Source organism: Lampris incognitus, chromosome 11, assembly GCF_029633865.1.
Source record: "Lampris incognitus isolate fLamInc1 chromosome 11, fLamInc1.hap2, whole genome shotgun sequence".
Classification (NCBI taxonomy): domain Eukaryota; kingdom Metazoa; phylum Chordata; class Actinopteri; order Lampriformes; family Lampridae; genus Lampris; species Lampris incognitus.
The window spans coordinates 29208174-29280052 of record NC_079221.1 but is presented as its reverse complement, the minus strand read 5'-3'; the positions used below and the strand labels follow the sequence as shown (position 1 = coordinate 29280052).

The 71879-nt window shown below is 42.0% G+C and overlaps 4 protein-coding genes across 5 annotated transcripts in view; 2 read left to right on the top strand and 2 right to left on the bottom strand.

Annotated features, from left to right (window-relative positions):
* Positions 1–3452, bottom strand: part of LOC130120501 (TBC1 domain family member 8) — a 50475-nt gene extending 47023 nt beyond the window's left edge. The window contains exon 1 of the mRNA XM_056289064.1: positions 3052–3452. Within this exon, the coding sequence (XP_056145039.1) occupies positions 3052–3178 (127 nt within the window). The 5' untranslated portion in view covers positions 3179–3452. The remainder of the gene's footprint in view (positions 1–3051) is intronic.
* Positions 3453–5147: 1695 nt separating this feature from the next.
* On the top strand, positions 5148–11426 carry pdcl3 (phosducin-like 3). The gene is made up of 6 exons (XM_056289260.1): positions 5148–5218; positions 6364–6481; positions 7169–7259; positions 8097–8240; positions 9309–9517; positions 10599–11426. Exons 1-6 carry the CDS (start codon positions 5213–5215, stop codon positions 10745–10747), a joined length of 717 nt encoding a protein of 238 aa, XP_056145235.1. The 5' UTR covers positions 5148–5212; the 3' UTR covers positions 10748–11426.
* A 229-nt stretch (positions 11427–11655) lies between these two features.
* nms (neuromedin S) lies at positions 11656–16777 on the bottom strand. The gene is made up of 7 exons (XM_056288894.1): positions 16600–16777; positions 16234–16286; positions 13399–13458; positions 12736–12762; positions 12583–12636; positions 12089–12160; positions 11656–11787 (listed from the first exon to the last, which is right to left on the bottom strand). Exons 1-7 carry the CDS (start codon positions 16775–16777, stop codon positions 11755–11757), a joined length of 477 nt encoding a protein of 158 aa, XP_056144869.1. The 3' UTR covers positions 11656–11754.
* A 31070-nt stretch (positions 16778–47847) lies between these two features.
* Positions 47848–70575, top strand: lonrf2 (LON peptidase N-terminal domain and ring finger 2). 2 transcript variants are annotated; one of them, XM_056289323.1, is made up of 12 exons: positions 47848–49651; positions 59765–59883; positions 60120–60242; positions 62568–62723; positions 63188–63410; positions 63681–63780; positions 64182–64296; positions 64567–64688; positions 64965–65151; positions 66373–66507; positions 67209–67358; positions 68840–70575. In XM_056289323.1, exons 1-12 carry the CDS (start codon positions 48910–48912, stop codon positions 68996–68998), a joined length of 2331 nt encoding a protein of 776 aa, XP_056145298.1. In that variant the 5' UTR covers positions 47848–48909; the 3' UTR covers positions 68999–70575. The 2 variants fall into 2 exon arrangements, with proteins under 2 accessions (XP_056145298.1, XP_056145299.1); XM_056289324.1 differs by lacking the exon at positions 66373–66507.
* The last annotated feature ends 1304 nt before the right edge of the window (positions 70576–71879 follow it).

Sequence of the window (71879 nt, the reverse complement as noted above, 5' to 3'; positions counted from 1 at the left end):
AGCGCGTGGGAGGATCACGCTATTCCCCTCAGTTCCCCCTCCCCCCTGAACAGGCACCCGACTGACCAGAGGAGGCGCTAGTGCAGTGACCAGGACACATACCCACATCCAGTTTCCCACCCGCAGACACGGCCAATTGTGTCTGTAGAGATGCCCGACCAAGCCGGAGATAACACGGGGATTTGAATCAGCGATCCCTGTGTTGGTAGGCAATGGAATAGACCACCACGCTACCCAGATGCCCCCCCCCCCCCAAAAAAAAAGTCGAGTGAGTTTTAAAAAATACATATTTGGAGTAATGCTGTCTACTATGTATGCTGCCTACATGTCAACAATGTTGGCGGTGAAAAAGTTTCCGCACGTGGAATTGCAACTTGAATATCTGTTCCATTAGGGTTTTCCTAGTGGAAGACAGAAATTTCCTATTTTCCGACGCTTCTGCAAGGCAGCAACAATGAAACAATGAAACAATGCAGAGGAGGGTAAAAAAAGGAGATGGAATACTGGACCCTAAAATAACTTAAAAGCTGCTTTACAAGTCTGGTGAACAATAACCTGGGAGATGAAATTGCTATACGCGAGACGTAAATACAGGTCTAAAACAATCAACCACAATAAAGTAGAGGTTGCCCTTTAAAAACAGCCAGCTGTAAAAGATGAGGATAGACAGATCACTATCTCCCTGTTTACATCCTTTCTGTGGCCTTCCGCAGACATGCACGCCAACAGACACACATACGCGCACGCTCACACAAAGTCACGTGCACAGACACTGATGCGAACGCGCATGCACACGCGCACACACCCACACTTAAAAGAAAATCTCTTCCCCTCTGACATAAACACCAAGTGAGAGGAAAAGAAAACGAGAAGGTGGTTATTTCTCATGACAGAGAACGAGACGGCTCCTGGTTTCAGCCTCATTAGAAACCACATCTAAAGCTTGCCAGCCTGACGCTTCAAACTCCGGCACCCCGGCAACACAAACCTACCAAACTCTCACTGCAACCCCTACGGTGGGGTTTACACTGCCTGTCCAACATGCAACTCTCCCCAGAAAGTGAGTCAATATAAGTGGTCATCTTCCCGACCTACTGGTGCCCCTGTTTGGGGCTGTTGCCATGGAGACAGAGATGCAAATGTTAAAATCTGCCCAAGGAAGCCAACTTGGTGCAGCTCAACAGGTCTGCGAGAGGCGCATCATGCCGCTCCTCTAACTGGGAGGATAAAAGCTAACTTTGTTTTTATGTATATGTGACGTGTTTTTCTGACTGCAGCGTAATGCGACCCACACAGCTGCAGCTGGCTGGTCAAACGCATACAACAGGTGGTTTCACTGCAGAGCGAGTAGTCAAGTGAAAAGTGGCTTTTATCCTCACTTGGCATTTTCAAAAGAATTCACTCCAATCCTGTAATGAAAGGTCAGGTTTAGAGAGGAGTACTGCGTATGTGAGATCACCCAACCCCGCTCAGACATTCTCCTGAAGAATGTTATCACTGGTGTGAGGGGAGTGGAAAAGGTCCCACGCGAACTTTGAGGACATCTTCTCCACAATATCTTTGGGCTTTGTTTTCATACGGCAAAAAGAAACATCATGAACTTGAAAACAAATAAAAAAGTATATATTTAAATCCAAATAAACAACGCTGATCCATTTTGCTCCCTTTGATTATACTAAAATTAATGATTGCACTTAAGTGAGTCATTTTCTTCCAAGCCAAACTACACAACAACAAAATTTTGACTTTTCAACCCTGTAACTATGGACTACCACAATAACAAACACACATATAATGTAAGCCCTGTCTAGGAAATTGCTACTCCTCTGTTTTATGAAAGACTGGAAGGTTTTCTTTCTCAGGAAAGTTCCCATGAAGACAGAACAAAATCAAGACCACATGAATAAACCGTTATGTAGCAGCACAGTATAATGTCGTCGGATGTCACTAAACATGCAAATCAAAGTTAAGATGCTAAACTGATAAGGCTTATATATATATGTATATATATATACACATATATATATAAATGCCCGAGCTGATGATTGCTTATGGCATGAAACAGGCTTGTACTGTCTCATAAAGAATTTACTTGAATCACTGGATTATTTTGCTCCTTATTTGTTGAGCACTTTTCCTATTGTCGAGTGTTTCTTTTAACAAAGTGTTTTATATGATATATATATATACTATATATCCATCCATCCATTATCTGAACCGCTTAACCTGCTCACAGGGTCGCGGGGATGCTGGAGCCTATTCCAGCAGTCATTGGGCATCAGGCAGGGAGACCCCCTGGATAGGCCACCAGGCCATCACAGGGCCCACACACACACACACACACACACACACACACACACACACACACACACACACACACACACACACACACACACACACACACGTTGACACACAGAGAGAACTGTGTGACCGAGAGGGAGTAAGAGACAGAGAAAGCCAGACAGCTTGGCACATTAGAAGCAACTTATCCTGTGTAAACCATTCAGTGCAATGAAAACTACATAGACAGCATAAGTAGCAGAGTGTTTGGCCCATATCGTCACATATCAAACCTGAGTAACAGCACCCAATCTCAAAAGACCAAAATCGTGACCTATTATGAAGATTGTTTTTAACTATATTCAAATAAAGAATAGAAAAGCCAAGAGCAGGGTGGAGTGCAAAAGGATCAATACACTGTACGGGCAAAACAAACGCAGTAGAGAAGACTGCAACCGAATAGAATCGACTAGTTTGTTATCATTTCGTAAATTCATCGTGTGTCATATAGCAAGTGTCAGGATGAATAACAGACAACCATGTCATCATCAATATAGCAAAAAAAAGGCAAACATAAACTCGACAAACAGTAGAATAATAGGGTTCAACACACACACACACGCACACACACACACACACACACACACATTGAATCGCAGCAAGTTTCCGAGAGGAATTGCAGAAAAGGAGGCTTTCCACAGAACTCCATATGGTCGGGTCTGATGCGTTGGTACTACGGAGCGGTGGCCGGAGAGGAGGTGGGCGTTTTACCTGAGATTTTCCCCGCCGACTCCCCATGACCTCTTCTGCGCTGCAAAAGGAAGAAATTGTTCGACTTCTCTGTCACCCAAAGCTTCAGCGCATTTTTCAGCAAAACTTCCTCGGGAGTCAACCACATTGTTTTCTGTTTTTGTTTGGGTTTTTTTCCTTTTTCTTCTCTCAACCAAGATACGGCGAGGAGAAAGTACCGTCTTCCCCCTAACCGCCGTGACTTGACGGTACGGCTGTCCGCTGCTCTGAATGCGAGGAATTTAAAACGCCATTTTCGAGGCTGTACATGATAACATGCACTTCCCACGGCAGCAGGCTTTTTCGGTTCATGATTTTTTATATGTATTTCTCTACTCCTCCTCCACCTCCTCCTCTCACGCCCGGTTCGCAACTGTACACAACACAGCCCACTAACGCAGTATCTTCCGCATTTCATCCAGCCTTTCCTTCCCCCAGTTCCGGAAAAGAGCCACAAGCCCCTTTGTGATTGGTTATTCTCTCGGTACTGTAATCCAAATGGTAATTAACACAAAACACGTTTCATGCATGGATTCTGTCTATTCTATTTGTCACCACTGAGGTTCGTCCGATACAAAAATGGGCAGCAAATGCCGCTGAGGTCTGATATATTAACTTTTTATCTCCGATTGATCCATTACATTTCATTTATTAGTAGTGTCATGAGGTAAAATCAAAGAAGAATACGTTTTGGAGAATTTGCAATAAATGCAACTGTAGAAAGAGTTTAAAAAATAGCAAGATCAAGTAATGAAATATTTCTTTGACTCAGGAGTGATCTTTTATTAATAAGCCTGTGGTCATCCCGATTACACTCAATAATAATGATGATGATGATGATGATTATTATTACTATTATTGCCTATTTATGAAATATATGAAAATGATTGATGCTGTTGCTGCTGTTGTCTATGATGATACGTTTTCATGAAGTAATAAGCCTTCATTCTAAATTCATCCTTTACCTGCATGGGGATAGGTTATAACAGTCAGCATCAGCAAATAAAAATGATAATACTGTAACGTGCATGGATAAGAAGACACGCTGGCCGCTAGCTGGAGGGTCTGACCCTTTAGTCTAGCGGTTAGCGATGTCTCTTGCGGTGCGGGCGATACGGGTTCGCTTCACGGCCGCGGCAGTTCCTGTGGTTGCGTTGTCCCCCGAATTCGCTACATTGGTGTCAGAAGTGGGATGGAGCGACCGTAAGGCCATCGGAAGCGTATGCGCCCTGAGGCGTGAAGGAGCTGATATGCTTAAGCGCGGGGACGCGCTTCCCGAAGGAGGGGGGTAGTGTAACGGGCATGGATAAGTAGACACGCTGGCCACTTTCTCGCGAATCTCACCCTTTAGTCGAGCGGTTAGCGATGTCTCCTGCGGTGCGGGCGATACGGGTTCGCTTCCCGGCCGCGGCAGTTCCTGTGGTTGCGTTGTCCCCCGAATTTGCTACCATACGAAAAAAAATCGTGACGTCTAATGAGTTCTTAGGGATGGTTACGTGAAAATAGGCCATAGATAAATATAGGTTCCTCATGACAGGAAAACAGATCAACATCCTGTGCTTATCTGAGTTTGAGATTTTAGAAATTTCTTACTTTCTCTTTCCAAATATAATTTTATTCTCTTATTTTTTTATTTATTTTTTAGATTTGGTAAAAAAAATTGGATGGATAACTTTCGTCTTACAAAACAATTTCCTTCTTTTGCTTCAATGTCAATATGTGTGGGGGGGGGGGAGAGGGTAGCATGGATTCTAGCTACAGCTGTCGTCTCACTCAGACGCCACAAATGGAATGTTGCGCTCCCACTCCTAATAAGGACATGTCGAAACGCAAAACGGATGTGGATGCGACATTTATTATTGTCCCCTCATGGTTGGTTCCCCAACTCCTTTTATAAAGATTGCTTATATTGCGCCTTTAAGTCGATACGAAATACAAAGATATGAAAATAACCCTGTATATATTATGTATGATATATAAAAACTGTTTGTATTTATATTCAAATATTTAGTGGGCAGTGCGCTTATTTGAAATGTGGATCAACACTATTTTGTGACGGAACCAATAAAGGTGCGGTCCTTCCATTTCCGGGTTTGAGGCGAGAGCAGCGGTGTGATTTTAGGGCTCGTTCGTATCTGTCAAAATGCAGGTTTGTAACCTTTATAGTTAGTTCCAAGCGCTTTAACTTATTAAAGGGTTATGCTTTGAATGATGTAGGTGTTGAGTCTTATGTATATCGACATTTTTCTTGTCCCCGGGCCATCAAAGCCAAGCTAAGTCACTGTTAGCCCTGAACATGTCTGGCCCTAAAGTATAAAAGATGTGAGCCAGATCGAGCGTTTGTAAATGCTGTTCGTGCCGAGACAACTTCATTTATAGAAACTAACGCTAGTCTTCGCAGAAAGTTGAATCAGTTCATCAGAATCATGTTTAGAATCAGAGTCATGTTTGTGGCCATGTGGGTTCGCACAAACATGGAATTTGACTCCGGTTTCGTGGCTCTCTCAGTGTACTTAACATAGAATAACAGCAGTACAACATAACAATATTCAGATAGATACACAAGGTTTGGCTATATATGGCGAAGAGTTGATAAGTGCAATGGTGCAGAGAATATGTCAGAGATGCTGAAATAGATGTTAGCATGGTACTTACATTCAAGCCTGAGGTAGATGGACATGACAGAGCATACGAGAGTACCAGTATATTTACAATGTACAGTACAGTACATACAAAATGGTTGGACATAACGTACACTGTAGACTATAGATGTCACAACTTACATGTACACTGAAGAAGTCACTTAGATGAGTGATGAAACGTTCCCCTCAATAAATGTGTCAAGATGAATTGATTCAACTTTCTGTGATTTCATTACCTAAACTATTGAGCATGCATAAAGACAATGCTAGTCTTCTTGTTACTGACGTCTGAGATAGCTGTACGCTATATTGTTAGCAAGTTCTTTATATTATGGAAAAATTAGGTGTTCAGCCATGATGTGTCTTGTCTTGTCCTTGTTTGAACAAAAACATCAGTCTCCCAATTTAGGTTTTACAATTTGGTCAAAAGTTGCTGTGATTTTCTGTTCTTAGGAACATCTTTTGGCTTGTAGACAGTGTAAGCAATAAACTGCCCATTTGGTCTTGCAGTTTGATTTGTGTTCTCTCTTACAAAGACAGGAGAAGACAACTGCACATATCAGAGGCAAAACAAAACCCAGTGTACATCCTTCATCCTTTTATTTGTCAGGTGTTTTAGCAAATTTTCTGTGTCTGTTTAATTTCCTCCCAGGATCCAAATGAAGACACAGAGTGGAATGATATCCTGAGGAAGAAGGGGATTCTTCCTCCCAAAGAGGTCCCGAAAGAGGATGAAGAGGAGGAGCTGGCCTTCCAGCAACAGTCTGTTGGTAAGGGAAACCTGCTTTTATCTTTATGGAATGATTGAGGTATTGGTGATTTATAAGAGGTTTGGTCCAGTTTTAAAAGATGATGTGAGGTCTATTAGCCCCAATGTCACTACAAGCTGCATAACAAAATGTGTCAGTTACTGTCCTTGGCAGCGAATATTTATACCTTGCAGACCATGAATCTGTCTGAATTGTTAGGGTCTACTAATAAGTATGACACAAAACTAGTCCACCATAAGCCCATTTTTTTACAACAACTGGTTTAAATTTTTTAAAACCAGTTCACAGTACTCACTTGCACCCTTCCCAGAGAGTCTTGATTAAAGAAAACGAAGAAAATCGAAATATTAGGTGCTTATGTTTTATGTAAATAGAAATGTCATTTATATATGCCAACTCTAATACAGAATATTTGTAATAATAATACTAAGAGGAGTAGTCGTAATAATAGAAATTAATAACATTGATTATTGAAATGCACTCATTGGGTGAGTCGGATAAAGTCTTATTGGTGGATGACATTATCACAGCAGTCGATGTCATAGGCTCTTTTTATGAGAGCATAAAAATTTGTTGTTAAAGGTTGATATTAAAATAAACTGGACAGCTGATTGTTACTGTGTAGTGTCATAGCAATAGGCCCAGACAGACTAGGGTGGCTCTGACCTTTCTTGTCTCATTGAGTAGTAAAAACATACGAGAGTATGACACTGGATGAGTTGGATGAGAATGAAGATGAGTTCAATGAAGAGGATGAGGCTGCCGTTGAAATGTACAGGTTAGTGGAATTGCTAGATGACCAGCAGTCACAGACTGTGGTTGGTCTGGCCAGATCCCAGGTGTGAATGTGAAGCAGGGTGATGCTGAAAAGAACATGTGTACTCAGCAAAATATAAATACAAACTTTTATCATCAATAAAACAAACAAAAAATGGCTGGCGCATCCCAAAGTTTGTGTCATTTGAACCAACTCCACAAACAAAGTAGATACTCTGAATCGTTATAAATCATTATAAATTTGGATGCCCATTCTTACAAAGTGATTGCTGTCAAAAAGACATTTTATTTCATCTGCACAGTTACATTTTTTGTGAGGTGCTAGCAAAACACAGGAAAACCAGAGAAAGAAGTATGCTTGCCGCAAACTAAAAGATGAGACCAATTTGTTTTATTATGCTTTCCACGTGGCTGATGATTTCTTGTAGTAAACAATGTGTTTCATATCCAGACTTGATCAGGTTTACTCATCAAACGAATAATAAGAAAAAATAATTTCAGACATGTTGATCAAGTATCTTAGTGTCAGACAAACATACTTCCTTATGGACTCTATTTTCTGAATCACTAAGATCTTTTTTTACAAGTAATAATGCTTTGCAAAGGTAGAACAACTATTTCAGAGGATTAGAATCAAATATCACAGGATTTTTTTACCCAAAAAATGTATAGTATTATGTTATGTTAGGGGATCTCTCAGTACTGGCTTTAGTCAGTATTGGGAAGATACTGTTCTTCTTATTTCCGCAATATTCATTGCCGAAATTAACTTGCCCTTTTGACAAATATAGGTTGATAATGTACCTATTTTATTCCTAATTTTTCTCTCCCTGACCAGGCAGAAACGGCTGGCAGAGTGGAAAGCAGCTCAGATCAAGAATGTGTTTGGAGAAGTGGCAGAAATATCGGGGCAGGACTATGTCAATGAAGTCACCAAGGCCGGAGATGGCATTTGGGTGGTGCTGCACCTCTACAAACAGGGGTAGGTTATCTAGCAGTCACTCAAATTGAGGGGGAAATTTTTTTTTTCGAGTGAGAGTAACAATGAGATGGGGGGGCTAGGCTATGCAAGTTTAACAAAACAACTTCCAGGTGCTTAAAAAACACCCCCCAAATAAAGCATCATGCCAAATAAGTCCTCATCAGGGATCACAAACAGAAATTAGTTATAGTAAGCTAGAAAGCATTGTAGACTTTACATTGTGCATATTCTGTAGGAAGATAGGAATTCTTTTTGAAATACTTTGTAGTAAATAATGCACTCATTGTAGTCAAGCAATAAATTCCCATAATTCCCCAGCCACATTCATCATTTTGTCCACCAGCGATGTTTTTAAGTGCAAGAGGTTCTCTAAACTATGACTGATCATCTGCCAAAGTTGCCAGTAGGTTAGGCTAAATAATCAACCAGTGATATAATTTTCCAGCATTTGGGTAATTGCAACAAAATAAATGTAATTTTTATCTCAGAAATCGGCATTGTATATGCCCCAAAAAGGGTAAATCAGGGTGGGACCAATTGAACTGTCAACATCTGTGTCTTTGAAATAGATCAAATCTACCTGGTGTTACTGTAACCATGGGATTTTTGTGAACAGGGTTTTATAGGATAGATGCATATAAATGCCACAATAGATTTTTATTTTTTTTTTGAGCATATTTGACAGATAGCCTCCTGATGAAAGTTTTGAAAAATGTGCAGGAGTGATGTGGCCTTTAGAAGTGAATTGGTTTTACAGATGGCTTTGAGTAATATTATTGATTTTAAGCTTTATGCAAATCCTACAAGTACAGAATGACCCTTAGAAAAACAAGCACTGTTTCCTGGAAAGACGAGGTATGCAGGTAGATTTTAAGAAATAGAAAATAAGGAACACAAGACTCCCAATTTTGCAAAATTCTTTGCTTACATTGTAAAATAGCTACCTGAGGGCATTGATAATTGGCTAAAGGATGAAGAAGAAATGTTTCATTTTTACATGTGTTCCACCCTGCACACAGCAATGACAAGTCTATACTGTTTCCTCGTTTTCCCGCCTTCATTTCCCAGCATTCCACTGTGCACCCTAATCAACCAGCATCTGAGTAAGCTGGCCAGGAAGTTCCCTCAGGCCAAGTTCCTAAAGTCAATCTCCACCACCTGCATCGCCAACTACCCTGACCGCAACCTACCCACCATCTTCGTCTACTTCGAGGGCGAGATGAAGGCTCAGTTCATTGGCCCTCTGGTCTTTGGGGGCATGAACCTCAAAGTTGAAGGTAGGCCAAGACCTGTCAGATGTGCGTTGTGTAGCCTTAATATTTCTGCTTTTCTGAAGTGTAATGACATGTCAGTATCCCACTGCCTATATTTCTTCCAAAAATGCAGGAGCTGTCTGGCTAAAAAAAAAATTGTTTTGTTTTACTTAAAGGCCCTTTTTTTTGTTGTTCTGAAACCATTATTAACATCACTGAATGTTAGAGGTCAGCATTCAGGCATAAGTTACACTTTGCATCTATAATCTCAGTGGTCATTGGAAGACACAGATGACCACAAGCAACACCAGCTCTTTATTCCACAAAGAAAACCATAGGGCACCAATGCTGTTACAGACATGTAGTAAGGCCAGTGCAGGTGACGAACATCCCTGCGCACACCTCTGCACAAGGGATTTTACATTAGGTCCTATGTATTATTTAATGTAACTATAGTGTCATTTTAGCTGTGGTTTGGAACGTTGATTTTGCATACCGAGTGAAATGTGTATTCAACTCTTTGTTTACCATGTCTTGGTTCTCCGGTTTGTCCTGTATGTGAGCTGTTCTTATCCATTGTACTATGTGGTGCCAGAGTGTAGCGTGATACTTCACAAGCTCACATTTCCCTTTAGCAATATTTAAGAGAACCAGCCATGTGGCTTAAACAAGTTACCAACAGTTATCCAAGAGATGCCAATACTGGATGTGGGACAACAAACGGGAGATTTGTTAGTGCCTTCTCCGCCAACACACATCAAAGAAAATACTTCACTTTTTGTAGCATTGGGATGTTGGTTTTTTTTTTTTTCCTTAATGAAACCGTAATTAGTGAATAAGGATTATCCAGTTGAACTCTCATGTACCGCAACTCACAGAAAATGGGAATTTTCTTTGTCTTGTCAGCAAAGAAGAACTGATAACGTTACCATCTTTAGTTTTGCTGCCATTCCGCTAATATGGCTGTGTGTGTTGAAACCATTGGCAACTACACTGCAAACATTGTGTATCAAACCTCAGACTTGCTTGTTTATTGAAATGATCCTGATTTGTATCATCTGCCACCATTCCATCCCACCCATGCTGCCCAATCTACCCTGCCCAGAACTGGAGTGGAGGTTAGCAGAGTCCGGCGCTGTAAAGACAGACCTTGAGGAAAACCCCAGGAAGCAGGTCGAGGACAAGCTGATGACATCGATCAGATCATCAATTCCCACATGGAAAGACATTGACTCAGAGGAGGAGGACTATTAAAAAAAGTACACAAGCCTGTAGTTAAAAGGCAAAAAAACCCCAAATTAAACAACAACAACAGACTCTGGCCTCTGTTGTCACGAAGTGGATTATACAGGGAGAGGATGACATCCCCACCATCACCACCAGTCAATTTACATTGTAGTCATATAGCTGATACTTGTTTCCAGGGCAGCTTACATCATTTGTACAGGAAAGGGGTACACTGTCTAGCTTGATGACACGTCAACAAAATACTAAACTGACTGGAATCAAACATGACTCTTCTGTAACCAGATGGTCTCTCTAACAGGCGCCCCTTGCCGCCACAGTAGATTTTAGTAACTACAGGAGGAAAGGGGCAACTCTTATTGGTTTAGTCACATTTTTTGAGAAAATTAATCCTTATCTGTTCCTATGTGGTGCTCATGTGACTCTTCAGCCAGCAGAGGCTGATTGGAGGTGATCGCCTTTCAGGATGAGCAAGACAGTCATACCCCTCCAATGTCAACATGATTTAATATGGGTAATGAGACAGTGGAAGCCATTATTTCTAGTAGTACTTGCGTCACAAGATTTGCGTTTATATTTCTATTTGTACAATTTAACACAAGTTCACATCTGTCAACGATGCCAGTTTTTGTTAAAATTTTCTTGGTGCCTGTGTAATTGTTAATCATATAAAGGACGTATTCCATAAGTCATTCTGAGTAATCTGTGTTTTCAAAAGATGTATTGCTTTTTTTTACATTTACTTGTCTTGTGTAACAATTCAAGATGTCAGATTTTGCCTGGAATCATTTCACCCGGAAAATTTCCTTTTTACTGATTTACTCCAACATTAATAAGCAGGACACATGGAAGTCAGGCAATGCATGTCTATTCTTATCCACGATAATTTATTTTCTGGAAAAAATGCCACTTTTCTCCGGAGAAACATTAGAAGCGGCTACACTTATTCATCCACCGGTTCGTGCCTGATCTCCTTTGAGCCTCCCGGTTGCTCCTCTTCTGTGGTGCCCAGATTTTTACAACATCGCCACTGGAAGGGCCCGGATCTTCTGTTTCATCAGCAAGAGAGAAAGGGAGAAAAATCTGTCAGTGTTGAGATCCCTTACTGTGGATGTCACATTACAAGGGATGTTTTTTCCTCAGTTTTTACCAAGGAATCATTTCCCATTCGCCAGAGTTTCTACTGGTAACTCCCGTTTTCCTGTTGTTTTTTTGTCTACTGTTTACTTGACTTTCATATCCTTCAGGTCACAACCCTCCCACCACGTTTTAATATTGACACTTCTGTACTTAGCCTTGTAATGGTATCCTTTTTATAAAGATGAAGAACTTGATAACTTGTGTTTTTACCAAGAGTACCAGCTTCTTCCTCCTCTGGGAAAGTTTGGGGAACAGCCGCATCAGGGGGTGCACCGAGTGAGACTGGAGGAGGGAAAAGAGTAAATTCACACAGAAATTAGTTCTTACAAAGTTCAGTATCGTCTTATAAAAAAATGCCATGCTGGTTTATTGTCCATACAACCTCGTGAACAGAGGAATCAAAAGTACACCAATCAAGTACTCAAATGAAGACTGTTTTTAAACCACAACAGGTACTGAAACCGATTCGGTGGAAATGAGCAGAGCTCCACCCACCCCATTGCTACATATACAATACAAAGGAAATGCAGTTAAATGCACACACACACACACCTACCTTTTCTTGCACACTGGCCATTTGTGTGTGTTGATATAGATATATGTGTGTGTGAGAAGGTTTTTTACTGTTAAGAGGGGCTCAAATAATGTTAGCCTTGTTCATGAGCAATTAGATATTAGTTGTGCTGGGTGAAAGCCCTGCTTACCTCATGCTGTACAGTGCCTATGGAGTTGTGTCCTTTAGAATAATGAAACAGGAACTGAAAAACAAAATTACCCACTGTTAGTTAGCTGGTGTCAAAAGTAAAATGGCTGAGGTTTCTCATCTCCCCTCAGTGACTGCAAATAAAAAAACTTACTCTTTTGAATATGTTCTGAACTTGCCCCTGTTGGAAAAGACAATCACAAATTAGGAACAATAATGCTCTATGCCTGCTTTATAGTTGCTTCATGTCGGGGGCGAAGTTGCATTATTTTCTGTTACACATTTACTCAAACACACTGAACCACAAGCTTCCCCTCACGACCGTTGTTTCCCTACTTCACACCCATCCTAATTCACTTTCTTTCCCTTACACAGTTTTTGTTTTGTATTTTTGAGATATTTGTACCATTCCACATAGAAGATCTTGACTCTGGAAGATTTTTATTTACACAAAGTCTGTATTTCTCAGCTGTTTTGAATGTAGGCCTTCAACTTTTTTCAATAATGCGAGAACAACCTATGCTACTTTTATCCTTCTCTTCCTAATCAGATTCCTCCTCTCTCACAAACATTTGCACTTTTGAATTACTTCGAAATATAACTTGAACCTGTAATGCATAAGAAAGCTTTCAGATTGCCTATCATTCATCTACAAAAAGTAAATGACTCCATCATAATAGTGAGTAGACTATTGAGTAGTGCAGCGAGTGAAATAAGAGATGTTGCATAATTTGTTCTTGCAAATGAAACGAGGTTTCCTTAAGACTTGAGAAATCTCCTTCAGATCCAGTGGTTGGTTCTTGTATCATCAGCCTACCTCATTCTGGTCTGCCCACACCATATTTCCCATGTCATCACTCCTCTGGACCCCTGGAAGCTAGAGACAAACATACGTCACTATGAATTCTTCTGTGTGGAGGATGCAGTGTGCAGGGCACAAGCCACTTTTAAAGGCAAAGTTGAGTTGGTAGCAATCGGGCTAGCCTGGAGAGATCTGTTGGAAGATCTAGACAGCGGAGGAAGATGAAGAAGTTCTCACGGTAGCCCAGCGTTTGGCCGACTCAAATGTTCTGACTTGAATTGGACTTTTAGAGTCTTTTGCTTTTTAGTTCTCTTGTTTAGACTACTGCCATGCACTTCTCGCTGGTCTTCCAGCCCATTAAGTTCAACCGCTGCTAGGAATCCAGAATGATGCTGCATGCGTGGTATGTTACTGTCTTTGCTACAAGGTCCAGACTTTCCTCTCACCTGGCCCCAAAATTGAAGAACCAAACTCTCGGCCCCCATCAGAGCTATGGACTCACTCTAAAATAGGCCTAATAATGTTCCTCTCTCAGGCCTACCTCAACCCGTAAATGGTCTCTAAGTGATATTTGTAAACTATGACTCATCTAATACTACTAGTGGTGTCGGCTACCATTATTGTGCCCTTAATTGCTTACACGCCATTGTTGTTTTCTACCATTGTGCCCTCTTTCTACCTGCGCTTGACATTTTATGCTCTTATGCCGATGACGTACTTATTATACTGATAAGTGGCAATGCAATTAATTCTCCTGTTCAATCTCTCATGATGATCTAAATTGAACTTAATGCACTTGACATGTATGTGCTCTTGGCTATATGTTTACTATGCAGTGCTCCCTGATGCCAGTTGGTAACACTCGAATCTATCTGCTAATTGCTGTTTCTCTTGTAAGGCGCTTCAGATAAAAAAAAACGTCTGCCAAATGAGTAAATATAAATGTACCGAACAGTGAAGAAACATCAAGCCAATTCCCAAAGTTAAGTGATGAGTAGCATCACATCTCTGCTGAAATCTGTCACCATTGTCAGATGACAGCCTCCTTGTCATGTCTGATATAGTACATTTCCTTGAACAGCTGACGGACCCGGTAATACTGTCTCTAAGCATATTCTGATTCTGATTCTGAAATGGCATTAGACCATTGGAGAAGCCCCTGAGTGGCCAACACATGTGGCCAGATGTGTTGAAAAGGCAAAGTCATACAATTATCCCGTCGTGTCGCTTTCGTGTCCCAGGAGGTGCTGACATGAAGCTTGGTGTGGCTCACACTGGGTGTATATGTAGTTCTAACTTGAGTGTGTGACTCAAACCAACCCAACACACACACACACACACACACACACACACACACACACACACACACATACACATACATATATAAGTAGAGTTGAAGGCCACCAAGAAACAGAATTTAATAAAGCTGTTGAAAGAAAACCTTACAGGATGTTTCCTAAATGTCTCATAAATGTTTGGAAGATAATCATTGGGTGTGTGTGTGTGTGTGTTTTCTTAAATAGATGTAGCTGCCACATATTGAAAAGCAATCCATTTGTAAATGAACAACTCTTTAGCAAAGAACTCAAAAACCACAAGGCCACGCCCATGCTTGGTGATTTTACCACAAGGTAAATAGTGTACTTTGTTTGCTTCACTTCTTAGTTTACGTGGGGTCTTTTTCTGGATAAGTAGCCTACTCTGATTTTGACTGGAGCAGCATTAGCTACCTGTCGTAGCAGCAGCTTTATTTTGGACGACAGCAGTAGTGGAGGTAATATAGACCCGGTCTGGACTTCTGGGCAGGAAGAGTGAATGTTAACCATCCTCTCTCTGCATCTTCTGCTCACATCCCCTTGACCAAGATGCTTAAGCCTCGGTGGCTCCAGTAATACTGCTGCACAGCAGCCACCGCAGGCACCTCGGTATCAACGCTTCCAGCTGCTGAATGTGAAGGAAGCCCTTACCGAGTATGAGTACATCAACATCAACACAAGTTAAAAAGAAAAAAGAAAAAAAACTGCAGCATCTACGAAGCCCCTAAAGGGACATGAGCAGTTTTATTTTTGCCAAGTTTCACCTGCACACATGAAACTTTGTCTCTCTCTACTTGAATGAAAAATCCTGTTGTGTGTCCACCTCTAAGTGCATAGAACAAAAATGTAAATTTTCTTTAAGGGTGTTTTTCTCTTCCGTCTCGCCCCCAGGAGTGATCTGATCACCCCCAGGTCAAAATAAACAGCCTAGCAGGTTCCATCCTGAGAGTTGATATAGAGACACGCTAACACATATAGCAACAATCAAAGATATACAATTATATGAAGACACAAGTGTGACCACAAGTGCTCTTGACTAAGATTGGGGGCAAAGGGTTGACGTCTGCACGGACAGGCGTACATGCACATGTGGCAGTAAGGAGACCGCCTGACGCAGGACATAGTGAAACATACTGGGGATTATCTTCTTCCTCTGCTCATCTCCTTATATACAGTTTCATTGATTCTGTTGTTTGATTAATTGATTAATTGGTTGATTGATAGTGTAATTGAACATGTGAACTAGTTTTTTATATTAACAAACGTTTAACACGCTATAAAAAGAATGAACATATTTCAGGGGAATTTTTTTTATTCTATTTCCAATATAATATGGATAATGAAACCCGAGTTTTATAGAAAAACATGCTTATTATGGTATAGTGACAGATCTTCAGATGTTTCTATCGAGAAGTTTAACAACACATCGTTGCAAGATGAGAAGGAGCATGCTGTTAAAGGAGTGTTTCCCTTATGTTAACAGTGCTATAACATAACAGCAGAAAACAGTATTCATAAATGGAGATTTCTCTACCTTTCTTATAGATATCCCGTTTTCCCATTGATTGGATGGTCTGGCGTAGGACTCTGCAAGAGCAAACACGAAGCAGGAATTTTTCTCTTTTTTGTCGGTGAGATATTTCCACAGACAGAGACGTCTACTGCCAGTGATGCGAATACGCTCTTTGAAACTCATAAATAAATACATATTTTTGCGACCATGAACAAATTCTGAAGAGTTTAGGAACTTAAACACAGTTAAAACAACGCGTTAACCGAGTTTAAACCGCCAGTAAATAGCATGATAAGTATATCTAGTATTGGACCAATCAGCGCCCTGACCGACAGCGTTCACGGGCTCGCCTCGGGCGACCGATTCTGAAACGACACGTTCACTCACCTGCTGATGCGCTCCAGCATCCGAGGCACCAGAACAAATGCAACAGACACAGCTGCCGCGCGGTCGGTGTTGTCATCTCTAATTTCCACTGACTCTTCTCCTCTTGGTCGACGCGTCTACGGGTCAACAGTAACTCAGTGTGAGAGCCGATCCAGCGCGTGCGAGACTTTAAAAGCATCGAGGCTGACCGCATCAACTCCTACGCCCGTGTGCGTTGTGTTGTGCGTGCTTACGCGCGCGCGTGTGTGTTGGAATGGGGGGGTGACTTCTCTTCCCACAAGTCTCACTTGGTCATCATCTCTGCCGTCTTGCGCATGTCCCCCACCCACCCTTATTTTATAGGCCTTTTTATAGGCTCTTTTATAGGCCTATAGCAATAGTTGGTGGCATTTAGGAGTCTGTATACTAAGGCTTTGGTGCGGCCTGTGATGTGTACTATATGCTGACGTCAAATTACAAGAACAAAAAAACAAAACAAAACAACAGTAGACAGGCAGTGAGTTCCCACTTCACATTAAACGCAGATGGGTCCATTTAAAGTAGTCCCAGTAGTTCTCCTTGATGGAAAACAGTTTTGGGTGTCACTGAAGTCATTTTTAATTAGATCATTTGAAAGCGAATATCCAAAAGAAAAAAGAAAAAGAAAGAAAACCAGAACAGCACACCAATTGTTGACGTAATTATTTTGTCATTTAATTGATCACAACATGGCATCACCTCTTACAACAATAATAATAATAATATGGCAGTATAGCAGTTTATTTCCCATTTCAGTGAATGATTGAGATGGAAAATGAAAATAGCAAATAAAACGTGTGATAAGACATAGCTGTAGAATATAAATGCAATGTGAAATAAAACAGTAGACACAACTGAGAAAAACTTATTTATTGAAAGGCCTATCAAAAAGAAGAAAAACATTTTAAGAACTCATTTGATACTAGATAAGGGTTTAATAAGCCGTAAAGACACGATGACCAATATTACAGAGCAAGTCATCTAATATAATGTAGACTATACAACTTTTAATCTCCTATTGATTATAAGACAAGTCAGCATGAGTCACAATGAGATCTTGCATTGGTAAATCCTCTCTGGTGTAAACCAGAATTTAAAATTGTCCGTGTGATGAAGACGTGGCTGTCTAAACGCTGGTGTTTCTGTGTGTAGAAACAGTCTGCAGCAGGGCCACCGGTGTGTGACACCTTCCTGTCATGTCAGCTATGCTTTGCACTGGGCAGCAGCTCAACTCTTCAAAGGATTGTACATAATAACCCCAGCTAAGATCAGGGTCGAGTGACCATGTTGTAATTTTTTCTTTCGATTTGAGAAATATTGACTGCAAATATTTGAAAAGCTGCAGTTACATCTAACAAGCAAAACCTCAGTATTTGTACTTAGACATGAGGGCGTGCTACGTATCAGAGTAAGAATATTTAATACAAAATGTTACCTCTAGTTGAGACTTGGTCACTCGTTTATAACTTATTAGCTGTCTCATCTGGTAGGCCTACAACCTCCATTTCCTCCTCATCAGCAAATTCTCCAAATTACTTGTTGAGCATCAGCATGTCTCTCAGTACCCATGGCTATACGTACAATGTGTGGATGTTTTTTGTTCAGTTTTGACTTTCAGTCTGTTACGTGCTGTTTATGTCTCATCTTAAATGACTATGAATAGAAATTGAAACATCCCTAATTCTCACCGGACTATCTAGTGAAAACGATAAGTGAAAATAAAACACATTTGAAAGAGAAAAGAGAGAGTGGGGATGCTATCTAGTGCACTGCTAGCAGGATTGAGCAGAGATAGCAGAAAAAAGAAGAAGGGCGAAGAACTCGAGCATTGTTTGACTCATTGTTGACTCTTGAGTGCACTCGGCCCCTTTGCCCAATGTGTCAGGTCTACATAGATCCGGCAAATCTTCAACAATCTTGTGTGATTGGCATGAGCGGGAGCAAGGAAATGCGAATAAATAAACCCCAGCGAAAGACAAGTGAAGAGCTTTTTGAAGGAGCTATATCTTGATGAGATAGCTAGAGCAAGCTATCTCATTTCTGAAAAATGGACAACATTGCATTTAAGGCCCACTTGAGAATGCCATAGAGCTACAGTGGTATACATCTGCAAAAGGTCTCATTTATAACCTTTGCGTACGCACAAAATGGAGTCTGAAAGAGACGATTCTTTTTTTCTTTTTTTTGGCGCACGCCATTTTTGGCTTTTGTGCGAATGTACACTTTTAGTAAGGATCCTATGCACTGTTTTATAAATGGGACCTCAGGTCCTTGATGCACAAAATGAGGGGTGGGCTATCAGAAACATGGTGTGCAATGTCAAGCAAAGCATCAGAGGCAAAATATCCCTATAAACTGGTTTACTGATGAACAATAGGCAATGCTAGGTTGGGGCGATTGTTGCTGACTGACTGACTAGTTCTGGGGAGTGTTCATTCAATGTCAAAGGAAACACACTGCATTGCCAGATTCCTCCCATTATTACTACACGATAGTCATAATATGTCCATTTCATTTCCCTTTATCACAGGCTTCTTTGAGTCACTTCGCTGTTCTAGCTTTCATTGGTTTCCTCAACTTTTCCCTCTTTTAAATTCCTTGTGCATCATTCTTTTATTTTTTTCCTTACTCCATCATTTTATTCACTTATGTGCCTCAGATTATATAGTGCTCACCAATATACAAACTGAGGTGATTATTCCTCATTCAAGGCTTTGCTTCACTCGCTCGCCGCGGGCTTATTTAGAGACACCAGAAGGAGGAGGAAATGAAGAGAAGAAACTAAAAGAGAAGAAATGAGGAAAAGTCATTAGAGTTGACAAGTAGATCTTCTGCTGGATACAATCATGTACGCAGAAGGTCACCAGTGTACTGGTGGCCTTCTTTTGAGCAAGACTTACATATAACTCGGTACTTTTAACTGTGTTATTGACACATCGTTTTTCATGTGTGTGCCTGTCATATGAAATGTTCTAAAAACATTTATTTTTCTTAAATGTCAATGTTAGCTACCTTTTAGGTTTAATTTTCACTGCAATAGCAAGCAAGCATCCAAACGTTCTTGTTAGCAACACTACCAACCGACTGTTAGGTAGCCAGCAGCCGGTAATTTGTTTCTAACCAAGAATATGAACTGGTCAAGGTAAACTATTTCTAGACTTGATTTAGAATAATTTTGTAATTCATGGCAGGTTGAAGCGTTACTGTGGGATTTGAAAATATGAATATGTCTCCTCTCCGCCTAGCCGTTGACTGTGTGACTAGCTAAGCAAGCTATAATACATCAATCCATTCGTCCATCCATCCATTATCCAAACTGCTTATCCCACTCTCAGGGTTGCGGGATGCTGGAATACAACGAGAATATGTTGTTCGTCCGCCACAGCGACGAGAACCATCTAGTCATCCTGTAGAGGTCGAATTCTGTGGTGCGAAGATGGCTGGTTAGTCCAATCTGCACCCTGAATGTTCTTTAGCAGTGTGCGCATGGGATAGTGGGAGTAGCTGGAGGGTTGCTGGCACAGTCTTTCCTGACCTGCCTGTGGCTCTCTGCTGCAGCAATCCTGGCAGCCTCATATGTGTTTGCAGCATTTCGGACAGCTGCACGCCACCATCCTCTGTTCAAAGTTTTCTGTTCCCATGTGTCGTAGTTGATGGTGAAGGCCTTTAATGAAACCTTCAAAGTGTCTTTGAAACGCTTTTTTTTACCACCATGGGAGCGCTTGTCTTGCTTGAGTTCGCCATATAACAGTTTTTTTTGGGAGCCGGTGCTCTGGCATGCGAACTACGTGGCCTGCCCAACGAAGCTGTGATTGCATGAGGATGGTGTGTATACTCGGCAGTCTGGAGCGAGTGAGAACCTCTGTGTCAGGGATCTTGTCATACCACTTTATGCCAAGAAGTTTTCTGAGGCCTGTGGTGTGAAAGTGGTTTAATGTTTTTGCATGGCGTTTGTAAACTGTCCATGTTTCGTGGCCTTAGAGCAGTGTGGTGAGAACTATGGCCCAATACACTTTAATTTTTGTCTCCTGGGTGATGCCTCCCCTGTTTCACACATTCTTGTGGAGTCTGCCAAAAGCGGTACTTGCTTTAGCAAGTCTTGCGGTCATCTCTTCATCAGTGGTGACATATCTGGAGAGAGAACTGCCCAGGTAAGTGAATTTGTCAGCCGCATTTAATCGATTCCCTTTGATAGTGATATTGGGTACATTGTATGGCTTGCCTGGAACTGGCTGATGTAGTACTTCAATCTTTTTTATGTTGATGGTGAGGCCGAAGTTGTTGCAAGCCTCTGAGAACTTCTTGATACTATGTTGCATGTTGGCTTCAGATGTAGTGTTGAGGGCGCAGTCATCAGCAAACAGAAGATCGTTGAAGGTTGCTGTTTTAACTAAGGTTTTTGTTTTAAGCCGCTGAAGGTTGAAGAGAGAGCCATCAAAACGGTAATTGACAACAATGCCAGCATCCCCCTCTCTGAAGGCATCTGACAGCATGGCTGAGAATATAAGGCTGAACAGGGTCGGGGCCAGGACACAGCTTTGCTTTACTTCATTAGAGACAGGGAACAGCTCAGCTGCAACTCCGTTGTCTTGGACTCTGGCTAGCATGCCATCGTGTAGTTGTCATATGATGGTGATGAACTTTTTTGGACATTTGCCATGATTCTCCAAAGGCTGTTTCTGCAGACAGTATCAAAGGCCTTGGTCAGATCGACAAAAGTGGAGTACAGGTCAACATTTTGTTCCTGGCATTTTTCTTGAAGCTGGCAGGCAGCAAACACCATGTCTATGGTCCTGCATTCTTTCCGGAATCTACACTGACTCTCAGGTAGAAGGCCTCTCTCGAGGTGTGCGCTGAGGCGATTTAATAAAACTCTTGCAAGCATCTTGCCTGCAGTGGACAGCAGGGAAATTCCACAGTGGTTATCACATGATTGGCAATTTCCTTTGCGCTTATAGAGGTGGATAATTCAGGCATCTTTAAAGTCCTGAGGTACTGTTTCAGTTTGCCATATGAGATGAAACAACTGCTGAAGTTTCTTAGTAATTGCAGGCCCTCCTTCTTTATAAATTTCAGCTGGGATGGAGTCTGAGCCAGGCGCTTTTCCGCTTGACAACTGTCCAATTGCCTTAAGTGTCTCTTCCATTGTTGGAAGGGCGCTCAGTGTCTCATCAGATGGAATTTGGGGTAGTCGATCGATGGCTTCATATAGTTGATGGTAGAAGGGCAATTCAAAACATTGCTGAAGTGTTCAGCCCATCTTTCAAGAACCTCCCCTTTGTCTGGGATTAGTGTTGTAGTGGGGATGAGCCAGCGATGGTAGGACTGTAGACTTCTTTCAGGCCATTGTAGAAGTTTTTCATGTCATTTCTGTCTGCAAAGCCCTGTATCTCATCAGCTTTGTTGCTCAGCCATGAATCCTGCATTTTGCGTAGTTTTCTTTGGATTGAGCTGCGGGTGTTCCTAAGTGCATCTGTCTTGGCCGTTGACTGGGGGTCTTCAATATGAAGTTTGTAGGCGCAGCATTTCGCTTCCAATAGCTGGTTTATCTCGGTGCAGTTTTCATCAAACCAGTCTTTGTGTTTCCTTGTGGAGGGGTCTAGACACTCCATGGCTGTGTTATACACTGTGTCACGAAGTGTGGTCCAAGCAGCCTCCACATTCTGGCTATCCAGCACAGTAACCTCCAGTCGTCCCTCCAGAGTGTCTGTAAAGGACTTCTTGATGTCATTATTCTTAGTTTACTGACATTTGGACGTTTTTGTGCTTACATCGAAAATATAATTCCTTATTTAAGAATTTGCCAACGCTCACGCTTTAAGGCTCTGTCTCATGCTCTCACGACACCAAGTCAAATCTCACATCAAAACACCGCGACAGCAACAGAGATGAGCAGGCGAAAGTAAAAGTCTTTCTATAGACAGCTGAGTATTCAAAAACTGGGTCTTTTATGTGGGTGTTTCCATGGAGATGCATCTTAAATTACTCTCTGATTGGTGCGCGATGCTTATCTCCGTGATGTATAAATGCTCTGTAAACAACCAGCTAGTTTACGGCACACAGAAGAATGAAAGTAGTGAATGACAATGCCACTCTGGCCAGGTTAACAAAATTGGCAGCTCTTTACCGGATAATCTAATTTTATTGCCCAAACTGAATACGGCGTCATGATATGAATAAATGCAGCCATAAAGATGAGCCGATAAATTGTGAAGTAATGCACTAACTAAATAATCGCAACTCATCGTGACATGTTTCTATTTTTTTTCATCATGCTCATTTTCCCAACAACAATAGTATATCTAATTTCATTTCCATTCCATAGTAACAGGTTCGTTTTCAAAATGCTTTTTAAATACTATTTTTATTTCATAATGGCACTTTTCCAAATAGTACATTTCTGACTATATTTCATGGCAACACTTTTCATAATGATGCCTTTAAGATAATAAGAATTAATTGACAGATTTAAGGAAGAAATATCAGGCTGCATGTAAAAACTCACATCATAATAAAGAGTCTTTAAAACTGTAAACATTTAACTGGCTTTAATTTTTCAACCCCTTAATTTCCCACATACACATGTATGGAGACAGGCCTGCTTCCCAAATGACTGAACTTGGCGTTGAGCGCAAGTCAAAGATATACATCAATATCTAGAATTGACTCCATATATTATATGCGAAAGGAACATTTTTTATTTCTATTCTCTGGGATTTGAAAATTGAAACAAAGCCGTCACTGTGATAATTCTGTTACTGCCAGTGATGTGGGAGGCAACAGACTTATAAAACTGCTGCCTCGTTTCTGTTTCTCTCCTCTCTGGCCATATGTTGGATAAAACATGTGTCAACTCCCCACAGCTGCTCCACCTGGGATTCCCTCAGCAGCAATAGAGTAGAAAGTGCCCTGCAGTCTCCTGGTTTCCCATCCAATCTTTTGTACTGATTGTTTTAGTCCCAATGTGACTGTGTGTGTAGCAGCTTGCGTTTATCTGGCATCTTACGTTGTCGTGCTGGTGTTTCCATGTTTTCATTTTGAGTGTTGAAATTGGTGTCTTTCGTGGTGTTATTTTGATGATCAATTCATGATTATTGCTTTTGTGTGTTATGTGAACATGTTTCAGTGTGTGTGTGTGTGTGTGTGTGTGTGTGTGTGTGTGTGTGAACTGTCTATTTACAACCGCAATGTCCTTAAGTGCAGCCAATATTAAGTCACCATGGTTTTTGATTGCATCCAATTGTGTAAATGAAAACAATGTTCTTCTCGGATCTACAATTTGGAGCCCAAAGAAATAACATGTGCTAAATATAAACACACAAATTCTCTGTGCCTGGCAGAAAGCTTGTGGCTTTCCTTGGGTGATTTCAAGTTGTTGCCTCAATCACAACTTATGTCACTCAAAGTATATATCTCCTGTCACCAGGAACAACCTATTACAACCATTACAAATATATCATAACTGCTGTTAAGGTTAGGGTCAATAACATAGACCATTTGCACTACTCTTAAAGGTGAAGCAGAGATGGCAGTGTAAATGACTGGAAAACACATGTTTGTGCGTGTGCATGTGTGTGTGAGTGTGTGTGTATACATACATACACTGAATGACATGCAACAATCTGCACACCATATTCAAGTGCGAGCATTCACACTGAAGATCGTAGAGGACATCAGGTTACACAATCATGAATCTAGTCGAGGCCCTTTCCACAAGCAGTATCATTTATTAGCTAAGCTACCTAAACCAGCGATTAAAGGGCTGAGCCTGTGTGTGTGGACAATTCATTAGGGTTATTAAGTGGGCACTTTCCTCCACTGATGTTTCATTGACTCAGACTTACGATACCTCATGAAGGCTCAGCAGTACAATCCAGCATCCTGGAGCCAACTCGCTTGACGAAGCTAGCTGCACAGTATGTACCTCTCCACATTACGTTGTGCTTGTGCTCAAACTTACAGCTAACAGCCAACATCACATCCGTCTACCTACTGGTCTTTGCAGTATAAGGCCCGAAACATACTCTACGTAGGTACGCGAATGCAAATACAAACGCGAATGAACAGGATGAAGCTGTCTTCTTTGATTTTCAATCTGTGCCGCTGTGTCTTTCACAACTGTCATAGTATGCAAGGGAAACATACTTCCCTCCCCGTCTTTCTGCCTAGACCAATTCCCATGCCACATGCTCCACATGCCACCTTCTAGCTACTCTATTATTTTTTTTAGGTGCAGTAAGTACAACTGTACACATTCCTCAACAGTCGATATGATTGTTGTCATTGTTATCTAAACAGAGTAACATACAGTCTGTTTGCAGACACCGATTCGTCCTGTGGCACGCTGAGGACTTTGGTTTATTACCTACACTGTAAACTCTAAAAGTTAAGTTTACTTAAAAAATTTTAAGAAACTGATTACACTTGGGAAAAGTAAATAAATGAACTTAATTGTGTCAAGTTCATTTCACATAAAATCATTTCACATAACTTGACATAATTAAGTTACTTACTTTTCCCAAGTGTAATTGGTTTCCTGCATTTTTTTAAGCAAACTTAACTTTTAGAATTTACAGTGTATTACCTCTACAGAGATATAAGGGTGCACTTTGCATATGTACAATGAGGACATGCATTTGCAGTGCTCAGGCCAGGCAATGTTATTTGTATTTATGTATGTATGTATGTGTTTATGTACACATGCTTTGGGCCTCAGGCTCGGCTGATTGCCGGGTTGAAATGATCCACTCATCAAATTAGCAACCGAACCTTATCAAATCACCATCAAGGCTATGTTAACAGGCTAAAGGAATGGCTGATTGCTGTCTTGAAATGACCTGCTCAGCAATTCAGAAACCAGACTGTATGACATCAACTTGTATCAGATATCACTTTACGCTATTCATTGCTCATGATTACGCCTCAGCAGGCCGAAGGTTTGACCATGTATGTACTGCCTATTCTAAAAAAAAAACTCCCAATCCTGGCCACTATGGGGCATAGGGCTGTCACCATATCAGAGTTTCACTACACGATTATCATGGCAAAAAGAATTAACGATGATGATATTATAACAATATCTATAGAAATTTTGAAAAAAAAATATTTATAATAACACTATCAGTCAAATTCATCTTCAACTTTGTTTATTGTGCATTTTGTTTTTCTGTTGTTTTTTTTTTGGCAAATGAATTACACTCAAAATACTAGTGTAGATAGGAAAAGAGAGAGTCTGTAACCATAACTGTAAGTGTACAAAAAGAACAACTATACTTCATGGACAGTGAAAAGGCAACCAGATGAACTGATGAACAAAAGAGCCACAAGGCCCAACATACGCCATCAATACAATGTCCACTGAAACAAAATCACTCACGGGGAGCAGGGGACAGAGTCCACAGACTGGCAACTAACCACTCTGATATACTGTCATTTAATGTCCACTGACCATGTCCTTACATAATTTTTTCCTCTTTCCATTTTTCACTACATGATTTTGCACGGCAGTAGTAGCCACACACTGTGGTACTAACTAGCTAGTTACCGTGTCATGGTGTTATGTCAGGTGTGTGTGTGTGTGGTGGGGGGGGGGGGGGGGGCAAAGCGAGAAAGGAAAAAAAAAGGTAAATTACTTAAGAGGCACAGGACACGATATCATCATATGTGTATTATTAACATGATATCAATATTTCATTTTGAAAATATCACAGTTATCGTCAACACCGGTATATCGCGACACCCCTAATGGGGTGGTTGAACTAATATAGCGTACATAGTACTATCAGGCAAGTGTTAGTGAAATACTGGCCACCCACAGGGCCTATATTACAACATCCAGCAACGTAGCAAACACAAGACAAATATGAATATCATGCAAATAAGTTGCCACCCTAAGCCATCCTTCTACAGTTAACATATACTTTTGAAAAATGCCAATTTGTGGGATGAAAAGTGAGGTGGGAGATGGTTTTTCTCAAACCAGGAGCGTGGCGATGCACCTCTGACTCTGATACGTTGTGATCCAATTTTAGTTTTTTTGCTTACTGATGTCAGACCGTCTCCAAATCTCTGGCCACCAATCGGGTTGGGGTTAGTAGCACCCCTGGGGTGAACATTTAAACCAAGAGACGGCAGCAATCCAAGTTTGTTTTTTTTTTTTCCCCCTCCATAAAAGTGATTTGGTAAAGCAATCTTGGAAAAGGTTGAAATTTTATCCAGTATTGATTGGTTTCATCAGGTAGAAGGCATGTAGACTCATAAAAACACGATTCAGGGTTTAGTTACGCCCCCCCCCCAAAAAAAACCCCAAAACTCATCTTTCTATAATAGCCATAATGGCAAGACCTCATTTTTAATTAGTAGAAAGTTAATGTTAGCATTGTGAAAATATTGTTCCGTTTAGATTTTGGATATATAATAACTCATTTTCAGCCAGCCTACCAATAAACCTTTACTCTTCGCTGCTGGAATGGCCCCATTCCATTGCTGGGGTATACGTTAAGTGTGACATTTCTTTAACAGCAGAAACACACAAGAAATCTGCTGGAAAACCAACCAAGGTTTTCTTCGCACAACTGAAGAGTTGACATTTAAGAGATAAAGGGTTTTCTGTTTGATTTCTTTCTTTCTGGGAAATTGACAGCAGCCCACTTCTCAAGGGCCCTCATCAACCTCTGTGTACCTAATCACCAAGTGCACATCCTGGTGTTTATGCTGGCAGTTCAATGCGCTCCCTTATTAACCCCATAAATCTGCTCAACCTGCCGGCAAACCCTGCAATTAAAATGACCCATTGTGTCATGTCCCACGTGGCCGAAGCAACGGCAATGTAAGAAGTGCTGCTCTGGGAGGTTAAAAACACACACACACACACACACACACACACACACACACACACACACACACACACACACACACACACACACACACACACACACACACACACACACACACACACACACACACCAAAGGGCCACATGTAGCGCTGATAACCCTGTGAGTTTTCCCTTATAAAAGATAAAAGTACAGTCCTTATCGGAGCACTACACAACCGCTGAGATGACTCGATAGTCCAAATCTCACATTTAGCTTGTCTTTCTCTGGTTTACCGTAATCTGAGGGAGAGGATGCAATTTGGGTAAATCATCTCGTGATTTATGTTTGATTCCTCGGTTTATCTTTTTTAACAGGATGGGTAGAGAAAGAAAAAAAAAAGCAAATCTGAATTTGAAAGACAGTGACTGGAGGTATCTTGCAACAACAGTGTTTGACAGCAAAGAAGAAGTTCAGGATTTTGACAGCGTCCATTACTGGAATACAAGAATAGATTCTTGAGAGAATGAAATGTTGATTGACGAACGACTGGAAAGCTAAGATTCCACTTGAACGGGAAAATAAAGGTACATTGTGCCTGACTACTACAATACAACAAATATTAACAGCTTCAAAATGCAAGTGGAGATATCGAACTAACAAACCCTGTTCTATGTATTTCCATCCATCCATTATCCATCCATTATCCTGCTCTCAGGGTCGTGGGGATGTTGGAGCCTATCCCAGCAGCCATTGGGTGACAGGCGGGCAGACACCCTGGACTGGCCGCCAAGCCATCACCCCCCATCACCCCCCCACACACACACACACACCACACCACACCACACATCTGATACCTGGAGACAATTTAGTATGGCTGATTCACCTGACCCGCATGTCTTTGGACTGTGGGAGGAAACCGGAGCACCCAGACGAAACCCACACAGACACGGGGAGAACATGCAAACTCCACACAGAGGATGACCCGGGACGACCCCCAAGGTTGGACCACCCCGGGGCTCGAACCCAGGACCTTCTTGCTGTGAGGCAACTGTGCTAACCACTGCGCCACCGTGCCACCCGTTCTATGTATTTATTATGTGTTATTATTCAACATACAGTTTGTATGGACACTTTAATGTGAAGCGCCTTACCATTGAATAACTGCAGGCGTGTGTTAAAAATAGATAACCCCAGTCAGATGCCACCTGCTGAACCACATAGGTTCCTGCACAAAGAGCCTCAAACAGATGATTTGCAAATGTCCAAAATATGTCTCCAGCTGAAAAAAACCCAACATAAACACAATCAACACAACAACACTGGTAACAGTGCTAACCACGATGGCTCAATGGTTAGCACTGTTGCTTCACAGCAAGAAGGTCCTGGGTTCGAACCCCAGGCCATCTCAGGTCCTTTCTGTTTGGAGTTTGCATGTTCTCCCCGTGTCTGTGTGGGCTTCCTCTGGGTGCTCCGGTTTCCTCCAACCATCAAAAAGATATGCGTCATCATCATCATCAGGTCGAGTGTCCTCGGATGCAAAGACATGCATGTTAGGGTTAATACTCCTGTCCGTGCCCCTGAGCAAGGCAATGGAAAGAAGAACTGGAGTTGGTCCACAGGCGCTGCAGCTGCCCACTGCTCCTATACAATAGGATGGGTTAAATGCAGAAAACATATTTCATTGTACGAATACAATGTCGAATAAAATGCTTTCATTCTTTCATTTCAAGTAGAATTGTCATATTAAACACAATTCATAATAATAATGATGATAATAATCATCACCATTATCATCATTGCATTTATATAGCGCTTTTCTAGACACCCAAAGTGCTTAATTCACTTGGTATGGCATATTATTTACCATGCAGTAAACTCCTATGGTCTTTTAGAAACTACTGTGCATGAACACTGCAAGGTTTAGGATTTCCTTTCCCTGTGGAGCTCAACACTCCACTGCGAGGACCTACAAAGTGGAGAACTACTGCTCTATTGGAAAGTCACACACTGAGAGGAAGATTACACAGCCCATGATCTCCAGGAAACCCTCCTGTCTGCTATAACTCAAACACATAGACAGACAGACAGACAGACAGACAGACAGACAGACAGATAGATAGATAGATAGATAGATAGATAGATAGATAGATAGATAGATAGATAGATAGATAGATAGATAGATAGATAGATAGATAGATAGATAGATAGATAGATAGATAGATAGATAGATAGATAGATAGATAGATAGATAGATAGATAGATAGATAGATAGATAGATAGATAGATAGATAGATAGATAGATAGATAGATAGATAGATAGATAGATAGATAGATAGATAGATAGATAGATAGATAGATAGATAGATAGATAGATAGATAGATAGATAGACCTCTATACAATTAGATACAGTTACACAGGTACAACCACATACCTCACATTAATATCTTATACTATAACTTTATCTAAATGGCAGAGGGGACAAAACTTCAGCCAAAGCAGGGTTGTTTTTTCCCAGGTGTGTACAAACACGCACATCCCGTTGACCAGCTGCCCCAACCCAATGCCCAGACCACCTGCCACAGGCATGGCTCTGGTTCCTTTGATGGGTTGGGGAGTGTATCTCTTGTGTATCTCAATATTTCAGAATGCTGCTGTACATTAAATGGCAGACGGTTTATTACAGGTATGTTAGTACTTGATTAAAAACTTACTAATGATTTCCAGTTTCTATATTTCACATCATAGAAGAACTCATATATGCTTCACCATTGACTCTCATCTGAGAGGAGGTGTCCATGCCAGTGTGTGTATCTATGCCTGTGTGTGTGTGTGTGTGTGTGTGTGTGTGTGTGTGTGTGTGTGTGTGTGTGTGTGTGTGTGTGTGTGTGTGTGTGTGTGTGTGTGTGTGTGTGTGTGAGAGAGAGAGAGAGAGCACCCACCAGAACATCATTTATATGTATATCCACTAATGTTAGCATTATCTCATGCATACACTGCCTATTGTGTTTGTCCATGCATGTGTCTGTGTTTGTGTGTGTGTGTGTGTGTGTAACTCTGTGTGCTCAAATCACATAGAAAAAAAAAGAAACGTGTAAGTAAACCCCTCACTGCTGACAGTTTGGGTTTCACATTATTGTGGTGACTTCTAACAATTGATCAAATTGTCCCCCGGGCAAATGTGCCAAGCTGCCAGCAAATTAAGCATCTGGCGGGGAGATGGACGATCCCCATTAACGACCATGAAACAAGCCATTCTATCACAATGAGTCAGAGAGCAGAGGCGCACTCCGGTGAAGAAGTGCAAGCCGTGCACGCAGAGTCTGGACATACGCCACTGTCTTGTGAAGGATGTGTCATCCTCAAATCGAGCGTCTCTCCTATACAATATTCACCCAAGGATGGATATTCTATAGGAGAGGCACTCGATTTTAATATCCAATTCAATTTTCTTATTAACATTTTTAACTTTATATGCAAACTTCGATGATATCTTTCACTTCTATTAGCTTTTTTACCTATTATGTCAGTAATGTATACGTATGAGAGCCAATTGAACTCCTGAACTCCATTTCCTTATCTTTACAGCATTAGATATTCTGCTTTTATGTAAGGCCATATTACACTCCACGTGGCTCCGTGTGCAGCCAACCAGCTCAGTTCTCTGTATTTGGAGAATAACACAGCCTGGTTCTCATTACTTTGTCTACAAGACATTAAAGTCACTTTCCATCATGCACACTTGTCATGTTGTCTTGAGTCGTTTATTTCCATATGAGACGCGGTTTTACTGTTTTCTGTGTAACGATAAAACCCTTTCAGGTATTTAATTTTCGAAGCTGTGAATGTGGCATCCGCCACCTACCACAGTGACATCACCTGGGCAAACATTTCCTTTAGAATAAACGTTTACGATGATCTGTGACCACCCTCCTGCGTGTTTACGACGGAAGTCGCCCAAGTTTATTTTCAGGGCTGTTGTTCCTGCAGCCGTTCAGCCGCGATATGAGAGGAATTGTTTGACTTGGTCTTTGGAGAGTCAACTAAACGCGTTTTTCTCATGAAGTTTTGACTTTATTTAGCTGAGAATTGGCACTCGTGATAAACTTTTATGATGAAAACTCTCATTGACGAGACAAGCGAGCAGTAAAATTCAACAATGCACACAAACACAGTCTTGAGCCGGCCTGATAAAGTGCCCTCCTCGTGCTTTAATAAAGGTCGTTCCACTACAGAGGCCATCCGCTCTCAGTGTTTGGGCCTGACGTCAATAAAAAATACACCAATAAATAATTAAAAACACAAATCCTGCCGGGGGGGGTGTCCAAAACAATACGGACAGAATAACCTATCACTCACGTGAAATCCAGGGAATTAGGTCTGTCTGCAGATCTTTATTCAACCCTTATTTCATTTGGTAGGGTGGGTGAGGAACACAGTTGGTGCAGGGGGTGTTGTAATATGCGTATATCTGTCCCACAAGCTGGTGAACAGCTGCAAAGAAATGAGAGAAATGGTCATCAGTTAGCACCGATGAGACGACGAGATGCTTATGGAGACAACGGGGCCAAGAAAAGACAAGGGAGCTCTTAGGGCTAGCAGTAACAGCATGTCATATTCACCTCCCTCAGGCGCCAGACGAAATGAACCCGACTGTCAGACATGTCTTTCTTCCTGCTGTTGGACCTCTTAGCAAACAGGTGAATCAGCAGGGAGAGAGTGAGAGTCCGTCAGGGAGGGATGGATCTGACAGGGCTGGGGTCGCCGTGGTGATGGGACACATTGTGCAGCATGGCTCACTGTAGCCTGATGAGACCACGGTCATGAGTAAGTTACCTGAGTCATGAACGAGTGAGACAAAGCACTGTTTAACCTTAAATCTAAATGACAGAGGAAACACTGAGCTGTCTGGGTTCAGGGCATATTCAACTAGAACAGTGAATTTGTTCCTTATTCTCTCTTTCTTCATAAACTGAATTTATGCATTGTGACTTGTCACGGTGATTTATGTCAAAAACTATTATCATTTTATTTGGACTCTATTGTGGTTATAGTGTCCAAACGGTGTGATTTAAAAGCATTAAAATGATGTAACGCATTATATTAAAGCTGTTATGGCAGTGTTGCACGTATTAGAAATGCATAGGGAACTGGAGTTGAAGATAATGATAATAACTGAAGATGACGGTTATGGGAGTATTTCCACCCAACACCACAGGTGGTCGATAAGTGCTGCCTAGGTTGCATGGAAAATATAAAGCTTTTATAACTGACCCTTCACTTTTGCTTGTTTGTTTTGACAAACAGAAGCAAAAGCCTTCGCATGTTAAAAATGCATATACGTACAATACATAAACGACAGATTATTTATTCAAATGGGAGTTCATATCATCATAATTCTTGATACGGACATCTTTCTCTCAGCAGTTCAGCTGAACTGCTCTACCGTAGTCGACCGGATTGGTTTTCATGGTAACTTATGACAAAGACTGATACGTGGTCACATGATTACATTGTTGCGTTATCATGTAATGTATATTGTGTACATAATGTATGAATTCACTGTGTACAGTCTGTTTGTTTTTTGTTTGTTTGTTGTTTTTTCGGGTGGACACAAGGACAGTTTCTTTGTCCTTGTGTCCCATGTGTTAAGGCAGAGAGAGCCACAGCACAAGACTTTCACTGTATTCTAAATACACAGGACAATAAAATTCAACTTGAACTTGATATCATCTCCTGTATCCCTTCTAGACCAACAGAACTGAATGGCCAGTGTTGTTGAGAGTGGTTTCCAGATCCCCCCCCCTCTTTTTTAACAGTTACACTTCCCTGGGCTTTATAATTGTGATGTGACACATTCAACTGTCACGTCTGTCTACAAAACATATTTGCAACCGTTCCCATTTGGAAGCAATTATCCAACAAAAATAACTGACAAAACCCTTGTGAGAAAAAGCTTTTTGTTTCCTCCAACAAACCATTCAGAGCTGCCAACACTTTGGCTTAATGAGTTCACAAAGTGGTCAGTATGCAAATATTGTCCTACTGTTGTAGGACAATATTTGCATATTATAAACCTCACAGTGAGTGTGAGGTTTATAATATGCAAATGATTGTGAGGTTTATAATATGCAAATAATATCCTCAAATAGTAGGACATTATTTGCATATTATAAACCTCACTATGTGTCGGTATAATTGGTGAGTATTGCTGCAAAGGGTTGAAGCAGGCAGTCGAAGGATCTGTAGTCTACCAGCGTCACGTTGGCTGAGTTTGAGAGCTCTCTACTGGACTACTGGACGCACTGCGACAATTAACAGGAGGAACCGCGCACACCTGAGCTGTTTGGACGGACCCTGGAGCGTTTGCCCCCGGTGAACAGAGCAGTCGCACTCGGGTGCGGACCAAAACAACCGGACCGAGACCGTGAAGAGGTGGTCTTGGTCCAGTTATAAACGAACTCTAGCACGCGTCATTTGTGGTGTGAGCGTGATCCCGCCTAACTGCAGGAAACGTCGCGATAATTTGGATTAAACCAGCTCCCGCCATACGTCTTCTTCGCGTAATGCGAAGCAGCACATTGTTCTCTAGACGTTGCCTTGATGCGTGTTCACATGTGCCGTTCTCCTCGCATATTTTGGCTCGGTTTATGGCCCAAACGATAAATGCCAGTTCCGCTGATGGTCCATGTTGGATCGCTATCCCGGAAGAAAAACAAACTCTACACGAGACCAGATTTCTGACCAATGAACGGAGTGACAGCTCTCACATGGCTTTTGTTGCTACGCCTTGGTTCGCTGGAGATTTGCTGCGTGAACCAAGTTGCCAAACCGAACTAAAGGGATAATGCGGGAAAAAAACTCATCCACTGATTCAGACCAAAGCACACGGACTGTAAGTGTGAAACGGTTCAATTCACTGCACTATCCTGACTCAACAAAGGGAATCTAACTGCCCACCACTACATTTCAGCACTTGCAGCCGCTTGTGAAACAGTGTTTAGCTGACAATAGACAAATAAAATGGCGCGCTCAACCAACAAGTTGCCCTTGGGTTGATTAACGTTTTCAAGAAACTGTCACACAAACAAACAATAATAACTATTCAATTGGACATAATGAATCACAAGGCAAATGTTTGCCCGTAAGGGTTCAAGACTGCCTGTAATATTGCGCTGTTTGAAGATGTGATAGAGAAAAGAGAGGAGATAGAGTGGGACAGAGGCAGAAAGACAGTGAGAGAGAGTGAGAGAGCTCGGGTGTTTTAAAGGGGTGCATTAGTAGGTACGACGTGGCTTTTTCTTTCTTTTTTTGTTTCTTTTTTTTCTTTTCTTTTTTTGCATGATAGCAAGCGGGGCGCTGCAGTATGCTATTTTACCAGCAGGGGGCAACACTGGTTTAAATTGCTCTTGATTATGAAACGAAAGCCACTTTATTTTGTCAGTAGGTTACAATGAAATTGTTGGTTACAATTAAAGTTGTTTTCTGCATTTAACCCATCCTATTGTATAGAAGCAGTGGAAAGCTGTGGTGCAGCCCCCGGAGACCAACTCCCAATTCTTTTTCCTATTGCCTTAGTCAGGGGCACAGGCAGGAGGAACCCTAACCCCAATAGGCCTTCGTTTTTTGTTTTTTTTTATTTTAACTGATTTTTTTAATTCAACACATAATACAAAAAAACTTACAACTCCTGTATTCAAATCATTTGAAATAATCAAAAAATTAATCCTTGATTGTTTTGACAAATCTTTCTTGCTCCTTGAAGGAGACATGTATACAGTTAAACTTGTTTTAACTTATATTCCTTTCATTTCTGTTCTGACCTTGTTATAAGATCATTCTTCCGCAGTTGTTAATAATACTTTACATAGTACATATACATGTACAGCACATATCAAATACCACGCCACTTGTACCCCCAGTGAATCAACAATACAATTACTGTAGTGTTGGCCAAACATACTTCGTGGCTTACACCTGAGAAAAAAAGAAAGAAAAAAACAAAAACAAGAAACAAGTGCAATAGCCTTAAAAATACAATACATATGAATACAATGAAATAAATAAAAGTAAGAATAAAAAAAAAAAAGAGGTAACCAAAGTTCTGGCATTGCCTGTATTAATGGTGACCACCTTTCAGTAAACCTGTCTGTTTTCTTACGCTGTGATCTTGCTGTGGTTTGCCCCATGATGAAGGCATTTTTTACCCTGTCTCTCCATTGCTTCATGCTGGGGGGGGGGGGCTGCGGCTTCAACCAAGAAACTGTTTTTTGTTTTTGTTTTTTGCCATTAAAAGCATAATTCTCGATAAAGAATTTAAGTCTCTGTCGGTCATATTATCAGGGAACATACCCAGTATAAAAAGTGCTGGATCTAGATTATAGTTTATACCCAAAACCTGTTTAATCTCCTTTTGAACATTGCTTTGGGCAATGTGTGAAGTCCCCCACCCATCCACACACCCCCCCCCCAAACATAGTTCAGACGTATCGCTATATTTTGAAGTGATATATGGAGTGTTAAAATACCCCATTTTCACCTTCCAGTCACATTCCCTTGGATTTTAGTGTTTGCACTTTCAATATTTCCAGATCGCTGTTCAGTTCAAGCCATCTGCAGTTAAATCAGTCCTCATGTTGTATACTGAATATATTTCACATGTAAGCAGTGCTCCTAACATGCATAGACACTGAGGGACAGGAAAGGCCAAAGTCCATGTTTAATTTTCAACGCAACCACAGGAACTGCCGCGGCCGGGAAGCGAACCCGTATCGCCCGCACCGCAGGAGACGTCGCTAACCGCTCGACTAAAGGGTCGGACCCACCAATCAGCGTGTCTACTTATGCATGCATATTACACTACCCTCCTCCTTCGGGAAGCGCGTCCCCGCGCTTAAGCATATCAGTTCCTTCACGCCTCAGGGCGCATACTATTCCGATGGCCTTACGGTCGCCCCCATCCCACTTCTGACACCAATGTAGCGAATTCGGGGGGCAGTCTGGGAACCCATGTCTCCCGCTCCGCAAGCGACAACGTTAACCAGTCGACTAAAGGGTCCGACCCTCCAGCCAGCGGCCAGCGTGTCTTCTTATCCATGCACGTTACAATATTGTAACGTATCGGTTTTCTGATATGGGAACTAGGCGACCACTAGGGGTAGGCCACCACTAAGGGGGGGGGGGGGCGCTTTTTAAGGGTTTTTAGGCAGATGTTTAGCGGAAGTGGAGGGGGTTTATGATTGGGATTTAGCAGCAAGCAGCTGGTGCGGGTCGTGACTGTAAACAAAAGGGCAATAAACCTGACTTTTTCAACCGAGATTACGTGGTCAGAAGTGGGATCGTAGAACGTAGTCGGCCGTGGTGCCGGAGATCCGGGTTCGTGTCCCGGCTGTGGCAGTTCCCGGCTGCCTCCCCGAATTCGCTACATTGGTGTCAGATGTGGGATGGTGAGGCCATCGGAAGCCGCCTGCGCCCAGAGGCGTAAGGAGCTTATATGTGCGCTTCCCGAAGGAGGGGGGAGTAGTGTAACGATGACTGATGAATAGACTCGCCAACTGGTCAGACCCTTTAGTCGACCGGTTAACATAATCGCCCGTGGTGCGGGAAACACGGTTTCGGTTCCCGGCTGCCGCAAGACTTCTTTTGTGACTTATAAATATAAGTCGTTGCTTTTTGCTAGCTGCTGCTAGTTGTTCGGTAAGTGTAGTGAAACTGTGAACTATGTATGTAGCTAACATTTCAAAGTTCAGCCGTTTTAAACGGCGCAGTGCAGTGTAAACCTCTTTCTAGTCTAGACTTCGATCCCGACCAAGTTTGCGGGGGTACCCTCTCCTCCGGTGGCGCCTCTCAAGGCGTCCGTCGTCGTGCGCTCCGAGAGCTTACGAAGCGGCGGCGGGAGTCGGCGGGGTTTCCCCCTCCGGTGCTTTCTGGGCTTGGTCTCAAACGAAACCATAAACTTAAGTGTATTGCGGGTCGCCTCGCCCTGATGTATTGGCGGTCTTGAATTTTAGACTACTACCAATGAGCCAGTTCCCAGGCAAACTTCGTTGGCTATCAAGCCAAACAGATATTACACATAATATAAAAATGTCAGCCAGACGGAGACGGAATATATCTTTCTGCAAACTTTGGTTAGACTTCTGGTATATAATTACGTAATAACAATGTGACAATTAGAACACAATGTAAGGTCGTAGCAGATATTATTGTATTGTAACGTCCATGGATAAGTAGACACGTTGGTCCTTGACTAACGGGTCGGACCCTTAAGTCGACTGGTTAACGTTGTCGCTTGCGGAGTGGGAGACATGGGTTCGCGTCCCGGCTGTGGTGGTTCCCGGACTGCTCCCCCGAATTCGCTTCAGTACGTTTCACAACCCCTGCCTGTTACAAGCTGACAAACACCCATCATCCAAACCGCTTATCCTGCTCTCATGGTCGCGGGGATGAGCCTATCCCAGCAGTTATTGGTCGGCAGGCGGGGAGACACCCTGGATAGGCCGCCAGTCCATCACAGTGACAACGTAAACAAATAAATGTTGCTAACTAGACTTACCATTCTGGTACGTCAACTAGTCGCCGATTTTAGTGCACAACTGAGTCCGAGTCTGGGACTGACTGAGGCTCAAACATGTATGGCTAAATCTCCGATGCTACCTCTAACGCTAGCTATCTTGATGCGCACCACTCTTTCAACTCAGCGCGAACAGCGGTGGTGGGCGGGGCGTAAGGCCTGTGATATTTGCATATTCATAGTTCCTGAATTACTCAATGAGGGAGAAAGAGTAGATGTGCTTCCAGTCCCTTTTCAGTTTTTTTTTCTTTTACTATGGGAGAACCAAGTTAAACAATATATTTATCAATTCAGTGTATTTTTAAACTTTAAAACGTGTCTGGAGAAGCTTTAAGTTCTGTCTAATTCCACCAACATTACAAGCAGCCAATAGTAAGGAGTATAAGGGTGATTTAAGAGTGAGATCTCCGGACCAGAGTAACCCCCATATTTTTGTAAAACAAACTCCATCAGCTTGTCGGGACTTGACTTTCCTTCCTACTTCATTGTTTCCCATTTTCCAGGCTTGTCCAAACTAGACACATTCTGCAGGGTGTGGTGTGCTGTCTCGTGGCATGTCAAGCTACCAACATTTGCATTAGATCCCAGGGCAGCTGTCTGTTATTCAAACAGGCTACAATGAGTGTAATAGTAGAGTAAAAAGTCAGCACAATACATGCTCTTAACAACGCCTGGAGTGCTTGTACTTACAATGCTCTAACTGACCAAAGCACTTTGTCTCGTAAAGTTATCTAGGTATCTGAGACAATCCCAGCCCAATCGTTGTACATCAATTAACATAGCACTAAATTCTGGAACTGCCAAGCTCGATCAAATCAAAGCACACTATGCAAGAATAAAGCAAATGCATTACTAAAAAGATTAGAAACCGTTTTCTCAGTTTGGCTTGTGTTCAGTTAGTGTAAAGATGTCTCTGTTCAGATCATATTGTACACCACTTTATACTGCACACCTTTGGTCAAACTACAACAAAGCAAGCTTACAGAGGCTTCAAGCAGCTTATAATGATGCTATGAGAATACTATTAAAAAGACCTAGATGGTGTAGTGCAAGTGTAATATTTGTGGCTGCAGGAGTCAGTACCTTTCAGGCTTTTCTAAGAAATCTTATGTACACATTTATTTGCTGGCTCAATGACTCGGATAATGTAATCAAGAGTTTAACAAATAAGAATGTAATTGTAATGCTCTTAACTGAGCCTACACAAAGTGCCACAAGGTACTCCTCTAGTTTCTGGAAACATTGGCGCAAATGTCAATACAGGTTTTATCACTGTGGACTTGTGAACTGCTGTTTTTAGCTATACTTTTGTGTTTTTGTCCTGTGTTGTATTTCTTTGCTGTTTGTTTTTAATATAGCCCTACCTATGTGTCTGAATAAAGTAAGATTTGAGATAATGAGATATAAGATTCAGTGACACATGCTACCAATCCCGGCAGTGGGACCACTGGTACTTCTTATAAGACACCGATTTGTTCCTTTTATCTTATTTTATTGTGTTTACTTTATGTATTGTCAGGGTTTTATCTTTTATCTTTTATGGTTTTATTCTTGCTTCGCTTTTTTTTAAAACCTTGTCTTTGTTTGTTATCGACCCTGAGTCTGCAATAAAGTTTTGAATTCATATTGTAACGTGCATGGATAAGTAGACACGTTGGCCCTTGACTAACGGGTCCGACTGGTTAACGTTGTCGCTTGCGGAGTGGGAAACACGGGTTCGCGTCCCGGCTGTGGTGACGGTCTCCTGGACTGCCCCCCGAATTCGCTACAATATAAACAATGGCACAGATTAAAGTGTCAGCACAGAAACGCTTGCATGCTAAACCCTACGATGCTAACATAAGTCACCTCATAGGAAACGGCCAACACGGTCAGTTAGTCTTCATGAGTAGATGGGTAAAAAATAAGGCCATTAATCTTGAAATAAATATTAAAAACAGCATATCATTTGGGGGGGAAACAAGTAAAGTGAAGTAAAATAAAACAATAACGTGTAAATCAATAAAAGTCACAGTGGCATTGTTGAGATGACCAGCAGTCACGTGTCACAGTATGAGGAATGTTGTCCATTGAGAGAAAACGTGAATAAGAATTTGTATTTTTAGCACCTGATCAGCTAGCAGGGTGAATGGAACATGAGCCGCTGCTATGGCAACAGAGACCCTCATCCCTCCTCCCTCCTGCCTTCCTCCCTCCCTCCCTCCGCCCCTTCAGCCCATGTGTGACGCCAAACAGGAGAATCTCTGACACCTTCAGCTGAGCCGGGCTGTATTTCATTCCAACTCCCTCGTCCAATACTGTTGCACGGGTGTATGCGTGTGTTTGCATGCACACGCGCACACGTGTGTGTGTGTGTGTGTATGTGTGTATGTGTGTGTTGTCCTTATTGGTTTCTCCTCCGCACAGTGTGGGTCAGCAGCAAAGAGAGTGGGATTGTGTTCCTCTGAATGGTGCTGAGGCCACGTGCTGCCAGCTGGGCCGGGGACGCTCTGTGGGCTGCGGAGCTGACAAAAAAAAATAAAAAAAGAGGAGGAGGGAGGAGCGATATCTGACGGAGAGGTGCAGGGTGCGGGGAGGGGCGATGGAGGAAAGGAAGCAGGAGAGGAGCGACGAAGGGAGACAAAGACGGCGAGAGAGCCAACACGTGAAGCTGTTTATCTGTATTTAATGCATATTTGATATTCACACACACACACACAAGATAATAAAAGCAACAAATGAATCCAGTTGAATACATTAATAATAAGTTTAAATACCATTAAAAGCAATACATTTTTTTCTTTAAATGACAGAAAGACAGAAAAGACCTTTTAGTTCCCTTCTTGAAAAATAACGTTTGTTAAGGTGAGTGTTTTATCATCCTTTTATATTTTCTTAGCTTCATTTTACTGCGTTTTACATTGTCACTGATTTATTAACTCTGTTTTCTTCGTTGATGACTACTTTCTTTTTATCTATGTGCACCTGCACTAAATGTAAAGTGCATTGCATTTTGATATGCAAAACATGCCTATATAAATAACGTTTGTTTGATTGATTGATTGATTGATTGATTGATGGATGGATTGATTGATTGATTATGAGAATAGCCTATAGGAACTTACTATAAGATCAAATATTAGTGAAGGGGTTCGTGGTATTAATTATTATGTCGTTCACGTCCACAAATCTGTCAATGATATTGGTTTCCTGCAAATCTAGATAAATCTGGTCAGTTTGCTGAGTAAATTATGATGCAACCAAATACTAACAGCCTCGATTAGATCGGATTACGCATGACATGCCCCACAGGCAATACGGGCTAAGTCTTTACTTCCTGTCCAGTGTTAGAGGAGACCGAGCGAGTGGGGGTGGTGATCAGAGATGTGTTGTATTATGAAGAGACACGAGAGGATCATGGCTGTCTATGTGAGCCTGCTCTCACCTGATCCTCTCATAAGGTTGCCACACCTCAGAGCCGGTCCAGCACTCCATCACAATTAGAGTGCTGTGTTGTGTTGTGTTGTGTTGTGTTGTGTTGTGTTGTACTGTGTTATGTTATGTTCTGTTGTGTTCTATGTTGTATTGTGCTGTGTTGTATTGTATTGTGTTGTGTTGTACTGTGCTGTGTTGCATTGTGTTGTACTGTGTTGTACTGTGTTGTGCTGTGCTGTGTTGTATTGTGTTGTGTTGTGCTGTATTGTGTTGTGTTGTGCTGTATTGTATTGTGTTGTGCTGCGCTGTGTTGCATTGTGTTGTGTTGCGCTGTGTTGTGTTGTGTTATGTTGCGCTGTGTTGTGTTGTGTTGTGCTGTGCTGTGCTGTGCTGTGTTGCACTCCTTCTACCTTTTTATGTGTCTCAAAATACCTAGGATGTGTGGAAAACAATGCAAAGGTGACTCTAGGAGAGGCAGGTGCGCCAGAGTATTGAAACTGGGCCCACGTTTTGGAGGAGGTGATAGAGACTACATGGCTTGAGGCCATCTGCCGGTCAGCCAGGCCACTGGACCTAGCGCTCACGTGTGCCGATCGGTAGGCGTAGGCAACGCTGTGACTAATCACCCATTGAAGACACACACAAAAGAAAAAAAGATACTCAAATAGAGAGGCGAGACATTGTAACAAGACGTTTAGGGCCTTTTTGGAACACAAAAATCGAATTAATCTCTTTAGATTCAAAAGGAAAATTCAAGAGGACATTGAAGTGTGCGTCGTTTCCTAGTTAAAGATCTCATGCTTCTCATAATGTAAATAGTACAGGAAGGTTTTGTCGCTTTATTAGAATGGCATATGTGGGCGCATATGTGGGGGGGGACAATTATGAAAAGTATTATGTAAAAATCCAGGTATTACTGAAAGGCACTTTATATCTATTTTATGAGAAGAACTGCCATGTGAAGGCCATTGTTCAATTTTGTCTCGCCTTTCATGGACACCGTGTCCCAGTTGACAAACAGCAAACATCTTCGTTTGGGAGAGGGTACTTCCTCTGAGCAGCTCGGATAAGATGGGCATTTTTTTTTCCTCCATCAAAGACGACAGAGGGGGTTCTCTAACTTACTAAGTGTGGAAACTTGAGTACACAAGTTCACTGAAACACATATTACTGTACAAGAAAAAAACTATTGTTGTACAGTATTGTTGAAAGGATTACTATCGTCAGTAGGGTTAAATTACCTCCCTCACAACAGTGTAATCCTGGCTCATGTACTGCCTGATTAGTGTGGGAAGTGTCCAGCACTTGCTGAACTGAGTTTTACAGTGATTGGAAGAGTCGACCTCAAAGGATCCTGTTGCTAAACCTAGCATGTGGGTCACCGCTGGCTGTAGATCCACGACTTCTGACCTCATAGTTTAAGTGGCCAAGTCAGGCGACCGGATGAAACGCCAAGATGCACATATTGTAAAATGTCACTCACTCAGCAACAGCCACAGAGCTTTACCTGGCTGAAAGGGGTGGTTAAACTCCATTCACCAGTTTAAAAGGTAAGTAAACTGGATTCAAATGGATTTACCTTCCACCCGCCACCTGAGATAGGGGGAACCCTGGGTTCATTTTAAATGGAGGAACCTCAGGATCAACCCTTGGATTACTGCAGGGATTAGATGGTTACAGCTGAAGTATTGGCCAATGTACCTTTAGAAACTCCAAAACGTGTAAACCATTGATCACAAATCTCTGCATTTATCTTGCCAATCATATGCAAGGTAGATCATCTCTCATGGCTACACCTTTACTGAACTAACCCCACTCTAACCCCTAAGGATAGGTTAGAATCAGTCAGATATGCACTGGTCTCGTCGAGCCATGGGGGGTTGAGTGAGTGTGTATGTGTGTGTGTGTGTGTGTGTGTGTGTGTGTGTGTGTGTGTGTGTGTGTGTGTGTGTGTGTGTGTGTGTCTATTTTATTCGGTTTTATTTATTTCACTTTGCTGTTTTCCCCCTCCCATATTCTCTTTTTTAAGGAGAGTGTTCTTCTGTTTTTGTTTCTTGCAAATGCAAAAATGTAAATTGTATATGAATGAAAATATGTAATTATTATTCTTCAATATACATATTTACAAAAAAAGAATAGATTAGAAAATGCATCTTCACATAATATAAAACCATTTACCAATGTAAAGAATGTTTAGTTCCTCTTCTTGACACCATACCTATCCATCACCTCCTCATCACCTCTGTTCTCTTCATCAACATGCCCATTGAAATCCGCTCCAGTCACCACTCTCTCCTCCTTGTGTACACTCTCCACCACTTCATCCAACTCACTCCAGAATTCTTCTGTCTCTTCCATCTCACACCCAACTTGTGGGGCATAGGCGCTGTTAACATTCATCGTCACACCTTCAATTTCCATCTTCATACTCATCACTCTGTCCGATACTCTCTTCACCTCCAACACACTCTTCACATGTACTTCAAAAACCATATCCAAGGATGTAGGGTAGCACTCGCCAATTTGAAAAAGGACAGGGACAGTGCCTCATTTTCACCAATTTATTTTGGCCAGCAAAACATGCTAACGTGCTTGCTAACATCCTTAGATGTGGTTTTTGAAGTATATGTTTTTTGGGTTTAGCACCACAGTAAGAGTTTCTTTTTGGGCAGGTGTATCCAACTCCTCCATTCCAACACTCCTGACATGCTCTTTCTTCAGATTTACCCCTACCCCATTTCTCCTCCCACCCACACCATGGTAGAAGAGTTGGAACCACCTCCGATGCTCCTGGCCTTACTCCCCTTCCACCTGGTCTCTTGCACACACAGTATACCTACCTCTCTTCTCTCCATCATATCAGCCAGCTCTCTTAATTTACCAGTCATAGTGCCAACATTCAAAGTTCTGACTCTCACCTCCACACTCCTACCCTTCCTCCTCTCCTGGAGTATGTATCAATCATTACTATGGGCAAATTTGTGCATACACACCCATGGAATGTTTTAGCCCTCTAGATTGTCTGACAGCCAGCAGCAAAGCATGATGGTTATTTGTAATTCCTTCCTCCTAACATCTATTGTCTACCTCTTGCAATGAGCAATCACCCAGGTCTGCAAAGACATCAATGTTAACCAATCTGTGTCTAAATTCAGGGGTTACCCAGGTTCTACACTGGTCTCTGTGACAAACTTCAGGGCTAAAAAATCCCATGAGTGTGTACGCGCAAATTTGCCCACAGTAACGATTGCTACATGAGGCCCCTGGTGCCTCTGGACATGCCTTCCCCCTCTCCTTCTCCTTCACCCAATATGAACATATTTTCCACCGACACCCTGCTGGCTAACAGTACCAGTGGCGGTCGTTGGCAACCCGGGCCTCAACCGATCTGGTATGGAAATCTGATTTATGATCCACATATTTGATTTGGCAAAGGTTTTACACCAGATGCCCTCCCTGACGCAACCCTCGCCATTTATCCGGGCTTGGGACTGGCGCTGAGGATGCACTGGCTTGTGCATCCTTAGTAGCTAGGTTGTTTAGACTAATTTAGATGGTTTAAATTACATGTTCCAGCAAAGGGGGTTGGACAAGGGGGAAAGCTTGTCAAAGAGAGCGTGTTACTTAGTATATTTTTGTGGTTATAGAGTGGGCAACCCACCCGCCCTTCCTCCAATAGAAAGCTATTGCCACTCCTGAGTCAATGTTTTATTTGGGTCTGGTTCAACGAATCAGATGTGTTTAGAGGTTCTGACTTGATCGCCACATTGAAATTCCACCCACCCCCGCTTTCCTTCACACGTTCCCACCATGTTTTTACAGAAATCCCAACACATAAGCATATGGTGTAGCTATCTAACCTCCTTATCCGACCAGATTGAAATCAGCATTTGCCAACAAACAGATGAGTTGACGTGACAATATGATGGAAACAGGAACAAATACACCAAGAAAATGCTGTAAGAAAAATACTGTTGGCAACAATTGAATTGTTAATATACAGTACAGTCCTTGTAAAAAAGTTAAAATCCATTGTCTGTCTTTTGGTAACTGTTAAAATATTGAGTAGGTATCAAAGTTTACGCCCCTGCCATATTTTAGGACACAAGTAAGTCTTGTGGGTGTCAGTCTTTTCTTAGCTTGGCTACAGGCGGATAAAAAGGTTATTTTTTGCCACCCTATGCCAGAACATTTGTATGCTATGCTTTGCTAATACACGTTGGTACAAATCTAATCTTATAAAAATCACACAAAGTTAGATGAGTGATGAAACCTTCCTCCTCTCTGTCAATAGCTGCATGGGCAAGGCTCCTTAACTCCCAGTTATTCCCATGGAAAGACAATACTATAGATGCAGTAATACCTAAGTATGATACTATACACAAATTGTGCAAAGCATCATACTGAGTTTTGCATATTAAACTGAGTGTTGCATTAATGCAGATCTGCGCAGAGCTGGTTTGCCTACATACTTGCTGTGCCCTAAGGACTAGTACCACATATACAACACCCAAATATGCAGGGAGAGCTAAAGACACCTGGAAACGAAAACAAGATTTTTTTTTTAAAAACGTAAAAGGGCGTGTAAAACTCTAACCATATAGCCAAGCAAATTTGCAATATTTCCCATAGAGCAATGGCTAGCATACAGGATTAATAAAGACAGTTGCAGGTTTTTTTGAGTCACAAAGTGTGTATGCTGTGCTGCATAATATCATTCCCTACTTTACCAAACAACGGTGGCCCAACATGAAACACTCAGTATGCTGATGAGATTTTGTAGCAGTGCAAGTCTCTACATCACGTTACATCTTCCTTAAAAGAAGTATGTTTCGGCCTATTGGCAGCTTTCAGGTGCCTTAGTGCGTAACTGTGTAAATGTGTAGCACAGCAGTGATGGAAAGAAGTGCTAAGATAAGTTTCCAAAGACGAATAACGGAGGCAAAAATAAGAAAAGTCCCCAATGTGTCACTCATCCCTGTTTCATAAGGTAACGAACCATTATGTAAACTTATGCATGTAACGATTATGTCGGTAGGGTTACTGTTTGACACTGCTCCCATAACACTTATTCTGTGTGTGTGCGTGTGTGTGTGTGTGTGTATTTTATGCATTGTTATATCAGTACATAATGTTATATATTGCAGAAATACCCAGAATGAAAAGATATGGGACCCATCTTTCCCTTTGTTGGAGCTGCATTTCTTTCCCCTTGCTATCAGGGCATCTTACCCCCTCCCTGTTAGGCAGGGCAACTAGAACAGAAGCGACAGTGATGGTATGTTAAACTAAGAGGGTGGTGAGTCACAGAGAGCCTTGTGTCACCCTTATACAACTTTCCAGTTGTCCAAATTCAGAAACAGGAGTTTTAAGCCTGCCATTGAATTGGATAAACTAATTGTTTTCAACATTTTATTATGAGGCCTGAATATTGTGCTCACTATTGTATGTTCAATAACTTTGGCCTGGTTTTGTCTCCGGTGTGTGTGTGTGTGTGTGTGTGTGTGTGTGTGTGTGTGTGTGTGTGTGTGTGTGTGTGTGTGTGTGTGTGTGTGTGTGTGTGTGTGTGTGTGTTCTAAATTCAGCAGAATTTAAATGTATATTGAAATGGCTGAAAGCTGACGCAGTGATGTCGCAGGGTTTTGCCTTGACAAAAGGTGCAGACTTATTGTAAAGCATAGGGGGAAACAGTTTTTCTCCAAAATCTCAATGTCTTTCGTATAAACAGATTCAATCTAATCTTGAAAGTCACAATGCAAACATTTTCACGATCACGTGATCGGGCACATTCATCATTGGACGAATGCGCTCAAATTTTATTCAGTCAAGTCATTTTTTATTTGTATAGTCCAATATAACAAACATAAACCTATTACCCAATATCACAAACGTAATCCTATTACTCAAATTATTTTCCATTTATTTTTTCTCTTTCGCAGCAAACGTGTTTTCTGTCGGCTCCGTTTATACGCGTTTACCAACGTAAATCGAAAAGGAGACCTAAGAATTTATCTTGCTGCTTATATAAACCATTACATATTCATTTCCCGTCATCGAGCAGTGATATAACCAGAGTAAAAGACTGTAAATTCGGGTAAAAAAAAACCAAACAAACAACAAAACACCAAGGTAAGTAAGAAATCAAGACAACACTTTATACGGAGGACACCGACGTGGACTCACATGAAAACCACATGGAGCACATAAGGGCTTTGTTGAGGTGAAGTGAACCCCTGCACACACACTACCCCCCAGTTCAATGTTGACGGTGAAAGGTTATACAATATCATTACGTTATATAAGTGAGCCATATAGCGGACCAATAGAAATGCTCCGTGTGAAGCATGTGACCGCTTGTGCTCGGTTCAGTAAGTCGGCTCTTGTAATCGAAGCAGCAGCAGCGGATCGCCTGTATGCTAACCTTAGCTGCGCTAGCTGGCAAAATGGAGCATTCTCAAGAGTCGATGTTTTGGCTTTATCGGCGTCAAATATTGTGAAGTGTGCACGCTTGATTCGTGAGTCCGGCCGATTTGGATAGATTTAGTGACTTTGGATTTTTTTTCTTTTTCTAACTGGGAAAAAATCCGTACGCCCGTTAGGTGCATCGAAAGGGACCGTCGGGTATTTTTCTTGTTATCAGAGCTCGGTTCTTTTAGCGTCACACAAGAAAATTGACGTTCAGCTGCAATCGAGACTTTTGGGCTCCGTCGGGTAGGTTGGACATTATGTTATGCGATCTTAACAGCCCTGCGACATTTAGACTGTTTCAATCGTCCTCCTGACGAGTTATATATCAGGCAACTTAACAAACTAACACGGCAGTCGGGCTGTGACCGAAGCTCGTTTATTGGAGGGGCTGTGACTGAAGCTCGTTTATTGGAGGGGGGGTGAAAGAAGGCGAGGGCTTTGGAAGACCGGTCGACACAAAGTTGCAATATAGCGCCTCTCGTCGGTTCCGTTGTTGGGATACACACAACCCAGGAAAACACAATCCGGTTTGTCATCCGAGTGACGTTACGCCGCCTACTCGATGAGAAGGGAAGGCGAAGTGGGGTGGCGAGTCGAGTTTTGTAAACGATACCGCCCTCCTACTTCCTGCAGTGCAAGAAGGTGTGTCTCTGTGTATTTTCAAGGCAAGACAAAACGACTCACACCTACGGCCGTTCGTACGAAACAGTCTACAGACTGCTGTTAAATAACCATGGGACTTTGACACGGGCTAGATAGACGTACTGGTTTGTTTTTGTTTTTTTTGTAATTCACGCCGAATCCGTATTACGCGGAATGAGGCCTAACCTACTTAAACCAGCCGACAGCGGTGGTCAGTGCGAGTCAGATTTGTCACTCGACGGCAACAAAAGCACGTTACATAGTCGGCAAGCTAACGCCAGGGCATGATTTCAAGACCGCGTAAGGGGTTTCACCTCGCTTTTGCTGGACAACCAGTTAACTTTTCCCCCAACTGCTAAGTAGGCGGCACAGTTGGAGGACGATGGAGACGGGTATTCAGCCTCACCAGGGCGAACTGTTCGTCCACCCGCTCTCCAACCCCGCGGCCGCGGGCATCTGCCCCGAAATGCTGGAAGTGGCGGAAGAGGCCAGTCGGGCCGGCGACTTCAACCTCGCCGTGGAGATATACAGCTCACAGCTCGCCGACCTGCAGCAGCCCGACCGAGGTCTATGTCTGCGTAAAGCCGACTCTCTGGCCCGGGCCGGGCGGATATCGGAGGCTCTAGACTCGTACTGCACGGCGGCCAACCTGAGCAAACTCCGACCGGAGGAGCTGCGGCTGCTGGTGGAGACCATAGCGCGCAGTCTTCGCGATAAAGAGTTGACGGGAATCGCGGGCGGAGTACGCGGCGGCGGGGACCCGGGCGACGGAGAGCCGGACGGGGACACCCCGGAGGACGAGCCTCTCGACTTGTTTTCGTGTCGCCTGTGCAAGTGTTTGCTCCACGAACCCGCGACTCTGGAGTGCGGCCACACTTTCTGCAAGCGGTGCTTGGAGGACGACGCCGTTAAGGACTGCAGACAGTGCAGGCACAAACCGGGCACAAAAGACGGCCAGGTATCACCCGTCGGCCTTAGACTCAACGTCGTCCTCAGCGGCCTGCTGGATAAGTGGTTCGAGGCGGAGAGCAAAGCCAGGAGGCACTGGGTAGAAGGAGAGACTTTATGGAAAAGGCAGAGCCACGCAGATGCCTTGGAGAAGTATAACAACGCGGTGGAGCTGGGTAAGGGGAGATTTATGCATTGTTTTATGTGACCCGTTTTAGTCGAAATAGTTGGGACTTCCAGGTGACCTACTTTTTCTCTCGCTCATTCCCCCGTGTCAAAGAAAGGGGGCGCCCTCTTCACCAATCTAAACGTGGAGGTCAGACGTTACGTGACACTCCAGTCTTATTATCTAAGCAGCACACATTCATGTAACCTATTTTCATGGATCATATAGCAAATTATAGTTTGAGTCATGCACCTGTATACCCAGTTTCCCCATTTTTAACCTGTAGTATGTATGTGCAGATTCCACATGGATGATATTGATTTTATCATTCAAAGTTGTTGGCATTTTGTCGGTACAACTCAGTAAAGGTAAAGCTTCTTGGGGTGTTGTCCTCATATTATCTCTTGAGATGTTCCTTTCAAATAATACCTTAAAAACCTGCAAGTTGTAATTGCACATTTTTCATTTGGGAGTGCCTGAATTGGATCTCCCCCGCGATCCCCCGCCCCCCCTCACTTGAATGTTTTATAAGCAACCTATTTACTTTACGTTAGATAACCATTCAGGGGCTGATACAACTGCTATGGGGTCATCTTGCCGACACACTAACAAAACCTGATCATTTCAGTATCTCTTAACTTTCATAAGAAAAGGCCCGATTAACACATCGTCAACAAAATTATTATCAGCTATTGTTTTAGTTAAACATCTTTGCTGTGAAAACTGCTATTAGTCAGGACTCAAAGTAGGTCTGAAGTTTCATTTTGGACGTAAAAGTAATTCTGCGTTTCACCAAGCTGTAGTTTCAGGGCACCACGTAATTAATATGCTCTATTTGGCCTCTTGGCTTAGGAAATGCTGTGTACTTTTTTTCTTCTTTTTTTTTTAAGTCTGAGCACCATGATACTAACTTCCAGCAGTGGGACCTCTAGTCCCACTAGGACCACTGTGTTGTTAAAAATGTGTGTGACTCAGAACCCAACATTTCCTTTTCTTTTTTTCTTTTTTTTTTGTGTAACTACATAAGCAGCTTTTCAGACTCCTCTGTGCTGAGCTGTCTTTGAATAAGCATCCATCCGCTCACGCTTTTGTCTTGTGCAGCAGCTTGGCTGCAGATATATATAGAGAAAGTGCCTTCATGGCTTTGTCACTGCCAGCGACTATTTAACCAACAAACCCAGCACGACGCCTTCTGGCATCCATGATGCTCCTGCTTGTAGGGCCATGATGTCAGTGGCAGTGTGGCTGTTATTGAACCAGTGGCGGTTGGCTGCTTTTCACCCTGCTTTTCTATAAATGTTATCTGTGTCACATTCACAGTATAGATACCTTTGAAAACGGACACTCTGTATGTGTGTAAGCAACAAAGCCATGTCTTAAGCTGTATTCACACATGCACTGCAACCCTGAACTTATCTAGACATTACCCGGAGGAGCTGTATGTCAGAACCCAAATGCCCAAATCAGTTGGACCGAACAGTAAGCGGACTTTACCCTATCAGCCCCCTAGTACAAAGTCTGTTTCAACACATGAGTGAATGTGTTGATGAGGTTTCTATTATGCGACTGGTGCGAAACCGGAAGAATACAAACGTCCGAGGGCGAAGAAGAAAGGTCCTTTATGCGAAGACACCAACGAAAATGTCTAGAGTATTTCCAGTAGACGAGAACGGGTCTGACACAGACAATCTCCTGTTGCGTTAGACGTGTGAAAGAGCAGTTTCGGACAATGCTGGGACCTGATTCTGCGGACATTGTCCAAAGTTCATAGGAGAAAATGACTTTGGAATAAAGAGAGGGCCGCACCGCACTGTTTGAGGTGTCATGCAGTACAACTGAGCTGAGTGATGAAATGCTTGTTAGTGTATTTGCACAGGGATAATAAACTGAAGCAAAATGACAACAGTGATTCATTTGTAAAAAGAAAAAATACACAGAAGAAAGTGGCTACTGTTTGGAGGAGAGAGGGGGAAAAACAAAAGTTTACAAAAGTCAAAATCAGAAATTCTTTTATTGCCGTATGCATTACATGCATTAGGAATTTAGTTTGGCGTTGTTGGTACAGAGAGTAAAATAAGATAACATTTAAAAAAAGTTAAAGTATGTGAAGAAATGTATATACGAAAGCAAACACTTACCTAAAACAGATCTAGAAAAAATAAAAACAGCAAAAAGTAAGTATCAGTGGTGTCAGGGGGGCTGTTGAGTAGTCCAACTGCAGCAGGGAAGAAACTGGTGTTGTGGCGTGAGGTTTTGGTCCTGATGGACCTCAGCCTTTTCAGGTCTCAACAGTGCCAGCATTTTACTTGCATTTGCGATTAAAAATAGATGTGTGCGTACTGTAAAATGTATTTAGCAGCATGTGTGCAAATACAAAAATCAGGCCAAGCAGGCTTTTCTTTTTGCAAAAAGGTTGATAACACAACAACGAGCGCTGAACCAATGTCCGTTGAAAAAAAATCATGTGATCCACTCGTTAGCGCCAAGGGCCACCACTTTCTGAGCTCAAAACGGGCCAGACAACCTGTCTAGAAAAGTTGCTGGACCTATGATATCTTTTCTGTCTAAACTAGCGTTTTTCAACGGTGGTGTTCAGAGAACGCTAGGGTGGGTGGGGAGGCAACTGAAACAATGTTTTTGAAAGGGGGACGTTGAGGTGTTCTTGGGGGGTGTTTGTTTAAGGTGAGTTTGCACCAAAGATTCATGACAAGATGAGTTTAACCTGCAACTACTTGCAGGAGAATGTGGGCTGCACCAAGTCACACCAATTAAATAGTTGAGACGGTGTATCGTTTCCATAGCAACGACTGTATTTCAGTGCTTGTGTCACCTTTCCGTAGCTGGGATGGTAGCATGGGAACGGGATGCCAGAGCTTTAAAATTTCACCAACACAGCGTTTACTTTGTCACCTCAGGAAAATGGATGCTCTCTTCCTTGGTATTCATTATTGAGGAAATTAAGACTTTCTTCCCCTTGAAAGCATTCTTTTCTTCCGAGGCTACACATGAACGCTGTATTATCGCCGTGATTACACATTTTCAAGAAGGATATTCCGCTACTCTTGTTTTCTGTTGGAACAATTAAGAACACTTGTTTGGCAGCGGCACAAATTTACCGCTTTCCGATTGGCTGCAGTTTGTGATCAATAATGAGACCCAATTAAAGTTTAAATGTCAAATTTCTAACTATTGCATTTTTTAACACTCATAAATATAATTTCTATTCACATGGCTTTTTTTGCTCCTTGGGAAACTAATGATAATGATATTTGAACTGTCCAGTTAAATCAAAACTGTAATTTGGTATTCAATGGCATGCTTTTTTAATGATATAACTCAGAATAATAATCAACTTTTATATTCAGGAAAGTCAGTTGGTCTACATTTTAATTGATGGGGGGTGGTTAGGGACCTGGATAATGGATAGGGGGTGCTGGCCTAGAAAAGGTTGAGAACCACTGATCTAAACAGTCTGAGCAGACTTTTTTTTTTTGGTTTAGAACTAAGAACTGTTTTATTATAGATGTGTTCATACTCTTTATATGGTTTAAAGCAGTTTAAAATATAAACAATTACATAATTATTAAATAAATAGAGTTTGAAGCAGAAATAATTAAAAACCTAGTGTACTTTTTGTATTCAAAAAAATCAAATCATTTTGCTTGTAAATGTCTCCTCGTAGCCCTTTATTAAGGAATAACACCTTATTTGATAAATATCCATTGCGCCCCTAAAGTTCTTTATGCACTGCTAATTTATTTTGACTTAGCACATGTGCTCCTTGTGGGTGGAAAGCAAGCATCAAGCCCCGCTCTTGCCAGAAGACGCGGTCTCAAAAAGGTGGTACCCAGGGAGTGAGGGGTCGGCAAAGCAGGTCCTGGAAAGTTGGGAGGTGGCAGCTGATTACATTCTCCGCTGAGCGAATGATGCGCTGCAGCCTGCCCTGGTCCCTGGCGGCGGCAGCAGCGTACCAGTTGGTGAAGAAGGAGGTTAGGATGGACTCAGTGGTGGAAGTGTAGAAATTCACCATCATTGTCTGTGGCAAGTTGAAATTCTTCAGCTGCCGCAGGAATTCCATCCTCTGCTGTTCTTTATTGATGGAGGGAGCTGATGTTTAGCTCCCACTTGAGGTCCTGAGCAACAGTGGTGCCCAGGAAACGGAATGACTTTGCGGTGGTAACTGGGGAGTCAGACAGGGTGCTTACTCCTGTTGGCCAGGGAGTCAGTAATCCACCTGCAGGTGAAGTGGGGCACATGGAGCATTGAGATTTTGTCCTGGAGGAGAGTAAGGCTGATTCTATTGAATGCGGAGCTGAAGTCTACAAACGGGATGATGGCATAGGTACCAGGAGAGTCCAGTTGAAGGAGGATGGAGTGGAGAAGCACGTTGACTCCGTCATTTGTCGATCTGTTGGCTCTGTATGCACACTGTAATGGATCCAGGAGGGGTTGGTGATGAACTTGGGGTGGGACAACACAAGGCATTCAAAAGTGTTCATCACTACAGAGGTCAGACGGACAGATCTGTAGTCATTTAGGCCTGTGGTCCTTGGCTTTTTGGGGACAGGCATAATGGCGTAGGCTTTGAGGCAGGCTGCGACCATGCAGTCCTCCAGGGAGGTGTTAAAAATATCTGTGAACATTGGATATAGCTGGTCTGCACAGTGTTTAAGGGTTGAGGGGGAGACATCATCAGTTCCAGCTTCCTCACGGGGGTTCTGTCTTCTGAACAGCCATTTAACATCCCTCTCCTGAATAAAGAGAGAATTTGTGGTAGGGCGGAGGGGAGTGCTCAGACTGTTGAGGTGGGGGGGGGGGGGGTAGTGGAAATTGACACAGACACTAGTCCCTTCCTTTCCATTCCCTCAGAGGTTGATGGGAGAGCCCAAGTACCAAGAATGAGTATATGGATGATCGTTGATTGATTGGATTCCCAGAAGAGTGTATATACACCAGTTTGGTGGGCAGGCAACTATATATGTATTTAAAACATTCTCTTAATTTTACAGATTTTTTTTAATGACATTAGTTTATGTGCCGTTGCCTGCGCACCCTAGTTTGCTTTGCAGTTCAACACCTGTTTATCGCAGTTTCTGTCTTTATTATTTTCAAAATGATTTTATATCTGTTCAGATGACTCCTCAGTTTTTTGCCTTCCCTAAAGACCTAAAGGTTTAAATGTGGTTAATATTAGTATATCCAGATGTTACTAGTTTTGCACTCCTAGCAGAACCCGTGTCATCAACTACACAATGATCACACTAATAGAAATGTAATTAAGGTGTATGTGTTCTGACTGGTCTTTAATGATACGACCATGTGAGTACTCCACATTATTGGTGAGTACACCCTCGATGGGCATAATTGTACTAAAATCTTGCGAGCATACTGTTAACATGGTTCCTGTCTTTCTCACAGTGTGGTCTTAATTGTTACCCGTTAACTTAGTTTCGGTTTAAAGTAAACATAGGCATTGTTTTCCTCAAGCTTTTTTTTGCAGACCACAACAATCAACTACCCCTTTTTACACTGGACTAAAAGCCCATTTTTCATTTGCCTTTGGTGTAGAAGATTCTGTGGCTCACAATCCTCAGAAATGGTTCTTGGGTATGGCACGGCAATCTCCATATACAATGGTACAGCATTTTCTTAGGCTCATGCTGGTGAGAATGCATCTCATAGTATCTCAGCAATCACACGGTTGATGTGTTTACTGTCATGGCGTTAAACACGCAACCATTGAAAGTGGAAATCCCCGCAGCCAAGTTCCTCCATATTCTTCCGCACTGCAGCTGCTTTTGGAACTGATATAATTACAGCAAATAACTGCATGTCATGCAAATGGGACTTAATGGAGGATTTGACTTTATGCAGGCGATCATAGAACAGGATGGGATCTTGCCTTACTAAAATCCATTGATTTGTAAGGAGTAAAATGGGCCTTTCTTGAAAAATGATTTTGGTTTGTAGGTGATACACAAGATATATTTTTGTATTATCTAAGTGATACACAAGATATATTAACTGAGCTTGATGATTCAGTTTTTAACTGATTTATAATGGGTGAGGTTAGGACAAAGGTTTACAAAGTTAGAATAAAGGGTTATATTGTGGGTTTAATGATTTAACTAGTTAAGTCTTGGGCTGTATAGTTTCTTGCAGTGTTAAGCTCCAGCTTATTTTGAGAATAGTCTTGCTTTTCTTCTGCTGATTTTTGTAACCCCTTCAAGGTTCCATCCCATTATCCAAACTGCTTATCCTGCTCTCAGGGTCCCAGGGATGCTGGAAGCTATCCCAGCAGTCATTGGGCAGCAGGTGGGGAGACACCCTAGACAGGCTGCCAGGCCATCACAGCCCCCCCCCCACACACACACACACACACACACACATTTCACACCTAGGGACAACCAAGGGATCATCATCCTCCATTGTCTATAGAACAAAAAGACATTACTGTGGAGGATGACAGAAAGGAGATGAGATCACTTCTCCTGTTGACCTTCTCGTTTATTTCCTCCAAAAAACTTCAAGTGAACAGTTTACAATCCTCAAAATCTAATCCTCATGTCTACCCATAATCCCCCCCCCCCTGCTAACCCCTGAATCCACTGTTTTAAAGGGACCATCTCTGGTCCACATAGTGAATATCTAACCTGCAAGTAGGTCACTACATTACATAAATATTCATCTGTGTGTTTTGACTTTGGGCGGCACGGTGGCGCAGTGGTTAGCACGGTCACCTCACAGCAAGAAGGTCCTGGGTTCGCGCCCTGAGTTAGTCCAACCTTGGGGGACGTCCTAGGTTGTCCTCTGTATGGAGTTTGCATGTTCTCCCCATGTCTGTGTGGGTTTCCTCCAGGTGCTCCGGTTTCCTCCCACAGTCCAAAGACATGTAGGTCAGGTGAATCGGCCATACTAAATTGTCCCTTCAAGGTTGTTTTTTTTTTTTAAATGAGCAGGTTACAGACCCTGTTCTGTGAGCCTGTATACAGTTGTATTTGTTTATTTCCCATGGCTTGGCCTCAAATTGTCTCACCAAAGCTGCTGACTAGCAATAATTACTTAATGACCGTGTTTTTCTTTTTCAACAAGTTTACAGGAAAGGCCTGCCTAATAATTTTCTTAATCTAGGCCTGACTATTTATTTTCTCCTTTCTCTACTCAAATAAGAAGCATTAGCATTTATCATTTTATATCACAGGCACCCAGGGTTCAAAATTGCTGTTTTTGCTTACCCTCAAAGGTGGCAAGTAGATTAACCTGCCAGACATTTTTTGCCAACCAAAATGATTCACTTGCATTATTATATCTCATATTATTTTAGGTGGTCTCTTCTCCAATTTTTAATGAAATGCCATCAACAAAATGAAGCATTATCATTACATACAAAGCACTGGAAGAGGCAGTATTCTAGCTTTCATGCAGAGACCCTAATGCTCTCCAGTGTCATCTTCATGCAAAAGAATTGTCTTTGCTTATTTGCCCGACACAATGAGAAGAACATCTTAAGCATCAAACTTCATCCAACTTCTGGCAGCACCTGAGTCATCTGTGCACCACCTCTCTCTCAACCTGTTCCTTGATTGAGTTGTGCTGGTTGTAGGAATGTTAGCCTGAATCACTAATTTGAATTTAGTCTTTTTCTTGTGACATAGTTTAACAAGGGGAAAATGCCTCCACATTCATTTTGCTATCTTACCAGTCACTGCATGTAGTGAACCAGTGCAACTGGTTTGATCTCATAAAGGACAAATGAACAGTTTTATTTTGGTTATTCACATTTTTTTTTTAACAATTCAAAGGATCAAGTGTGAGGTATAAAAAAAAAGGTGCATGTGCCATGAGTAGTTGCACTGGAACATGTAGCTGGGGCTTCATTCAGGATTTGTAGCTGGCATGGGGTAAACACTAGCCTCCACATACCTGTCAAGGCAGGGTCATCGCTGCACAGTTGTTAGGGTATAGTGAGTCATTTGACAGCCTAGCAGCTTGGCTCTGTTTCCATGTTTCTTCATTTGGAAGCTGCAAGGGATTGCGTGGTTCATTAGACAACCCCTTCAATGAGCGATTGTCAATTGAAGCGGCGACTGTGGCCGATAGGACATTTTTGAATGTTGCTGAACAGTACTGGGTTCACTCTTTACACTTTTTTTTTTAAATCTGAGGGAGACTGGTTATTTAAGTAGGAGGGCACACCAGAGTAGGTCTCTGGTAGGATTCATTTGGATGTCACTTCGGTGAAGTAACAAAACACTGGCCTATAGCCATATAATGTCCCTGTAGACTTGGTTTTTCTCCATTTGTTCATTTCGTCTGATATTACGCCATGTTGCCAGCAAAGGAGAGAGAGACTATCTGAGCACTCGAACTCATTTCAAATCCCTAGTATTAAGAAAATATACTTCTGGAGCTCATTCAGAAGCTGTAAGAAATCAGATGGTATAGACTTTTCACATTTTTGAGTTCTGGTCCTCCTGTTGTTGGTTGGTAAAATACTGATGTGAAAGATAAGTAAACACACAAAACTATGACAGGACTGGTTTGACTTTTGTCCTCTGAAGAAAAATCTGCCAACCTTTAAAAAAAAAGAATCGTAAATCACTTGCCAGGGTGCGTTGTAGAAAAACACGACCTTCCAAAACCATGACAGATGGATGGCAATGTCCCTGTTGTCAAACATAATCATTAATTTCCTCATTGCTGCATTGTGGTGTTCTGCATCATGTGTTGACAGAAAGTTTGGCTACAGTGTGACCAAATTACTTAAGGTTACCAAGCCTTAACGTAACCTTGTGTTTCTCACCTGACCTATCATCTGGCTATTGGCACTTCAGTGTTTTCAGTCCATACTGCTTACAGTTTGGCAGCATCAGGGCACAAGTCCCACTCTACTTCTTCAGTAGCATGACATCACGGTGCACTTGAACAAAGCCTGTGGCTTTATTAGTAAGATCACATGATGCAAATCTAATGCCTCCCTATTGCCAATTTCCCCTCGGGGTGAATGAAGTATTCTGATTCCATGTTGGCCTATCAACAACATGTGCATCTGCTTCTTATCATCCAGTGACGTCAGCCATCTATACTCTGCAACTTTGCAATTTTTATCGGCGGCTACCCTTTGACAATCTTCCACGCAGTGGTTTAATATGACTCCAAGCTAGCGCTCATATTCCATAATAAACAGTTGGAAAACTCAGCATCTTCTTATAAACTGAAAGCTACTAGTAGTTATTAATTTATAACCAGTTGCTTGGTCATCGTTTATTTTTATTTTTTTCCTTTTATATTGATGTTAATTCTTCTATTTAGATTTTTTTTAATTTAATTTTTAATTTTTGATAAGAAACGGTACTTACACAGCGCTCCAGCAGGTCTTTGACTCATGGGAAATTTGAGCATCGTCTTAGTTCCTCGTCTCACAGTTCATGTCTTCTGTTAGAACATATTTTCATTGCAGGAGTGGCTTACCAATAGAACCTCTTCAAAACTACAGCCCTCTACTGTTGGCCATTGAGCAGCGCCTTAGGAATAGATGGGCATTTGGTGCCAGGCTGAAGGACCCCCTTGACAGTAGCTGTTGAGTTAGAGTGCTTCTCATTCACTTCCTCCACTTAGATTTTCCCAGCTGGTCTGGGAATTAAATCAACGGTCTTTTGGTCAAGTACATGTCTCACTAACCTGTGGGCTACTCCTGACCCTCCAGAAATTGTTTGTTTGCAACGTTTCCTTTAGTTGTATTGATAATTAGATAATTCTGGTCAAGTGTACCTTCAATATCAGGTGTGTTTCCAAATAACTTTCCAAACAGATGGGGCTGCCTTTTTACAAATTCACAGGAAGTTGTGTAATTATTTTTTGTGCAATATAATTTAGCCATTGATTGGCTTTCCTGGCAGCACTAGACAATTCTACTCTTGTGAGACATAATTGTCTGTCCAGCTCTCTATATATTCAGAAATAAATAAGAAGCAGTGAATGCTCATCAGTTACTGGCTAAGATTATAAAGTTCCCCCTCATAATGTACTTATGTGACTATTTCAAATGATGGCCAGAGAAATTGTATCATCCTTTGAGCCATAATCCCCTGACCTGTTTTTCTTTTGTTCCTATGGTCCACAGCGCCCTCTTTAGCTCGACTGCTGTACCAGCGGGCCGAGCTGCACATGGAGATGAGGTCCTACAGTCTAGCTGTTCAGGATGCCAGCAGCTTATGCAGAATCAAACCTCTCTGGCCAAAGGTGAGAAAGAGTCTAAAATTAAGATTAAAACAGGTAAATAGGGCAAGATTGCCAAGGTAATAAACAATATAAACTTTTCTAACCTTTTGGGACAAAGTGAGGTCACTAGCCATGCCACTTGTACTTGAATTTAAATAAACGTTCACTGAACCTGACTGATTTTTTTCTCTCCCAGTTCAGTATTAGAGATTGGTAGTTTAACATGTATGGATTTTTCTGTCCCTCGATCTACCCAGGCCCATTATCTCAAAGCCACAGCTCTAAGTAAAGCAAGCCGTAATGATGAAGCCTTGCAGGAGTATTTCGTGTGTGTGGCTCTCAAACCTAACTGGACCAAAGTCAAAATTGAGGCTCAGAAGGTAAGAGACTTCTTCTATTTTAAACAACCCTCATTTCTTTCCACCCAGGCACTAAACTCTGATCTCTTCTCTATGTGTACCCAACTGTTCATTCCACCCCAACCCATGCCACCAACATCCTAAAGAATCCCCTTCCTACCCTGGTAACCTCCATTGGTCTCAGTTAATCATAGTAGTAGCTGAAAGAAGACACAAAAGCCATTTAGAAATTCAGTTAATTATATTGCTTATGAGTCCTCCCAGTTATAGTGTAATAGTGTCCATCAACTGGAAAAGTCCCCACTTGCTGTTTATGTACTCTGCAGATGTATGTTGAACCCTGAGAGCAGGATAAGCGGTTTAGGTAATGGATGGATAGATGCATTTTATATTTAGCTAATGAGTGGCAACTTTCCAGCCCTTTAGCTATTTGGCTATTATGTGTCAGCCAAAAGAGTGTGTTAGTATGTCTACAAGTGTAGGCTAGAAGGCATACTACTTTATAAATCTGTAACTGTCTGTCTCTGACCCTCTCTAGGCCCAAAGACTGGATTAGACATGAGACTATATCTCCAGTCGTAACTCCCAACCCCCTTTCCCCTCCCCACCAGCTGTTAGTTATCTCATGACGTACTGTCTGCTGTCCCAGCAGTCCTGTCCTACAATACCAGGAGCCCTGTGGCCTGGAAAACTCAGCGACATTAGTACGCGAATTAAAACTGTTACACAAGGCCATGTGGTGCAGTCCAACGTAGGGCATTTGGTGTACAGTAATCCCCCCTGGCTGAAGTAGAATATATTCAAATGGAATTTATTTGTTTTTAACCAAATTCCTCATTCGTGTCAAATTTGCAGGCTTGTTAAGTTTACCATTGTAAGAAAGAAGCATCCCTTGTATGCTAGTGGCTGAGGCTGCCGTATGGCAGTTATATCGAAAAAGTTTTAGGATTCAGCCTCTTTTGTGTTTTAATTTCCATTTAAGGATAACCTAAATTTAATGGTGGACAGCCACCTTTGATAATTGGAAATAAGAGATACTATCCACGTCTGTATCACTGTCGGTTCTCCTTGCCCCCAGTCCTCCAGATGATGCTCCAGTTAAAGGAAAAGCGTCATGATAAACATAGTGGCACTGCACTATTTACAACTGTGATCTTCAGGAATAGCTTTTGATTGGCGGCCTATTTTCCTTGCACCCTGCATAATACATTGACCTAGTTTATGTAACCTGTTGAGAATGATTGTATAACTTGTCATCCTTGACATATAGGATGTTATATTTAGCTGACCTAGCTTGATGTGTAAGGTAGTCTGACTTTTCAGAAGGTGAAGGGTCTGCCTTGAATTTTGGAAGTTCAGTCCAAGATTACAGTAAGGTGCTCCATGTTAAATCTCTGCTGTCCACCTACTAGCTTTTTGTACATATTTTGATTTGTATTACATTTTGGCTGTAGCTGATTCGATGTAAGTCACGAGAAAAGATTTCATTATTTTCTGTCAGCCTCTGGCTGGGAGCCAATCATCAGTTTGGAGGTTAGTTCTGTTTCTAAATTCTGGTCTGGTCAGGGGGTGCCCCGGTGGCTCACCTGGTAGAGTGGTACCACATAAGGCTGAGTCCTTACCACAGCAGCCTGGGTTCAAATCTGGCCCGGGCCCTTCGCTGCATGTCATCCCCGTTCTCTCCCCTGCCGTTCCTGTCTCTCTGTCCACTATCGCTGTCAAATAAAGGTGGAAAATGCCAAAAAATAATCTTTAATAAATAAATACATAAATTCTGGTGTGGTCAAACAGGGGATGTGACTGTTGAATTTTGGTGGACATCAGCCATTATGACCAATAGACAGAAAAACCTGTTTCCTGTCATGTTTATATTTCAATATGTGAATGTCTTTCACTCAACTTTGCATGTCAAAAAAAACCCAAAATGCCAACATTGCCTGTAACTCTAACTTTAGTGCAGGCACATTTAAATAATCAGCATACACATTCTGCTTTTTGCTGGCAAGATCACTTACACACTTTTGTTTTTTTTTTAGGAAAATGTTGTCACCTTGGCACCTTGACCGTTATTTGATTATGGATCTAATTTAAGTGAAACTTTCTTGTTTAATCAGACCTTTTCTTACTTTAAACAACTGTTCAATCTGGCCAATCCAATCCCCACCTGAGTCCATACCTGAACATTGTTATTATTATTGTTGATTGATGATGATGATTATTATTATTATTTTTGTTGTTGTCTTTTAATGAAAAGTGTGTTACAAGTAAAGGCCAATATAGCATGATTTCTGAATCCAGACAGTGACCTCTGGTGTGTGTTTGTGGTGTGGTGTGTTTACTCCCCAGGTGCTTAGCGAGCTGTTCTCCTCTGTGTTTGAGAGGGAGGACATCACAACCCCATTGCACCCTCTCCAGGGGGGGCATGCCGGCCGCCTCATCAAACCCACCTCCCTGCTTAACAGTCTAAGACCTCTCACACAGAGACCTGGTTTTTCCTCTCAGGTCAGAACACACACACTGACACTGACACTCATACACACACGTACACACACAGGCATACTTACAGATACACATGCATACTGTTGTGGAGGGAGTATTGGAAACTGTTACTATAACTATGTATTTTCCAGATATTTTAGCAAATATGTTTTTGTAAATTTGGAAGAACACATAACAAGGAAAGAAAATGCGAACAATTTGTATCCCCATTCCAGTGACATGCGCAGACAATATGCTATTATTGTGTAGTTGTGTATTTGCAGTGTTGGTATCCACATTCTATAGCTTTACAATTAGGCATTGTGGAAACATTCTGATTTCAGTAAAATACCCACTGTAGCTAATAAAGTTAAGAGATGATGGTAAGTTGTGAAAAGTACCCTAAACTTGTTTTTACAAAACAAGTGAGCATTATACTCGAATCTAAAATCTGAGTCAATTAATGAGTCTATAATTTGTGTGCGCAGGACTCAGAGATCAGTGTGACCAAGAGCGCTCCAGCCGAGGAATCCTCTCATCTACTTCCCCTCTCCCCTGCGAAGTCTAATCTGCCCATAGGGGAAGACAGCAGTAAGAGCTTAGCCAGTGTCCTGGCAGCCCTCCCACCTCCCCCTGGTGGTCTCAAGAGGAGGCACAGTGGCGATGGGCCGTCGTCAGCTTTCAGTCCCCCCTCTAAGCTCCTCAGACCAGGTAGAAACCTTGGCTCCGTCTTTATGGAATAATTATAATAATACATTTTCGGCGCTTTCCAGAGCATTCACCTTACAGAACACAGTTTAAACAAAACAAGCAGCACTGTATTAGACAGCTTAAAATCAAAACAAAGCAGGGTAGACAATAAAAGTTAATACAACAGATAATGGAATGGCTTAAATCATATCCCTGCCTACCACCAAATTAGTTTGTACAAAACATCAAACGGGTATCTGTTGATTAAATATATTGTGATACTGTGCGCAGATGCAGCATGCTCCTCTCAAGCAGCAGTTGTGTCTGGAGGGAGGACAGTGCCTCCCCAGCTACTGGACAGTGCAGACATGGAGTGTTCCCTCTGCATGAGGTAATTACATAAACACGAATATGCACACATGCTCCCAGAAAAATGCACATGGAAAAAAACGACTGCTTATGTATCACTGCCTAAGTTAACTGGATGTTTATGTAGCATCATGTGTAAACATGCACTCAAAATAATGCTTACACACACACAGACACAAACACACACAGGATTCTGACTAAAGGTTATGATCACCAATACTTTTCTCTGTTACAGATTAATCTCTAATATCATTATTCTTAAATTTCTCATCATCATTTAAATTGTGCAATTGCATAAGTGTCCATACCCCTCCAGGCTGAAGGAAATATCCTAGCTCCTTTGTGTGGATATGGATTCTTTTTAGTGTCACAGTGAAGTGTCCTGTCTGTTCATGCTTTGTTTGTTTGTTTGTCCTCCTACAGGCTTTTCTATGAGCCAGTGGCAACTCCCTGTGGACATACCTTCTGCCTCAAGTGTCTTGAACGCTGCCTTGACCACAACCCCAACTGTCCCCTCTGCAAGGAGAATCTCTCAGAGGTATCACACACACACACACACACACACGAGGGCTTCTCTGTATTTGGGGGAGTTTAAGGTCTTATATTGGCACTGTGGTGTTTGGGGATGGAAACTCGAAAACAAGGCAAACGATTATCTTGAATGATCGACAGGCTATGAGTACCTTTGTAAAAGTCATGTGCAAGGACATGGCTTCATTGGAATTGTTTCCTTTCACTAAGCTAGCATCCCTGATATTCTCAATGACATTTCTTTGGGGGGGGGGGGGTCTGTGTGTTGTCATTGCAGTATCTGGCCACCAGAGGGTACAACAAGACCCTGCTGATGGAGGAAGTGCTGCAGCGTTACCTCAGTGATGAGCTGGCAGAGAGGAAAAAAATCCACGAGGAGGAAATGAAGGAGCTGTCCAAGTGAGTGATGCAAATTACACACACACACACACACACACACACACACACACACACACACACACACACACAAGCACTTGCAGTATGAGATTATTTTTCTGTAACTGGTCATAGATAATACAGGATACAATTGTTTAGTGGACCATGTTTAGTGCTACATGTAAACACTAATTGCATGTTAGCAAAGTTACGGAGCAGAGTAGCTGTTGGAATTGTGATGAAAATTGTGCCTTCTTCACACACTGTCCTGCTAACATGATCACCATTGCCTTATTATAGCTTGAACCAGGAAGTGCCAATCTTTGTGTGCACCATGGCCTTCCCTACCATCCCTTGCCCTCTGCATGTCTTTGAGCCACGCTACCGGCTCATGATCCGCCGCTCCATGGAGACTGGCACCAAGCAGTTTGGCATGTGTATCGCTGATGAGGTCAAGGGCTTTGCTGACCACGGTTGCATGCTGGAGGTGAGTGTAGACTGTGTTTGTCCAATAATAGAATTTATCAGACAATAAGGTGTGGTTGTTGATGTAATGTTAATTTTTTGACCCCCAACAATGACATTCCCAGATGGGGGAATGGGGGAATCTTTGATGAAATCAACTGGTGGTCCATAATCTAATGTTTACATATATGTATTTATATTGTCTGATGTTTTTTTTCATCCTATGTCCAAGATACTCCCAGTCTTTCTATCCCACTCTCTCTATCTCACTTTTAGGGATGGGTATCGTTAAGATTTTAACAGTACTACTACTTTTACCAATACTGCTACCAATACTGCTTATCAATCCGGTACTTTAACGGTGCTCTTATCGGTTTTTTTTTTAAGAGAAAAAAAAAACCAAAACAAATTAAAAACTGAATTAACGTTGCTTTATTTTCTCATGTCTGGGCAGAGCATTATTTTTAATCATCAACCCATAATTTATTTAATTCCGTGTGGGCTCTAGGCTACTAGCATACATGACATACTACCTGAGGTGGATGGGGCAACGAGAGATGTGAACTACCAGCTAGGCAGTCGAAAACTGCATTTCTCCACCTGTATTTGGTGCACTTTCGCCAGATGTTTCAAAAGATAGCTTGTGTTTCCGCCCTCACATGCAAAAGACTTGTTGTACTTGTGGCAACGAGCATTGTCGGCATCGACTACTGACGTATAACCAGATTTTTGACCGTTAAATTCTCTCTTCGCCATTGTCACTGAGAGCAGGCTGTGTGTGTGTGTGTGTGTGTGTGTGTGTGTGTGTGTGTGTGTGTGTGTGTGAGTGAGAGAAGAGAGATGCATGCGTCTGAGAGAAAGAGAGCTGGCCTCGCCCTTCGGCTTGCACATACGACAGGCTCCGAGAGAGATCTCTCTTCTGGATTGGGAATAGCGAAAATGCATCATAAACAAATTTCTGAAACTTACTGCAAATTAGAAAAGGAGTTTGTGAAATAAAAGGTGCAAGATAATGTTTATGTAGCCTAAATAAATAGGAAATGTATTTTCTTAATTTCTCCAATACCGATGGCAGAACCGTTAATGCCGGAGCTTATCAATACTACGTACGGTCTTAAATCATTTAGGACCGGTCCCGTTAAATACCAGGTTTCGATACCCATCCCTACTCACTTTGTTTTTTATCATTAAATAAAGCAGGAAGACCATTAAAATGCCTGACCAGAGTAAAAATATCATTCAGGTGCGTGATGTGAAGTTTTTCCCTGATGGGCGTTCAGTAGTGGACACCATTGGCGTTTCGCGCTTCAAGGTGCTGAGCCATGGCCAAAGAGATGGCTACAACACAGCCAAGATAGAGTATCTCGAGGACAAGAAGGTGGGTGGAGAGAAAGTGAGCAATAGACTGAGAGAAAGTGTAGTTTGTAGGAACTCCCTGGGTTAATGTAGTAGGGGATTCAAAATATTGTTTTTGAGACTTCTGTGTTAGTGAGCAGTGACAGAATAGGAAGTTGATTTCTCACAATCTGACCTTTTTTTGCAACCAATCTCTATCTCTCTAACTTCAGTGTCCACATTTTGTGCTTCTGCACAAACCACTGTCCCTGAAAATAGCAGTTTTTTCTCCCCAAAGTTGCACAGCCATAGTTCATAGTGACACTGCAAATCATGTGGTTCCGCCCAAGACAGGAAGAACTAGAGTTACAGATCCTCCTTCCTCTTTTTATGTGCGTTTAGTAGACACGTGAATACACATGTCCTATGTGTAAGCAGAAATTATCAGGCTTGCTTCCTGCTTGATGTCAAGTTTTCTAAGGTAAATGACCTCTAATGCCTGTTTTCATCCATAGAGCTCTGTGGTATGTTTTCTGTACTGTCCGCTAGGGTTTTGATATTGGAATTAGACAATGCAGCCTCTTCCATGTTATTCCGGCCAGTGATGTTTATGTCCTACATTTATTTTTCACTGTTCCTGACAGGAGCACAAACTGCTGTACTTTTTTTAAAGATAAAAGAAAATGTAAAAGACTTTGTGTAACACTGAACAAAAGGCTAAGTCTGTGTTTTCTGTCTCACCAGGTGGAGGGGGGGGAGCTAGTGGAGCTACTGAAGCTTCATGACTCGGTCTATGAGCAGGCCAACAACTGGTTCACCTCCCTCAAAGACAACATGAAGAGCCAGATCCTCAGCCACTTTGGACATCTGCCCAGCAAAGACCCTGACCCACAGGTAGACAAGCAGGAGGCTGTGTGGTGCTCTGACCAGAGGAGGCCCTGTTGTTTGTTAAACATCTATATGTGGTCCTCTCATTAAATACAGATTTAAAAGTTGTAAATGTGGAAAGATGTTACTGTTTTCATATCGCCATGTTAAACGTCAGTAAATTTGAGGTTGCCAGGATGGCCAGGTGCTTATTTGGGTAGTCCCTTAGGGGCTTTTCACACCTCAGCGTCTGAACCAGGGTTCTATTTTTGTTACATTTGATCCGGTTAGTTTTGATTTCACATTGGAATTACGTGAGCACACTAAAGAACCTAACATGACATGCCTACGTCCTGTCGTCATCACCTACGTGGGCTGCGTCTCCCTATACTTGACATTGATTGGTTTGTAGACATGCATGCGTCTGATGTTGGCGTGTTGTCAATTTGGCAGATAGCCTCTCCAATGGAGAAAAATTACTGAACAGATTCACTTTGTTGTCAATATAATAATAATATTATTATGACATTACTACCAACAAAAATACCTGGAAAGTGTCAGCATTTGTGAGTTTGTTTCCAGTTGACATTTTATGTCTTTGGGCCATATTTCAATCAAAAACTTGGTCTCTTCTCCCCATGTGCTACCGCGGCTCATTTTTCCTTTTTTCAGTTACAACGATAGCCTCCCAGAACGTCCTGTAATTGGTCCGATAATCCAAATCATCCAAAAAATGTTATCCTACTAGAAACGAACTGAACCATGGTTCAGTTTCATCCGGTCTGTGACCAAGGTTTGGCTGTTTGGTCTGGACTGTGGTCCGGGGAGGTTTCACGCATGTAATTTTGGTGTGGATCAAATTGAAAAGTCTGAAAGTCCGGACTAAATGAGGTAGGTGTGAAAACGCCCTTAATCTGATGCTTTGGGGAACCAGTGGGACCTTGCTACATCATATCGTACTAACAAGATTAAGATACCTAACAACTCCCTACTCCAGGAGTACAGCAGTAGTTTTTTGACTTTGTGCTGTAACCAGAGGTCCAGAAGAAAAATATTTCCAAATTGTGCACTCTCTAAGCAAGCAATTTTACACTTAAAAGAGCACATCCACACCATGTTATAATTAGATTAAATAATTAAATTATATAATAATAATAATTGTATTTATATAGCACCTTTCTAAAACAATATTACAAAGTGCTTCACAAAAAACCCCAAACAAAAGCCAGATAAAACCAGACAAGGCAGGAATAAGAGTAAGATCAAATAAGAGTAAAAATAAAAACAGTAAAAATAAAAAATATCAAACATTTTTAAAAGCTTTCATAAAAAGAAAAGTTTTAAGATGAGGTTTAAAAGAAGCTAAAGACTTATAATTAAATTAATTTGTACTGCTTAAGAAAACACATTTTTATCGAGAATGTGACAAAGAACAAGATAAAGTTACAAATTAAAAAACAACAACAACAACAACATATTTTTCTTGTTTCTATGTCCTCTCCCTGCAGGGTAGTCCCAGTGGTCCTGCCTGGTGCTGGTGGCTGCTCGCTGTCCTGCCCTTAGAGAACCGGGCCCAGCTCACCATCCTGGCCATGACCTCCCTAAAGGACCGCCTCATCGCTATCCGCAGGGTCCTCATCTTCGTCACACGTAAGAAGCCACGGTGATGGCTGGGCTGCCCTTTAAACCCTGGACCTCTTGCCATTTGTGCGGTGCATCCAACTGTCTATGAAGTCATCGATCAGGCATCTATCATGAGCTCCACTGAGAGCGTTGCCTTTGCAGTATTTCCAGAACTCAACATAAACTCAGCTGTGGCCTGAGAAGCTGGCTGTGGCACGTACCCTTATTCTATGTTCGTCCATGTTACCAGCTATTCATCAATCTACCTGTTCAGCCATTTGTACCTGTTCCTTCACTGAATCAGTGGCGCTATGAAATGTTTCTCTGACAGAAAACCCTTCATACTTTATTCTGATTCTCTACTGAAAACTAGGAGATGCAGGTGGGGCCTAGCTGTTACCATCAAGGTCAGTTCTTAGCTGTCTGGAAGGATCTTTGGAGCCTGTTATGAAGGCTCACTACAGAAGAAGGAATTGTGAGCAGAGTTGTGAATACATGAGAGTAGCTTATTGCATATATGAAGTAGTACTTCAAATAGACTGGGCTGTAGGAAGACGGACTGTAACACAACGATGTGACATGTCACAGCCACAAGAGTATAACAAAGCTCTCGCCGTGGATAGTTCAAGACTCAAGAGAACGGACGCTTACCTCCTGAAATAATCCAGTGAGTCAAGTAAATTCTTCATGAGACAGTTCAAGCCTGTTTCATGCCATAAGCAATCATCATCTGTCAGTCCTGAAATATAAAGCAAAAAGGAATAAGACACATTTGTACGACTGAGAAAGACACAGAATTGAATGTATTGGTTTGACTGTAGTTTGTGGATGGTTTTTTTTTTTACTGTTGTAAAACCAAATTTACGAGTTGTACAGTAAGAGCAGATTCCTGCAAACCCCCCCTTGGCGACGGCCGTTGTTCCTCTCTGTCTCTCTCTCTGTCTACACATCTGAGCCGAGAATTGAAATGCTAAACCCTGGGGTTCTTTGTCTTATCGTATCACCCATTGCTGTGTATGTTGCCTCAGAACATCTCACAAAATGTGATGACCTCTGTGAGAGGGGGAGCACGTCGAGGATGGACCGGTGGTCACGCCCTCGCAAGTGAGTCTTAGAAAAATCACGTGCCGCAAAGAGAGAGTCCTGATCAGATCTAGACGGAGAAATTTTTGTCGAGTTTATAAACATACATAGTAATATGTCTTGGAAAATGCATCCCCCTCGATTCTATTTTGATTTGGATCGACCGCATTTCCTCCTGTCATGACACCATATCTCTGGGTGAGAAAAATAGACCTAAGCTTTGGGGTTGATTGAGTCCTTTGTCACTTTTTTTTAATGTATCTTCAGTTTCTTTCTCTCTGCCCTAAAATGTACAGTGAAGTCTTTAGTTGGGTAATTTTTATCTTATTTTTTTTAAATCTGTAAGTTGATGTGACTTGGAGGCCTTGTCAGTGTTCTGTTAATGTCGTTTCTCTCTCCTACCTGTGTAGCTCCACTGTAGTTACTAGCTCTCTGTACGGGGTCGGGATTAAGACAAGCTGCATTTCCCATGTATATTTGTAAAGGGAGTTCTTCTACCTATTTTTTATCGCAAACGGAAATAAAACACTCATGTTCAGCCCTGCCTTGATGTGTGGTTTCCTTTTGAGAAATGAAGCCAAGACACATTAAAAGCCTGTGAAGAAAGGAAGAAAAAAAAAAGATTTGGTCTGAATGATATGTGTAAGGAACAGACAAACAGGCAGACATAACAGCCACACATGCCAAATAAAGTACATCCTCATATTTTAGAGGGCTTTCTTCCCTCAAAAGCGTTGCCTGAAATAAACCAGAGCATATATTCCTAATTCGAATTCAGCCTGTGGAAGGGGATTAACCTGTCACCATTCTCAAATTGAAAAGTTTTGAGCGATAAGCTGCAGCATCCCTGCGACCCTGACAGCAGGATAAGCGGTTTGGATAATGGATGGATGGATGGAAAAACCAAAACGTGAGAAGCAAGGCACTGGAGACTGGTGAGATGTTGGGCCCAGGTCAGCTCTTCTTCGGCAGGTTGTCTACAGTGTGTCTGGCTGTCCAAGAGCAGATGACGGGAATGTAACACTAATCCACCACCTTTTTTTACTCTCTCCACAGGTGTTTTCTATCGGCTGCACAGTGTGGCTGTTGCTGGGCAAAGCTACCCCCCCAACCCCGTCTATCCGTATGACCACAAGGGGGCGGTGTGGCTTGTGAAACGCTTGGCTAGCTGGAGACACATTTTAGGGGCATTGGGTTCATTGTTGACTTAAGCTGATTTTGTTCCTTCTTTGTGCCAGCAACAAAGAGGAAGAGACAGACAGACAGACAGACAGACAGAGACAGAAAAAGTAGGAGAGCAGAAAGACCGCCAAAGGACGTCAAATGTACATATTAATAGAGTTTGTTTTACACACCACACCTGAGTTTTAAGTGTTGTGACCACCTACCTGGCTGTTGGTTGTCCTGTCATAATTGGATGAAAAGCTCAGAAGAGCCGCTCAACAAATGCTGTCCAGAGTCACCATTTATTTGACATATACAGCATCCTTCTAGCAAACAAATTATGAAAAGGAAACATGCTTTGTGTTTCTAATTTCGATTTCAACTCTCAAAAGTGCAGGGTTTTTTTTTTATCACGGCATCAGGTATTTTAAGTGGGGTTTAAATCACAGTGATTGGAAAAAGTGAATATTTATCAAGTCTTAAGTCGATGATTAGAATTTGTATGCATGAGAGCCACATGGAACAACAACAACCAGTATGGCTGACAGCATAGACAATACAAACAACATCACAAACCACAACACCGCCGATGGACCTGCACCAGTGATGGCTGCAGGGGCAGTGCAGGTCCATGAATGGCAGAGGTTAATGTCATTTCAGAATGTGTGTATGTGTGAG

Excerpts from the sequence above, each read along its gene's own strand:
- nms (XM_056288894.1), bottom strand. The coding sequence starts at position 16,777 with ATGCTTTTAAAGTCTCGCACGCGCTGGATCGGCTCTCACACTGAGTTA. Across the intron at positions 13,459-16,233 it reads ACGGGATATCTATAAGAAAG|CTTCCAGGGGTCCAGAGGAG; the intron begins GTAGAGAAATCT and ends GTTTGTCTCTAG. Across the intron at positions 12,161-12,582 it reads TAGGCACTGTACAGCATGAG|TCTCACTCGGTGCACCCCCT; the intron begins GTAAGCAGGGCT and ends TCCCTCCTCCAG.
- lonrf2 (XM_056289323.1), top strand. The coding sequence starts at position 48,910 with ATGGAGACGGGTATTCAGCCTCACCAGGGCGAACTGTTCGTCCACCCG. Across the intron at positions 49,652-59,764 it reads TAACAACGCGGTGGAGCTGG|CGCCCTCTTTAGCTCGACTG; the intron begins GTAAGGGGAGAT and ends TATGGTCCACAG. Across the intron at positions 62,724-63,187 it reads GACCTGGTTTTTCCTCTCAG|GACTCAGAGATCAGTGTGAC; the intron begins GTCAGAACACAC and ends TTGTGTGCGCAG.
- pdcl3 (XM_056289260.1), top strand. Across the intron at positions 6,482-7,168 it reads CTTCCAGCAACAGTCTGTTG|TAAAAACATACGAGAGTATG; the intron begins GTAAGGGAAACC and ends CTCATTGAGTAG. Across the intron at positions 8,241-9,308 it reads CTGCACCTCTACAAACAGGG|CATTCCACTGTGCACCCTAA; the intron begins GTAGGTTATCTA and ends TTCATTTCCCAG.